The following is a 60,948-nucleotide window of genomic DNA, read 5'->3' as shown; positions in this document are numbered from 1 at the left end:
GAAGCAGCCCGGAAGCAGCTGAGATGCAGCCATTTAATGTTATTTATAACCAATGAGATACCGTTAACAGATTTACCACATTCCAGACGTCCAGCCTTTGACTAATCAGACCGTATCACCATGGTGATACGTTAATTATTCTTTCTGCATTCTAGTCTAATGTGTACAAATGCTAAAACAAACATTTATATGTATGATAGTCATATAAATTGAATTACAGAGTTATATTTGCATGACGAATCCGATTGTAAGTATCTAAATTTGACGTTCTTTTCTTCAATTAAAAATAGATTTTCGCCTACATCAAAACTATAGGTATTATGATTATAACACAATGTTGACTGCTGTACCCCTATTTTTGACATGTTTACCTATTTTGTCTGTTTGTTTTATTCAAACATTGTCAATATAATGGAATTTTATGCGACTGCCATACAAGTGAGAGGTTTAGCTAGCTATAAAACCAGGTTTAATTTACCCACCATTTTCTACATAAGAAAATGCCTGTACCAAGTCAGGAATATGGCAGTTGTTATCCATTCGTTTGATGTGTTTGAGCTTTTGATTTTGTCATTTAATTACGGACTTTCCGTTTTGAATTTTCCTCGGAGTTCGGTATTTTTGTTACTTTACTACCTATCGATATAATGTAATGTTAAGCATTACTCCGTAAAACGCATTTTGCATGTATTATTTGCAATGGTTATATAAAATAAATTACTTTGCTAATGATTACCATAAAAATATTTACAAAACAATACAATTTTAAATACAATTCGTAACATTTCTTTCTCATTCCTAGCTAATGCAATATCACCTTTGGGAATCAAATTTATATTACAGATTATATTTCAAAGAATTCTTCTACCCTACTTGTAACTATACAATAAACATGGGTATTATTTTTGATAAGAGGAAGATGACCCCAAACCATAATAGTGGAAGGAATGACAGAATAAAAGTAAGAGCTAGTTCTAGCAAGTGGGAATGTAGAGTATTGTTTTCATTCCTCAAATTATAACGGGTTTGTCTGTGAAATATGACCGGACTAACTCATATAATTATGCCGATATCATCCTATTTGATATTTCATTCAACAATATAATCTTATTCTGCAGACTTTCTATTTCTAATCCTAAGTAATGTAAATTTATGTTTCGAGGAATTACGCCGTAGTCCAGAAATAATTATAGCAGCTGCTTCCACCATAACATTTTCATGTAGCTCGGACTCATGTTGAGAGCATAGTAAATACGTATAAGTTAATTCCTGTCTAACACATCTCTTTCACGCAAAGCTCTGATTCCTTGCGCAGGTTTGGCTATACCTCTTGGTTTTATCATCTTTTTAAATTTGAATAAGTTTTGGATTTTCAAATATTTTGGCCTCGAGCTTTACTGAAGCGACATTAATTGTCGAAATGCGCATTTTGTGCAGTAGAATTGGTATTGTTAATGTTATTACTACTACTGGGTCGATACATCTGCTGGTGGGCTGTTAGTCCCTAAGGATATCACCAGCCGAGTAGCCAGTAGCACTGGTATGGAAATACGGATATATTTTTTTCGAAATGTGTTGATTTGCAAAATTTGGGAATTATTTGAAGTTATTAAATCTTTCTCTCTCATGCAAAGCTCTGATTCACCCCCTTTTCACTTCCTTTCTTCAAAAAAGACAGAATAACCAGAATTGTGTAGGACTCTATCCACGAAAAAGTCCGAACATCCATGAATTTATTTAAGTAGACTGAAGCACTTCGCTTATTGCAATATCCTTGAAATAAATATTTTGTGCTATCATGTTTACTGCAAGATTTCACCGTTTCTGTAGATTCAATAACTACTGATAATAACTGATTTATAAATTCTCTGTTGGTGAGTTGTTATGCTGTGTTGCTATGGATTATTGATTGGAAATAACATAGGATTGTAAAAGAAGAAGAGCCATTCTATTTATAACTATTTTACATGCTAAAACATTATTCTTTATGCATTCTAATTTAATGTGTTAATATGCTAAAACAAATATTTATTTGTATGAAAGTAATATAAATGGAATTATAAGTGTGTATTTTACAGACGAGTTCTATTGTAAGTATCTAAATTTGACTGTATTTTATATTAACAAAATTAAGAATTGCATTTACATAAATACTAACTATCGGTAAAATGTTATATTGAAATATTTGTTTTTGTAGAACACACAATGCATCTATATATTAATTGCAGAATGTTACATGTATATAATTCAAAAGTACATTATAGAATTGAGAATGGAAATGAGGAATATGTTAAAGAGACAACAACCCGACCAAAGAGCAGAAAATTAGTTTGATCGCTATAATAACGGTTACTAAACCGTGTGTAATACAAGTTTTGATAGAATTCGGAAACATTTTATTCTGACCCCCTAGGAACCCTACGTATATAACAGGTTAAACTAAGCTTTTTGCTGATATAATAGAGAGGCGAAAGATACCAGAGGGACATTCAAAGTCGAAAATAAACTGACAACACCATGGCTAAAAAAACAAAGACAAACAGACAAACATTAGCACACAAAACACAACATAAAAAACTAAAGACTGAGCAACACGAACCCCACCAAAAACTGCGGATGATTTCACATACTCCGGAAGGAGAAGCATATCCTGCTCCACATGTGGCACCCGTCGTGTGGATTAACATAGTATAAACCCGGTAATAAGTATAATTCGGTAGGTCACATTCGGGAAAAGGGGACGGGATTGTAGTTACGACATTAGGAACATATCCGTTATCATCTGTGAAACGGATCTGCCGTAACGGACAACACAACTCGTGATGGCTTCCGTAAAACGTACAAAGGGCTGATTCCAACTTCATCACTTGGAACTCTTGATTTAATAGCTTCATTGTGAGCAGCAACCCTCTATCAAGGAAAACAGGATAGGAAATACAAGCCCTGGAATATCGTATCAACTGGGAGATATAAACTCCGTATGCATGCGCTGCTAGAATGTTGCTACATAGCATGGAAAATTCACAATTTGGGAAGCTTAAAAGCATCTCTTTTGTCGTAAAGTTTTGTTTTCAACTGATCCTCATTGTCAATTTCTAGATGTAAGTCCAGATATGAAGCAGACTTAACTGTATCTTTTGTAAAACTCGCCAGGTGTACAAAATATTTAGCCTGAACTAGTGTCTTTGACAAGGTTCAACAACCACTGGGTGTATGCCGCAGAAGATGAATGTTTCATCCAAGAGGGTATCACATGCTAAGTAGTCAGTAATCCTGTGCTGACAAGAAATATAATTGATTCGGTCATTGTCTGCACATTTACTACTCAAAAATCTTAGATATTGTTCGAAATATTATTGTTTTCTCCCTCCGGGATCCCGCACTTGGCAGTCGCGCTTGACTCCAATCTTTAGATTATCAGTTTTCCTGCTTCCTCCACCCATTAAAACCGCAACGAAATAGCACAATCGTGCTGAAAGTGGCGTTAAACACCAATCAATCATCCAATCAATCTCCCGTCGGGCATAGATGGCTTTAGTCAGAATTGTTATAACTTTTTGCATTTTTTTTTTGTTTCAATGCTCTTCAACTTGCACAGGAATATTTTGTTCACGTGAGTTTCACATGAATTGTACGTGAATTGAGATTCACATGAATGTCATGTGAAATTTCTAATGTGAATTTCACTTGAACATTTAAAAATTAGTTGTTTTCGTGTTTTTAATCAAATTTGAAAATTTGGATGTTATTCGAAAAACTTCATTTTGAAAATTCATGTGATTGTGACATGAAGTTCATGTGAGTTTCACATTAGATTCACGTGAAACTCATGAGAAATCAGTTCACGAGAGTTGCACGTAGAAGCTCGTTTGAGGTGAAATTCACGTGCAATTCACATGATATTTACATGAGATTCACATAAATCGAAGTTCCTGTAAAATTCACTTGAGTTAAATTTCCCTGTGTAGTCGTTTATTTGGATGTGCAAATATTTTTATTCCAGTAACCACAGATGACGCTTATGTAGACAAAACACGCGTCTGACGAACTAGATTATGAACCTGGTATCTTTGATGATAGTATACCATTTGATTCAAATACCTTTTAAGATCAAACCCCTGAAACATGTGAAGAACCAGTAAGATTAAACTTCTATTCCTAATGCAATACCGCTTTACGCCCATCTGACAAAGAGGCATCGACCCAGTGGTAGTAATAACATAAACGGTACCAATTTTTCTGCACCAGATGCGCATTTTGACAATCAATGTCTCTTCAGTGATGCTCGAGGCCAAAATATTTGAAAATCCAAAGCTTATTAAAAATATGAAGAGCTATAAACAAAAAAGGACCAACAAGTATAGCCAAAGCTGGGCAAGGAATCAGAGCTTTGCATGAAGGAGATACATTCCTTATTTTTTAATTAATTTCCAAAATTTTGTAACAGCAAATTTTAATTACATAAAATCCGTATTTTCATGCCAGTACCAAAGTACTGGCTACTGGACTGGTGATACCCTCGGGGACTATCAGTCCACTCTACTCATTAGACGTCTACTCATCAAACCTGTAAAGAATATCAGGATACGATATGTCTACAAAATATTACATAAAATATTAAACATTGAGGATAACTATCCTAACTTTTAGTAAACATTAGTCAAGTAAATACATTTTTACTTCGAGGAATTTAATGTGGGTTTACAAACTAAATGATAAACAATACAATAATAAACATATTCATTTACATTTATGTTTTCATAAACAGAATACATTATTTGTCTGAATCTAGGGAAAAATCCTTTCTGTATTTAATGCCTAGTTTAAAAATGGTTAATCCTACCAAAAAATCTTTCAACACGGAAAGAAGTGATATTATGTCTTATTTAATATCTTAAAGATTTTCTTTGTACTTTGCATTTTATTACCTTATTAATAAATGTGTGTAATTATATTTTTTTAAATAATTTGTGCATATGTAACATGATGTATGTTGCCAGTAATGATATTGCTATATGAATTTGTAATTTGAAGTGCATCCACCGATATAATGTCATATCAGCAGGTTGAGTATACTTTTAGACTTATATCGTTCTTTGAAAAAAAAATGAAAACAACACGTAATAAATTTCATGCGTGCGAAGCGCTATTCTGGATTTACCTTCAGCAGGAACGCGCAAAGCCGAATGTTCAAAAGCCAATGATATAAGAACCGAAACATTTGATGAGCTATATGATCAAATAGGTCCTAAAAAAGCGAAATCCATCTAAGGTCGCATTTGCCCAAGGAAGTTAAAAACTTACTTTCTTATAATTTCAAAATTTATTAATGGACAATTAGGCGAGTGACTTATTTCAAAAAGACGCTTAGTTAACGACTTTAATGCACCCACCTAACACACGGCTGTATTATATATCATTCGAAAGCTAATAATCTGTACTTTCTGTTTTGTCCGGTTGTAAAAAAATCGTACGGTGCATTTTCTGTTAAATCAAGGTCAAAGGTCATGAAAAAACATTCCAATTTTTGCGATTACTAAACAAAAAGCCATTTTCTAATTCTTGTACCATAAAATTTTTCAAAAGATTATATGAACTTTATATAACATAATACATTATTTCCAAATCAAACAAAAATAAGAGGTTATATGCGCAATATTTCCCGAAAATTGAAATTCATCACAAATCCTAAAAAAATGAAAAATTGTTCCAAGAGCAAAATATATCTTGGGGGATCGATATTAGTATGCTAAAAAAAAATAGATAAATAATATGTTTTAGGTCAAGGAATATTTGTTTTAAATTTGTAATTTTAAGATGCAATTATTAAATATTGTTCATAGAACAACCTTCTATTGAAGTGTTTGCAGTTGCCCAAAAATCTGCCATCTGCAAATAGCGATCATTTTGTTATTCTACGTTAAGATAGAACATCGCTAATTGTCAATATCAGGGAGGAGAATGATTTTCCATAATAAAAGAAGGGGTATTTAAAGTTCGAAAAGAATATTTATGAGCTAATTGAGGTAAAAATATGTTTTTTACGAAGTCAAACTTATTTACTTTTTTAAATCATGTTTAAATGCAAACATGACTTTGCGACTAGATCGTAGCCAACATTGAAATGAGTAACCTTGATTAGAAACACTTGGTTGTCTAAAGCGGGATATAAACGAACTACATATAATGCTGCTGCTTCTTATTTAGTTTAAAATCGTGTTTGAGATATTAAATGTGTTTAGAAATTTAATCTCTTTAATTATTTGAATAAAAGATGCTTCTATATATCTTTATTCTCACAAACCAAATTTCAAAGGTATAGAGATAGGATTGAGTATTTTCAACATAAGCTTTTTAAATACAAATGCAGGTCATTGTGTATGGAAAACACTATAAGCAGTTGTGAAATGAAAAATGAAAAAGTTGAATACCTTCCTGACCTCATAAAATCATTCGCTGTTTAGGCAGTGATCGTTTTCATGCTGTGCTGTGTTTTGTGGACTGTTGTTCGTCTCTTGAACTTTAATTTTATTTTGTTCATGGTTTTAATTAAGTTTATATGATTCATGGTTTGAGATGTTGATTGTCCCTTTGGTATTATTTCACTTTAAAGATATTAACTTGCAGTAATGAAAATCGGCAAAGAAATCCCCTCAAAGTAAAGTGAAGAAGATTAACGCAATAAGACAAATATCCGCGAAAATAACGTAATTTGCTCACGGTGATATATATATAGAACCAAATCGTTATCATGATACATTTAACTACAATGATCTACAATTTTTAAACCTTTTACTACTTGAAGAGTGACGAAATATATCAAAGGGACATCAAACTCATAATTGAAAACAAACTGAGAAGCCGGGCAAAAAACGAACAAGACAAGCAACAGTATACAAAACACAACATATAAAACTACAGATTGAGTAACACAAACCCCCCAAAAATATTTGGGGTGAACTCAGGGGCTCCAAAAGGGTGAGCAGATCATGTTCCACATGTGACACCCGTCTTGTGGCTCGTGTAATTCCTACCTCGGTGCCACGCCTTATTCGGTAGGTTACATTCAAGGCAGAAATGACGGTATTTTGGTTACGTCGATTGGAACTTATCAGTCGTCATCTGGCAAAACAGATATTCCATATTTGTCAATCAACTCGTAGTGGCGTCCATAAAATTTTCAAAAGGATGATTTCAACTTTGCATTTTAACTCTGGTTTAAAACCATGTTCAAACCACCATTTTTCTTCAAATGTCCTGTACCAGGCATATGGCAGTTGGTAACGAATAATCTGTTTCTTTGTATGTTAATGTTTGTTTTTGTAGCAGTTCAGTGTTTCTGTTATTATGTTGTGTTCCTCTTATAGTTGATGCGTTTCCCACGGTTTTGGTTTGTGACCCGGATTTGTTTCAGTTACTAGTAAATCGATTGATGACAATTGAATAGCGGTATACTATAGTTGCCTTTATTTAATATCTTCATTGTGAGCAGTTACGCACTATCACGACAATCGTGAAAGTAAATGCAAGCTCTGGAATACTGTATCAACTTGGATATATACTCCACAAGAAGATGCCGCGAAATCGCGTTACAATTGGGCAAGTGTTTAAATAAAGAGTTTTATTTAATTTTGCGGGCAGTACGTCGACTGAACATGCAAAGACAAATTTAGGAAATGCAAAACCCTACATTTATACGTCATAAATATTCCGACTTGTTATTGTTTCAGAGGACCTGAGGCTCAATGTAATCGGTCTCCTCCTTTAATAGTATAGATATGCAGGTATTGCTATAATGTTGCTACATAGAAATGAAAAGTTTATAATTGGTTAGTAAGGAGTGTTTTTATGGGTTGAATTATGCTCATCTCTTTTGTCGTAAAACTTGTTCTCAACCAACCCTCATCGTCGATTTCAAGATAAGTGGTAGAGTAAACTATATCTGTTAAGTCTTTTTTTTTTTATTTCAATGGAAAATACGAGTCCAACATTGTGACAAATTTTGCACTATTCAGCGAGATGACATCATCTACATGTATATAGTGGAAAGTGAAGTTTCAAGATAATGGTAGCTTCTTTTCAGTCGTCATCAGAAGCTCTTGCATGAAGTCATCCTCGTATGAAAAATGAACTAGTCATTCAAGCTATTCAGAAAGTCTAGTTGTAACTAGAATCGTTGCGTATTAATGGATTTTTTTCTTCAAAATTATTCTTATTTGATGAATTAATGCATTTAAACAATGAACAACGCAATTTAAGCAATCCAGAAGTCAAGTTTTATAAAGTGTTTACTGGTTTTTGAATTCTTTTAAATTTCAATTTTCATCAATTTATTTGTTATTTATTTTTGTCTAAGTTTTCAATTTATTTTTTATGGTTCACATTAAATAAATAAAAGGTCTTTTCACTACATCAATATTTATAATGAAGCTACAAATCAAACAATTAGAAAAGTCAAAAGATGTTTATTTCAGTCTGGTGGTTACAATGCAGATTGCAATCTCTTAGTTTCGCCCCCTTTATTTCAAGCAATAGTATGATTCGCACACATATTTTTTTCCTTTAAATTTTTCAGATTCTTAAGAATTTGTTTATTAAATCTTATATTGACCACATACAATGTTTAAATAGGAAGAAATGCTTAAAAGCTGTTTTTCGCAGATGGCGGTATTTTGGGCAACCGCATGAGTTGTTATGATTTGCTGTTTGATTAGAAGTAAGCATAATTTTAGGAAATTTATGATATCAAAAACTTCTTTGATAGTTATTACAAGGTTTTACTTAGTTTTAAGTGATTAGCAGTTGCATCAGAAAGAAAAATTTGGGTTTTCACACATTTTGATAACTTTTACTCGAATTTCAGGAAACATGTGCTGTCTATCAAAAACACGTTTTAGATATTTTAAAATGCATTTGATTAATGCCCGTTAATCTCTCTGCTAAAAGTTTAAATGGTTTGCATATGTGAATTTAGTATATAAAAGTCATATTATGCAATCAAGCTGAAATCTTAGAAAATATGCACTTATTCGACCTTGGCCTTTGATCTGGATTTGACGGAAATTGCATAGTGCGATTTTTTTTACGACCGGGCAAAACAGAATAGTACAGATGTGTAGCTTTCAAATGATATATAATTTAGCCGTGTGTTAGGTGGGTGCATTAAAAATTTAATTTTATGGTTAAAGTCACTCGCCTAAATACAGTTATGCAAAATTTTATAAATTGCTTGTTTTTATGTGTGCTCATCGTACACAAAATATTACAAATTGGACGAATTTTCATTTACTGTTGTTCCGTTGGCGCCTTCTTATGGCTTGTGCATTTCAGTTATTTTGATTTGCACGTATATGTGGTAATGTCGACTGAGAAATCACCGAACGTCATATGTAACCAGCCATGAGATTTTCATGATTATGGAGGTACCAGGGTCAAAATGAATTTTTTTCATTTTTATGAAGTATTTATAGATTCAAAACAATTTGACAAGTTATTTACCAAGATTCTTGAAAATAACAAAATGATGGTCATTTTTTGTTAAATACGATTTTAGGATCTTTTATATTGTTTTTTTTCAATTTTTGACATATATGTTTATGTAGTACAGCTGCTACATGTATGTTATATTGTTTTTTGTTTGTTTGGTTTTTTTTAGGGGGAGGGGGTGGCGGGGGTTAACGTCTTTTTCAATAAATCAAAATGTTATTGTAACTTTCATAACTAAATAACTTTTAATTTTAATTCGGTTGCCATAGCAACAATATACCGGAATCTGCATTCAAATTCATAGTGAATTAAACATTTTTCTTTCTCTCTTAAGGAAAAACTACATCAATGGTAAGAAAGTGAATACCAAGATGTACAATATAACACCAAGGAGCTGTATATTATTTAATATGCTTTCTAATGCTCATCTATTATCGTATTGTGAATACATATTGTACATGTATAATGACAGAGTGATTAAATCAAAGATCTGTTAATGTAGAGTAAGGTGAACAATTAGTTTTCTTTTATGTAAAAAGTGTTGCAATCAGTCTCAGCATGCTTTTAGTATTAACCACCCAAGAAGTGCATAAGTAACTATAGTAATGTTCCTAAATCTGTTTGACTAACTAAGATATGACAATATTTATTACTGAACCGTAGACTTATATGACTTTGAATATTTTGATATAATTTTTTGCAGTTTAGTTTTCTTTTCTTTTATTATGAATATTTAGAAATTTCAAATTGAAATTAAAATTAAGATAATATTTTAAACGAATTCAACATAAGGATATCTAATGGACACTTTGGCAAAGGAGTGGGTATGATAAGGCATTTTTTCTATTAAATTGAAAATTCAAAATATTTTCTTAAATAATCAAATACCATCTTTAGATGATCCTTAGACAATATATAACAAAAGAGGTTGTTTCAGATCGTATTTGTGGCGAAAGTACCGGTGGTGGTTTCAAGAGTTTTGTCCAAATGTGACCCGAAGTCAATTGATCTCTGATCGGAAAGGCAATTAATAGATTGTTACACTTTAAATACAGAAATATCTTTGAAATAAATATATTATTCAACCATGATTACTGAACGATTATAACGTAACTGTAATTTAATACTTGCATTTCAATAATTACCAATACCATCTGATTTAAAAACACTCTATTGACGAGTTGCTATGTTGCGTTGCTATAACTTATTGATTGGTAATAATGTAGGATTGATAAGAATAGTGATTTTATTTATAACTATCTTATATAATACAAATTATTCTTTCTGTATACTAGTCGAATATTTAAAAATGCTAAAACAAACATTTAATTGTATGACAGGCATATACATGATTTAAAGAGGCAAATTTGAAAGACGAATCCGATTGTAAGTACTACAGTATCTAAATTTGACCTTTTTCTCACTAAATTAAGATTTGCGCTTACATCAATACTATTTGTCGATGGAATGTAATGTTAAAATTGACCTACTGAATTAGACTTATCACCAGGTTTATACTACATGAGCAATATGACGGGTGTCACATGTGGAGCAGGATCTGCTTAATTTTCAGGAGCACCTTGGTTCAACCTCAGTTTTTGGTGGGGTTTGTGTTGCTCAGCCTTAAGTTTTCTATGGTGTGTTTTGTTTACCGTTGTTTGTCTTTTCCCTTTTTAGCCATGGAGTTGTCATTTTATTTTCGACATATGAGTTTGAATGTCCTTTTGGTATATTTCGCCTCTCTTTTAAAAGATTTCGCCTTAAAACGCATATTGCATGTTCTATTTGCAAAGGTTATACAACGTACATTACTTTGCTTATGATCAACATAATAACGTTTATAAAACGATACGACTTTAAATGAAATTCCTAAAGATTTCGTTCAAACTTCTAACTAATCCAATACCCCTTTTTGGGAATCATATTCATATTACAGATTATATTTCAAAAAAATTGTCTAGTCGACCTTTAAATATACAATAAAGTAAGAGCTAGTTTTAGCGAATGGGGGTGAAAAGTATTATTTTCATTCCTCAATATTAAGGAGTTTGTCTGGAAAATATGGCTGAACTAACTCAAATAAGTATGCCGATGTCGCTCCATTCAATATTTCATTTAACAGTATAAAGTTATGTTTATTTCGTCCATTCTGAAGACTTTCCATTTCTAATCCTTATTCAATGTAAAGTTTATGTTGTAGGAATTTAGCCGTAGTCCAGTAAAAATTCTAGCAGCTGCTTTTATAGTCACATTTTCAAAGTAGCTCGGACTCATGTTGAGAGCAATTGCTCCAACAAACACCACCATACTCTAAAATAGGTATAATAAAAGCATAGTAAATATGTACAAGTGAACTCCTGTCTGATAAATGTTTAACCTGTCGAAGTACAGATAAGCGAGAGCATGATTTTAAGATCACCTGGTCAATTTTTAAGAGAAAAAAAATTTTCCTATTTTAAGTTATAATCGATAGAGAGAAATTTTATACAGCAAAAATTATCAGCAAGATCTACAAATAAGTCAAAGTGGCCAACATCGTCAGTCGACTCCTTATTGGAGTAATGGCTCTTTAATGACGATTTAACCAATTTTGTGGGTTTATGTCTATTACATGTATCTTTATTCCAGTTGCCAATTCATCTATAATCCTGCTGGCTACGTCATAACTGATGACTTTAACATTGTCAACAACACTTCTCTACCAAACGAGTTAGCAAAATGGCTATTATACCATTAGCCTAAATCCTTAAACTTGAAACACGAGAGTTAATGAGGTATTAATTCAGTCGAGGTTTATGCCAAAAAGGACAAAACGTGTAAGAAGGACTCTTTCCGAGTTGGTTAAGGATGTTAAGTTAAGTCGTTGATAAATAAAAAAAATGATTAAAAAAGTCATGGTTGATGATCATTCGTTCTACTTCATGGTAAATGTGTTGTTGTCACTGCTGACATTGTATACAACAACATAGTGTGTTGTGTAATAAGAAATAGGATGAAGACAGAAATTTGGATATCTGTAAAACTGAGCCTTATATATTGTACAAACACTCGCCTATTGTAGAAAACTGTATGTTTCATTCTAGATTTCTTTTAATTAGTGTTATTGTTGAATTGCTGCTTAATTGATGTATTCCAAACGTCTCACCATTTTTGTATAAATATGAAAGAGATTTACAACATTGAAATCATGATTTACCATATACAGGTTTTTGTAGTGATCGTGACAAGAAGTATGCTATTCTAAATTTTATCAGTTATTTATCGAATCTGGGGATTTTGTCATATTCTTTCATGAAAAATAATACAGAAAAGTAATTTTTCCTTAATCATTTGTGATACATATATTTGTTTTTCTCTATAGACTTATTCTTAAAAAAGGTTATGATTAGACTGCTGTTGTTTAATCATTGCGACTAATATTTTTTGACATGATCAACCATTCAACAATAACTCGTGGTGTGAGTAAAACATAAAATACTATATGTTTTGCTTGTTTTTGGTTTTACAAAAGATAGTTTCTTAAGGTTAAGGAAGAGTAAATTGGTTATGTCACAGATTTTGGTAAAGGTTTGCATACAGCTTTGGCTCGTTGAACTTAGATTAAATAATCATATGGTCACAGACTTTAGTTGTTACCTATTAGGTTGTGAAAAAGGTCAAAAATCGAAGTTTTACGGCCTATAAAGCGTTGGCTTTACAATTATGTCGACGTTTGTGGTACTTTTTCACCTAGAAAACCATGAAGAATACCGTTAAAACGAAGTCGGTGACGCTATTATTATTTTACATCATTAAAACGGAAATTAATGTACCAACAACATATAGTTTCTTAACAAAAATATATAGATTTGAAATTTTAAATTTTATGACTTGAAAACAAATTTAAAAACGTTGTTTGCTGATTTATGTGCTTTTACACAAATGTTGCCCTATTTTGAAAGAATATTTTAGAAAATAAAAGAGAAAAATGCATTGTTTTTTCGATTTTTTAGTTAAACTTTAACGAGCAAAAGTGGTACGAAAAATTTAAACAAACTCTTTGACATGGCCCATTTACTGTAACTTGACCTTTAGTAACTGTTTATGAAATGCATATGAGGTTTCAATTTAAAGTGCAGCCACCGATATTATTTGATATCAGCAATCAAGTATACTTTTAGACTTAGATCATTCTTTGAAACAATTATGCAATTATTTGTCCATATACCAGCTTTGATTATTTGGTATTTAATCACTACAAATTTTCACTTCTTCGTACTATGAACATCAAAATTATTTCATTTTTCCTTAGATGCTGTTCTTGGACCTGTACAGGAAGTTTTATCTAGCACTAATTGTATATTTATATTGTTGATATTCACACCATATGTACCAAGTGTTAGATTAGTTTTATTGATATTAAAGAAATTTCTTGGTATTCCTTAACGGAAGATTTTATACACACAGAAGAAGAAGTATACTTAACAACAAAATTATTTTCATTTACCTGTGTATAATATGACGCAGGTTTCTTCAAAAGTGATGATTTTCTATAAATTGTTTGAAATTTTACAGTGATATCATACGTTAACTTTGTTTAAACCTGTATATTTACTTTTGACTTTAAATATTTATCCCTTGTAATTTCTTATTAACTGTTTATTTGCATTCAGGTGTCACAGGTCAAATTTATTCGTTCATTGTGTATGTTAATTTACGTTTTTTGATTGAGTTGAGCCTTCCAATTGATATTTCATAGTGTGTTTTTCTATGTTGTGATGTTATACTACTGTTTCAGAAAAGGGAGAATGTTTGGTACCATTAAAACGTTTAATCCCGCTGCAAATGTTTGCACCTGTCCTAAGTTAGGAATCTGATTACAGTAGTTGTCGTCTGTTTATGTAGTTCATATGTGTTTCTCGTTTCTCGTTTTTATATAGATTAGACCGTTGGTTTTTCCGTTTGAATGTTTTTACACTAGTAATGTTTTGGGGCCCTTTATAGCTTGCTGTTCGGTGTGAACCAATGCTCCGTGTTGAAGGCCGTACCTTGACCTATAATGGTTTACTTTAATAATTTGTAACTTGGATGGAGAGTTGTCTCATTGGCACTCATACCACATCTTCCTATATCTAAATCTTAATTAATTGCTTTTATGTGTGCTCATTGGTCAAACATTATTACAAATTGGACGTCTTTTCCTTTACTGTTTTTCCGTTGGCTCTAGTTTCTAGTTACTAGTTTTGTTTTACTTAAATAGTGTTGTAATCGCTCTCAACATGCTTGTAATATTGCTTTTTTCGACATTACATTTCAAAATTACCCACCCAAGAAGTTCAGAAATAATTATAATAATGTTCCTAAATCTGTTTGACTAACTATTATATGACAATATTTATCGAGAACCTTAGACTTATACGACTTTGGATATTTTCATATCATTTTTTGCTTTGAAGTTTTCTTTTCTTTTCGTTTTATAATGAACATTAAGAAATTTCAATATGAAATTGGGATAAAGATAATATTTTAAACCAATTCATTATCACGATATCTAGTGGAATTTTTGTTTTATTAAATTCAAAGGTCGAAATGTTTTCTAAATTATCAAGTACCATCTTTAGATGTTCATTAGACAATATCTAATAAAGGAGGTTGTTTTCAGGTTGTATTTGTGGCGAAAGTACCGGTGGTGGATAAGAGATTGGTGCAATATCTTTGAAATAAAGATTTTGTTCAACTATGATTACTGAACGATTATAACGTTACTGTAATCTAATACATTTTTATAATTACCAATACCATCTGATTTAAAAACACTCTATTGACAAGTTTCCATGTTGCGTTGCTATAAATTATTGATTGGTAATTATATAGGAATGCATAAGAAAAAAAGGGACTTTATTTATAACTATCTTATATAATACAAATTACAAATTAATTCTAGTCTAACATTTAAAAATGCTAAAACAAACATCTATTTTTTATGATAGGCATATACATGGAATTAAAGAGGCACATTTGAACGACGAATCCGATTGTAAGTATCTACACTTGACTTTTTTCTCACTAAATTAAGATTATACTAACTATCGATGGAATGTAATGTTAACTGTGACCTATCGAATTAGACTTATCCCCGGGTTTGTACTAACATCAGCAACACGACGGGTGCCATGTTTGGAGCAGGATCTGCTTACTCTTCTGGAGAACCTGAGATCACCCCCAGTTTTTTTGTGTGGTTTGTGTTGCTCAGTCTTTAGTTTTCTATATTTTGTTTTGTTTACCGTTGTTTGTCTGTTTGCCTTTTTCTTTTTTAACCATGGCGTTGTCAAATATCATATATTTCTGTTTAAAGTGTACTCTGCTTATATTTTTTAATACAATGATTTTTTTTGTATTTAAGGCGACGTCGTAAGAAAAAGAAAAAAAGCTTGTGTCTTATCCTTTTCCTTGTTTTCTTGTTCACAAATAAAAAAAAACGAACTCCAAGGGAAATTCAAAATGACAAAATCAAAAGTTCAAACACATCTAACGAATGGAAATCAACTGACTTGGTGCAAGCATTTTCTTATGTAAAAAATGATGGATAAAACCTAGTTTTATAACTACCAGGGAAATTAAAACCTTTAGGGAGAGGTCAAAGATACAAAAGAATCATGCAAACTCCTAAGTCGAAGATAAACTGACAACGCCATGGCCAAAGAAAAATCCTTACAGACAAAAAACAGTACCCAAACACATTCAAAAGCTAGGAATGTACAAATATGTAAAAACTTTAGGAGCTATATGATACAAAAAAGAGAAGACCAAAATGTCTAAAGTTAATTATCCATGAGTGAGTTATATTATAAGTTATATGGTTTGCTACTGACCCCTACGGATCCAAAAAGGGTTAGTAAAATCCATAGGGGGTGAGGCCGAAGGCCGAATCTCCTTTTGATTTTACTCACCCTCTATTGTCCGTAGGGGGTCAGAAGTGAACCGTATAACGAATTTATCGCACGCGGGACTTTTCCTGCTGCGTTTAGTAGAAAAATGAACAATGAAATACAACATCAATAGATGACGTCCCCATTAACAGTAGATGTGACGTCATGAACCCCATATGAAATTTACTAAACCCCTACAGATCCATAGGAGGTCTGTGACGGCGTTAAACCATTCACAACGTCATAAATTACCCGCAGTGCGATAAAAATGTATAATAACGATATCAGTTCGTAAATTTGACAATAAGTAATAATCGCAGAGAATATGAAAATCCGTAATAAGACTTCGAAAAAGTGAAATATTTTGTTCGTAAAACCTATCCAATTAACACTAACAGTTTACAATTCTATTACAGTGAACATGAAGTGTAGTGTACAACGGGTCGTGAAAAAAAGAATCAGAGATAAGTGTTCACCATATTAAATCGCAAAAGGTAATTTTTTCTTCAGAAAAAGAAATACACTACATGAAACGTCGTATTACAAATTTGATTGATGATTTTGTGTTCTATACCAAGCTGATCACCGTTAGGACCTTTTCATTCAAATTAAATACATTACTTATATAGCGAAAATTAGATTAATAGTCTGGAATATTTTTTTTTTTAAATCATGGATTATTCATATTTAAGAAAAGCATAAAACTGCAAGTGGATGTGTAGAATGTCCATTAATTTGAATGTCACTTGAAATAAAAACAAAAACAAAAACAAACGAGCAAGCAAACAAAATAAATAACCATACATCCAAAGAATTCAAGAAATTTATCGATTACATAATCCAGCATTCTTACAATTTCTTCTTCTGACTAATTGAGAGTTGTTTGCCTTACGTCTAGTGGCCACTATTTCATGCATATTCAAGACGAGAACATATAAACAATATATACAAAAGGTAACTTCTGTGATAGACATCAACCGGAATGAACGATTGGGAATTTGGAATACCACTGGTAAATGAGGCTACATTGGACAGAGGAAGAATTTCAAACTTGAACAGTCCCACCCACGTATCCTTCAAAGACTTGCTTCAAGGGTTCCTAAAGTTCAAAGAGCCAATCACTCTCTCTACAGAAGTCATCGGAGTTCCCATTTTAATCGGACATGGATACGTATGTATAAATCCAAAACAACCAAAACGGACGCCAATCTTGGGCAAGGGTTTTACGACCGTTTGGAAGAAAACCAAAAGTAACAATATTTGAATTCTCGAGTCACCATTTGGTACTATTGGTTGATTTAATGTGACACTTGACAAAGTAGGTCTTTTGGGAACCAACTGCACTCTTGCCGTCTTGTTGCGTTATTCCTGTAAGGCTGACTCCATAGAGGAACTTCTTAAGACTGAAAAGAAGTTAGCATTATCCTTTTACTTAAAATCTGCTATAAAGATGACATCCTCTCACTGAATGCGGTATAATTTGCTGACTATGTTGAACGCATCTATCCTATCGAACCTGAGATAAAGGATACAACAGGTACAGCTAAGTCTGCCTCATATCTTGACTTACATCTAGAAATTGACAATGAGGTTGAAAACAACACTTTACGACAGAAGATATGATTTCAGCTTCCCAATTGTGAACTTTCCATTTCTATGTAGTAACATTTCATCAGCACCTGTATACGGAGTATATATCTACTAGTTAATACGATATTCTAGGGCTTGTGTTTACTATCATGATTTCTTGATAGAGGTATGGTGCTCACAAGGAAGCTATGAAACCAAGAGTTCCAAGTTGTGAAGTTTAAATCGTCCCTTCGTAAAATTTACGAAACATCACGAGTTGGTTGACCGTTATGGAACATCCGTTTCACAGATGACAACGGATATGTTCCTTATGTCGTAAATTCAATCCCGTTCCCTTTTCCCCGAAATTGATGTACCGACATAGACGAGTTTGTACTAACTTGAGCAACAAGACGGGTGCCACTTGTGGAGCAGGATCTGCTTACCCTACCGGAGCATCTGAGATCACTCCTAGTTTTTGATGGGGTAAGTGTTGCTTAGTATTTGGCTTTCTGTTTTATGTTTTGTGCACTATTGTTTGTCTATTTGTCTTTTTCTTCTTTAATTGTGGCGTTGTCTATTTATATTTGACTTATGAGTTTGAATGTACCTTTTGTATATTTCGCATCTCAATTAGCTTCCTAAAAACTTTAATGAAAAACTGTTAATTGAAGACGCTATGTTTATTATTATTTTGATATATTAAGTTGTAGAAAATATATGGGATATCATTCATTTACAGATTACCAGTAGGCCTCTATACACTTGAGTACAGTGCTATTAACGCAAAGATGTGTCTGTAGAAGAAGTTTTGCATAACAGTCCAAAGAGGAAGTAGAAAAATATACATTTATGCATTAACAGTTTAAGTAAAGAGCAGAGAATTATACTAACTTACTTACTCAGTTTGATTGTCCAAAGAAGCAAAATACTTTTGGTTTTGATGTTCATATATTTCTTCAAGATTGTTAATAGTAGATGATCTAGAATATATCAGTACATTTTTTTGTTTGTTTCGAAATTAGACTTTGCGGGGGGTTATCGGTAATATTGAAATCAATCATTGGTTTGATAACAGTGTTTACAGTATTTTTTATAGTTCTGGTAAACTATTAAATGATTTAAGTAAAAACATCCGTATGAATAAAAATATGATAGATACCATGATTTAAAGTTCGGACGTCAGACACGCGTTTCGTCTACAAAAGATTTATTATCCTTTTATGTTTTAAATATCAATATAAGCATGTTGCGACAAATTCGGTTAAGAAATTTTGTCAAATTTAATGGCAGCAGAGAACAAAGGTTAGACTTTCCGACAAATGGTGTCTATATATTCATAGGTGAAAATAATGCAGGTAAAAGCTGTATTTTTGAAGGAATAAGAAGGTGTATGCAAACTGAGTTGAACGATACAGTGTCAGCAAGACACAATTCTGACAATATATCTTATGTTATTTGTAAGTTCGAAAAGGCAAATTCTGACATGCTGACATCATGTTTTATTTCGTACAAAGACGGCACTGATGCAACCATTCGCAAAATAGTTCTTAACAAGAGTGATGATGGAAATATTATTACTCATTCCATCAGTCGCAAAATGGACAGTAGATGGGGGTCATTTAAAGAAGTAACTTTGTCAGATGACAAAGATAGACTTCATAAAATATGCTCTCAACTTTTGGATGTCAAAAACAAAGACGAAATCGATTTAACTCACTTCATTGAATTCTGCAAAACCCATATAAGTGATAACAATGACATTCGAATCTTTGATCGAGCTTTCGAAAATATAAATTTTGAAACAATTTTTGCTAACAGAGGCATAAGTCCTATTCAAACTTCTTGCCAGATACCCTTGATTGAAAATCAAAACATATACAAAAGTTCAAACGATCTGGCATACGTGATAAAAACCTATTTAAATGACCCCGATGAAAGTACAGCTGACGGTAGTGAATCACATTACTTCAGATGTTTGACAGAACCCCAATCATACAAATTTGAGTTCAAAGATAATACCAATAAAACAGAAATAATGGTAACGAGCAATAACGATGATAAACCATTTCCGATACTCAAAGCTCCGGAAGGTATCTTAGAAGCCAAGATGATGTCGATTACATTATCGAATAAAAGAACAACGACTCTACTCATTGACGAACCAGGAAGGGGAATGCACCCGTCAATGATTGACTGTTTACGAGATTTAGTCTTGTATGATGTCAACAAAAACCAAGTGAAGACTGTTATATTCACCACTCATAATCAAAGATTTATTTGCCCCTGGACATTTGAGAACATATTTTATTTCTACTCTTGTGAAAGCGGGTCTAAAGTTGTACATTTAGAACATGCAATTAAGAAAAATGAGGTTGATAAAAAGGAATATTTATGGAGTGATCAGGTGAGTCCTATCTTGTTTTCAAAACGTGTAATTATGGTGGAAGGAGAAGACGATATTAGATTTCTAAGTACCTTAAAAAATGTTCTGTTAACAGATGAGATAAGACGATGGTTAGTTTGTAAGGAAGATCCTGAGACTGATCTTAAATTGAGAAAATTTTTAATATCTTTGCATATTGTCGCTATGGGAGGCAAAGGTTCGGCCAAGGGAATAGAGCCTCTGTGTAAGGCTCTCAATCTCACTCAGAGAAAACTGCGTTACTATTTGTTTGATAGTGATGCACTTAAGACAATAAAATCTTCTATAATGAAAACTGAATTAAATAAGTCTGATATTGAGAATCAAAAACTAGAAAAATTAGAAGAACATGGTATTTTTGTTTGGTTCGGTTACACCGATGGAATTGTAGAAAAATTCGAAAAGCTATCAGTTATTGATTTATCCAATTATGGCAGATTGGAAGATGCATTACTTGAGTTTTGCAATACGCATGATAAGATTCATCATGACCAAAATAACAGAAATTGCAAACTAAAGGATTGTAAAGGTATGAACATATTTTTGAAGCAACTAGGATTAGATGTTGCTGATAACAGAAATCCTAACAAAAAAAAACCCATTGAGCTAAAAAACATCGATTACTTACAATTAAGAGACCTCACTACACGAATAATAGATGTAAGCATGAGACACGGGGATGGTTGTTCCTACAGGGATACACACTTCATGTGTCCTTTCAAACGTCTTTGGCAGTTCCTCATCAACCAGGCAAAATAATCGTACATAGGTAAATGTAATCAAAATATTCCTGTCGATTATTCTTCGTCAAACGATGTTTAAATTTCAACCGAATTATTTTTGCAGTTAAAAAGGATAATTATTATGACACGTTTTTGGAAACTTTTAGGAGCATAACACAAATAAAATAATTAGCAGAAGAGTAAAACCGTTCTGACAACACCTTTACCTAGGAAAGATTATTAGTTTACTAGTGTTTGATATATAGTTTCAGAATACTTAAACTGACATTGTTGATCAAACTGTATCACTTGAATCAACACACTACAGAATCACCAGCTATAATATTGATTTCCATGCGCAAGATAAACAAAGTTATGACAAATGCTGTTAGTCAAGATTAGTTGCACTGATGATTCAATGATTTGAAATCAAAAGTCACTGATCGTATACAGCAAATACAAGTACATATTTTTTGGCATATTTTTTCTATTACTCAGTGTCATTTAGGTCATTTGGTTTCTGTGTCCGCGTCACGATATGTTCACGTCGACCTCTTATCTCTTAAAAAACAATTTATGTCTGATACATTTTCACCTGTATATGGTATAGTGTTACATTAGGGAATGACCAAAATAGTGTCTAGGATATTTTTAAGACAAACGCGTTTATTGCTTGAATCATTATCATATTATTAGATTGGTGTATAACCTGTGTTTAGTTCTAGAATCATTATCATTGTCTATTCATGTAATAATTAATATTAAATTTTACACAGAGTTTTTCATTTTCCTTTTTAATCACTGTATTTATCCAATATGAGCACGTTAATGTTTTCTTCTTTTAGTGTACTTGATTATTACTTGACGATATTGCTAACAATATTTGAATAATTAAAATTTGTTAAGAGTTTGAAATACATTGTACACATTTGTAATGCTACACTTATACATTTGATATATAAAAGGAGAATTTATGATAAATGTTCAAATTTGTACTAAAACTAATTATATTTCAATTTTTGTTTTGGCTCCTTAAATCCGAAAATCATGAAGATATATTCATATCATTCAATATTTTAATATTTGGTCAATTTATAGGACCAATAAGTACCTTCTCTTTTACAACTGTTTATACATTTCTAAGTGCTCAATGTTTGAGAAAAAACAAATGCGACATTGATAAATATGTTTGTAATATCAAAACATGATCAATAAATTACAAATGTATTGTAAGATTTGTTTCTCTTATCTGATTATGCAAATTCAAATATAAGAGCTGGTTTAATTGTAGTATTTCAATGTAAAATAAACCCAGAACTTGTGTCTGCAAACAATCGAATATTCGTTATAACAAATCATAGTAACTATTATATGTTCTTATTTTAAACACTGAAAATACAAAATAAAATCAAAAGTTCAAAACATGATTTATTGTGGACATTCAGCACGCGCATTGTCCTGCGGAACCCCATTTTTGTTGATTTTAGTCTATTTTGGAACAAAGCAGTTTCGATATTAATTGATGCTCAAATTCATTTATAATTTGCTATTGTCTAATTTGGTAATCAGACATGAAAAAAAATACAGTCATATTCAGTTATTATGAATTAATAATCAGTCTGTCTACTGAAGGTATGCGTACTAGGTGTACAACGTATATATCACTTAGATTCTCACTGCCGCATACGTTTGTGTTTGTCGTAATAAACTTTAAAGGTTTACAACCCAGTAGAAATTGTATAACAAAACCCACATTACAAATTCATGGCGTACAAGGTAAACACAAGGTCCCTTCTTGGATGTTAAGAGACTCCCGTAATTTATTATTTTGTTAGTTAAAAATATGTTATTTCATATTATTTTCAAGTTTCATTTTCAAAAGTGAATATACTCACAATATAAAATTGAGAATGGAAACGGGGAATGTGCACTGAGACAACAACCCAACCAAAGAGCAGAAAACAGCCCAAGGCCACTAATGGGTCTTAAACACAGCGAGAAAATACCGCACCTGGAGGCCTTCGCCTGGCCCCTTAACAATAATATATACTAGTTCAGCGAAAATGGTCGTCACACTAAACTCCGAAACATATAAATGAACCAACATTAAAAATCATAAAGGACTACCAAAGACCAGAGGTTTCTGACTTGGAAAAGACGCAAAATGCGGCGAGGTTAAACATGTTTTGTGAGATCTCAACTCTCTACCTCTAGCCAATGTGGAATAAACAAACATACAGCAATACGCACAGTAAAACTCAGTTTAAAAGACGTCATAGTCCGATGTTAGAATAGGTAACAGAAGAAACTAAGCAAAATGACAATGATCAATATAAATTAACAAAGGACTACTAGCATTACTGACATGCAAGCACCAGACCTCAATTAAACTGATCGAAAGCGTATGCCTTCATCATATGAAAATCAAACACAATCCCTCCCGTTAGGATTTTAGTATCATACCATCATAAAATATACGAGAAGAACATAACCCGTATCAGGCCAACAACTGGTTTAAGAATAAATGTGTTTATTTCCGATGCAAAGACTCTATGAGTGAATCAATATCAATTCCAAAAATGCCATCTTTAATGACTTGACAACAGTATCGTAACTAAATCCCTTCTGAGTAAGTCTGTTTAAAGTTTTAGTTAGCTTTTGAGGTGAATGATATTTTTGTGCGTTGTATAGAATATTACCATAAAAGATGGGATGTGAAATACCTGAACGTCTGCACGTTGATTTATATTTTCAAATGTCCATGTACCGATGATAAAATTTAGTAAAAGTTTTGACAATTGTACGATATCGAAAACACTGGTGTAATAATTTTTCAGTAATTCAGAGATTTCTTTCGTTAAAATCAAATACGTTGTTGCATACACGAGCGCATCGAAAAGGTTGAGGTATATAAACACCATAAGATGGTGCCAAGGGAACGTCACCATCTAAAAATTGATATCTAAATAATGGAAATGAAAAATCATCTATTTTATCGTAAATTTTAGTACTAAAAAATGAAAACAACAGGTTATTAATTTAATGCGTCCGAAGCGTTTTTCTGGATTAACCTTCATCGGGAACGCTGAAAGCCGAATATTTGAAAGCCGAGGATGTATAAGAACCGAAACAGTTGAAGAGCTGCCCGTTAAAGATATAGATAAGTAGATCTAGGAAAGGGCAGTGTTCATTGTTAGTATTAGTTTTATTTAAATCCAGTTCAACAGGGTAAATCACGTTAGTGAACGTACTGAAGTCGTCATTATTGAGAGACAATATATCACCCAAATAACTAAAAGTGTTATTAAATGTGTATATCAGATGTTGTTTCGATGGATAATTGCTGATTTTTTTCAAAAATTGTAACTCGTAACAATATGGAAACAGGTCCGCAATAATTGGTGCACACTTTGTCCCCATTGGCATTCCGATAATTTGACGATATACGGAATCTCCATAACTACTAAACAAAAATATCTAGTAAAAATTCAAGTGCAGTTATCGTATCAAAGCAGGTGCAATTGACATAGACCTTTTGTTTGTTGTTACTAAAAATGACATAAAAGAGTTTGAACATATATATTCGCATTCTGACTTTTTAAATGCCCATTTAACAAAAGTTTAATTAGGTATGTATTTTTTTTCCTAGTGAAATTATGAGTCTTAAGTGGTATATAGGGGAGAAAAATCAAAACATTTTGAACAGATTCGAAATCACCAATATGAGCATGCAATTTATCAAGTACTTCCAACGAATATTTGACACTCCAAAAGTAAATAATTCCACTACATTTGTATTTTCAAAGGCATTTTTTGAACAATTTATTACCAGGTTTTTGATTGTACCAAGTGTACAAGTAAGTAAAATAGACAGTTTAATAGTGGAACTATGGCTTGAAGAAGGAATAAATCTTTATTTGTAAGGTATTTTGTGCAGCTTCGGAATTCGAAGCCAGTATATAGTGAGAACTTTCATATTATTCGGTTCTGCTTGTAAAGAGGTAGCTTATAGTTTTATTTGTTACAAATGTCATTTTCCGAAAATTGTTTCAGTTGGAATGTTGGTGAAATCGTGATTCCCTTTTGCAGAACCTCAATATAAAATTTACGTCAAACAATAATGTTATTATTGGCAGCCTTATCAGCCGGGACAAAATAAAATTATTGCCGAGTCCTTTTAGCTTACGTATATTTTATTTTGTTTTTGTTTTTAGTTTCTCTCATGCGATTGCGGTACCTTTTTGGTCAACTTTAATGTTTTGCGTCTAAATATGAATTGTAACACTTAATGGTGACTAAACAGGTTAAACAAATCCTTCTCAGGAAACAGAAAAAAAAACACATTGGAACAGCACTGCGTTTTTATTATCTTATTAATACATTTTTGTAATTAACTTTTTTTTATAATAAATTGTGTAATTAATATGATGTATGTTGCCATATTTGAATTATCTGGCAAATATGTATATACCAAGGCACAACAGATATATTGTATGGCAGAGGATGGATTGTGCATTTTTTATCAATTAAAATTGACTCACTTGGAAACTGATTTTTGAATAATTATGCTAATTGTATACAATCTAATTAACAAAAAGAAAACAACCATAAGCCGGAAACATGAAGATATGCGTTTGTTATGTTGTTGATGAAATAGATAAAACATAAAATGAATCGGTAAGAGGGATCCCGCTAAAAAATCTGCGGTAATTATGTTAACATTTTGTGAAAAGATTAGGAAGAGAAAAATCAAGGTAACAATCATTGTAATGCGTGAAAAACGGACACGTTCATTATATTATAAAATTATTAATGATAACGCTTCTGAGTACCTCCCAGACCTATTGACATGGACTGTCAACAAAGATATCAATTATAATTTGCGTAATGCTAATACATTTTACGTTCCACAGTGCAGAATAAGCCTATCTCAGAACTCATTTATTCCATATACGGTTCAAATTTTGGAATTATCCTGTCTCGTATATCAGAGAATTGTCTACACAGTATTTTCTGTAAGTCTACACTTAAAAAAAATCTTATTATTAAGAAATAGAATCAAAGGCGCCACATTATTCTTTGACTGGAACAATAATTGTGTATTTGTTTGTTTCTTTCAAATATCATACATTTCTGTTTCAAGTGTACTATGTTTAATATTGTCTTACACAAAGATTATTTTGTATCTGAGGTGACATCGTTAGAAAAAGAAAAATAACTTTTGTCTTATCCATTGCCCTTTGTCTTGTGTTCTTGTTCATAGTTTCTTAAATTCATTTAAAATATAAATGTCTTTCACTTTAAAGTTGCAAAACTACAGGCAGTATCTATAATACTTTTTCGCTATGTGGCTAAAACAGTTCAAAGAAAACCGCTGCAGACAAAGTTATGGCAATTCATCCTTCGCCAAGCCAATAAAATCTTAGACGATTGTGATGCCAATACTTGAGATTGGGTAAGTAAATTTATATGGATACCAATTTTGATTGGTAACATTAATTATCTTACTATGTACATAGAATTTAGTTCAAAATGTAGTAGTGAATATATATTCGTTAGAATCTAATATTTGGTGGAATGTCTATTTTGTGTTTTGTCAACTATTCTTTGTCTTTCTGTTGTTTTTTTCGGTTTTTTTTTTGCCATGGCGTTGTCAGTTTGTCATCGACTAATGAGTTTCAATTTTCCTTTATTATCCTTAATCTCTATTTTATTGTACTCCATACATTAAAGTGGTGAATGATAGTAACATTTGCTGTTTCTACTCTCAATCGATAGATTTACCTGGCACTGAACACTACTGAAAATTCCCAAACAACTATTTTATCGATGTACTGATAAGAACGAAAACGTTCTTGACGCTACTGAATTGAATGCAAAGCGTTTTCTCTTAATTACCTGAGTCAGTACCGAACTGTACTGGATCTCCTGCGCGGATCAGGGTACTGAACACGTACTGAATAACTGAAAAAGATCTTGACATTTTTTCGTGCGGTAATTTCAGGCATTTAAGAGTTGTTCAGTTTAAAATGACCGTTTCAGTAATAAAAACAGTTACTAGTGCGAGATGTGCCTTTGTCCGTGAAATGGACCTCCTAGGGTATATTAACCATAATTTATTATTAAGCCAATACGTATTGTAATACCTCGAATCAAGTAGTCTTCCTTTTTGTCTACATGCATACATGGATTATTATTTATGTGTATACTTCCATTGCTGATTCGATAACAGTATCCACATTATCAATGTATGATCTATGACTTCACACTCGTTTTTTCATCCTATCTTGTTCATTTCACCGATATGTACGAATCTGCAAATGTTACACACTTATCTGTAAACGAAATCAGCTGGTTTGTTATCTTCCGGGTATTTTATTATTGTAAAGCAAGATAAATTATTTGATTTTATCTAAATTGAAAAAAAAAAATCAGGTGTTTTTTCGTCATATTCCAGGGGTTTTATGGAAAGTGATGGCTGTTTAAGAAAAAGCCGGTAAAACGTTTTTAGTTAATGTACCTGGTGAGGTGAGCAATTTCTGTTTTTTCCCAATAAGAAACATACACTAATCTGTATTAGAATAAACGATATAAAATCAAATGAATGATTCATCACAGTACTATATCCGAATATTATTGTTTCTCAAACAATGGCTCTTGGCCAAAAGAGCATTAAAACCAGACACATAAATTGGATGATCGAGCAATACGAACCCAACCAAAAACCAGAATGAAATCAGATTATCCGGAAAGGAAAGTACTTATTGTTCTACTATTGAAACCAGTCGTGTTATTCATGATTAGTAAAAAGCCGGTTTAAAAACGAAAACGCAGGAAGACCACAATAGGAAAATTGAAATAATGTCGTCTGTCGTGAAGATTAATTCCAAACAATTTCGAGAAGTAAGTCAGGGGATGTAGCTGATCATCTAGTAAACGTGTTATAGTTTTTTTTTTATCGATAATTGGGATAAATTTGATCAAAATAAGACACCATTATCACAAAAAAATGGATAAAGTGATAGGCTGCTGGTATCATCTTTAAAGCGGTAAGTGACGTTTAACGGAACGATAGCTTCTATCTTATTTTCTCGAGAAGCCTCTGTATTAATTATGCCTCATACGAATACAATAATATGTCGGCTTTACGGAATACAATCGGTTCCCATAGGAATACAGACTAGAGTCTGTTTGAACTGCAATATTTTAGAGGATGAAAAACATGTACTTTTAAATTGTCCATTGTATGAAGATCTAAGACATGCTCTGTTTATTGATATATTGTGTCATAATGATATGTTTTTAAACTTGTCTGATGAAGAAAAATTTATATATATGTTTAAAAATAATAATACGTATAATATTGTTGCCAAAACCTGCAATAACATTTTAACAAGGAGAAACAGTATTTTATATTATTAACTATTTGTAGTATTTTATAAAATGAATTAGTATAGATATGTATTTTAATAGTCTCTCATAATTCTTTTAAGAATGGCACATACATATATTTTATTGTTTTAAATATGTTTACAGTATATTTAATTAAATAATTGTATCTTGTTTTAACTATGTTGTATGTGGTGAGACTTTAATAAACTATTGAACTGAATCTGAATCTGTAATTTAGGGTCCCATTAATGTTAGTGTTTGTGTCAATCAGCGTGTTATTTTATATACTAACAAAATTTTAGTTCTTATTTTCATCTTTCAAATCATGTTAAAAAAGCAATACGGTTTTATGGACATCTGTACAAACGTATCCGCAGAAACTAGCGACGGAGGTTATAGTGGAATAAAGGACACTTAAACATGTCGTGCGTACGACGCGATTTACCTTCACCAGGAACACTCAAACCTAGACATGCGAAATCTAGGGATGTATAAACAAGTCATACTTTAGGAGCTATATATATGAAAAAGAGATACCTAAAGAGAATATCCAAATCCATCTAAAGTCAACTTTGCACGAGGGAGTTATATTAACGTATAGAAAAGATATCAGTTTGTTAATTTGACAACAAGTAATATTCGCCGAGAAAAGAAAATAGAAATAAGTTTTCCAAAAAAGTGACATATTTGGTTCGCAAAATCTATGCAGATGACACATTTGTGATAACATCAGCATAACCAAATGCCTCTGACTACGCAGTTTATAATCACATTATAATCACATCTCTTTTATAGTTGACCTGTTCCTTACATGACGTTAGTGCAGTGTACGTAAGGTCGTGAAAAAGAATCAGATGAAATGATTGTACAGCATATTAAATCGTAATAGGTAAATTATTATTCAGGAAAAGAAATTCACTAATTTTCAATTTAATTTATGATTTTGTGCTGAAGTGTCTTAAATTAAGAGTATTTCTGAACAACGTTAACTGCTTTATACCTTGACTCACGTCTTTTAATCGAAATTGTTTATATTTTTTTCAATCTTAAATAAAATACATTTAATGATTGACCACATCAGTTCTATATCAAGAGATATAACCGTTAACCCTTATCATTTGCATACATAACATTATTTATAAAGCCAAAATTAGATTACTTACTTTTTTGTTACTGACGCGGTCAGTAATAGAAGAGGGACGAAAGATACCAGAGAGACAGTCAAACGCATAGATCGAAAACAAACTGACAACACCATGGCCAAAAATAAAAAGACAAACAGGCAAAGAATAGTACAGATGACACAACATAGAAACCTAAAGACTAAGAAACACGAACCCCACCAAAAATACACTTAACTATGGTAAAGGCATGAATGATGTCACCAATACACAGTAATAGATTTAGTTTGTTCAACTTGACGCTTAACTATGGTAAAGGCATGGATGATGTCACCAATCTTTACTCTGATTGGACGAAAATACGGAATTGAACAAAAACCAACGAAAAAAAGATAAATGCTACAAGAAAAGGAAAACATTACGGACATACAATCAAACTTATACATGAACTTATACAGATAAAACAAAATAAATTCAGGCAAAGAAGGTGTCATTTTCACCACTGTCAAATTGTTTGGATGTTGCCTGTAATAAATGAGCAGGTAAACATCACCGACAGGTTCGTCATATCAAGAACTTTTATAGTTTATCTAACTTTATAAACCCTTGATTAGATCTACACTTGAAGCTAATGCTGGCCAATTAGGCTCTTAATAGCTCGTGTGCTATAAATATATCTTATTGACTTTGTGTACTTGCATATGCAGTCTAAAACTTCAAAAGCGTAATAATAAACTCAAAAATTATAAAATATTATATTAGTACTTGAAATAAACAATGTCAAAATACATATATCGCAAATTTAATCACTTGTCAAAGGCTGAATTATATATAAATCTTCTCCCTTTTGCGTCCGTCCGTCCTCGATACACACACCGACATAGCTATAGGTAGTATGTGTTAAAGTTGTGCTTGACATATAGTTGTTATTGACATTTCTTCATGGTTCTAAACTGTGTCAAGTCTGTTGCATTACAGATTGCAAACTAATAATATCTTATGGTTATGTCTATTTCACAGCTAGGAACTTCTTCATCTCTGAAAAAAAAAACACATATCATATGTTTAGTTACGTATAAGTATATATTTTAATTCTTTAGAGAAAAGAGCATATAACCAACTTTCATAAACGTCAGCCGTCAAATTATGTGCAATTATTTAACTATGATAAAAAAAAACTGATAGAGATTCATGGTTTGTTTTAGACTTTATGCTCACATCTGAATGCGTCAGATATCTTTTTTAAAATATAACAAATCTGCAAGTGGAATTGAAGAATTTACTGCCAATTTAATGCCACTTAAAAAGTATAAAAACAATTCAAAAACAAAAAAAAACAAACAAAAAAATATGCATCCAGGGAATTCAAGAAACGTATCAATTACATAACCCCGCATTCGTACAATTTATTCTTCGGATTGATAGATTGATTGATTGTTTAACGTCTAGTGACTATGTCATGCATATTCAGAACGAGAACAAATTAATAATGAATACAAAAGGTAGGTCCTGTGATAAGGATCGACCGAAGTGAAAGACGGGAAATTTGGAATGCCACTGGTAAATGAGGCTATTGGATAGAGATAGAAATTTAGCCTTGCAACAGTTCACCTACGAATCATTCAAAGAGTATTTGCAAATGTTCTCAACGTGCAAAGAGAATGGTAACGGTGTTGAAGTTCTCATTCTAACCAGACGTGGCTGCATATATATACATTTCTCACAACCAAACGGACGCCCCACTTTGACCAGTGTTTTACTGCCGGTTGGAAGAATACAAAAAGCGACCATATTACTCCTTTGAGGTTTCTTCTCCTAAGTACTATTGTTTGACTTAATATGACATTTGACAAAATAGGTCTTTAAGCTTTCTAAAGTCCTCAACTAAACTGTTAATTGAAGACGATATGCTAATTGCCATTTCAATTTGTTAAGTTGTAAAACAGTATATGAGATATCATTCGTTTACTGATTTCCTATAGGCTTCTACAATAGAGTCGACACTTTTTAACGCAAAGAGGAGTCTGTCGAAGATTGGCATAGCAGACCAAAGAGGAGGCCGAAATGTTTATAAGTTAACAGTTTCAGTAAAAGCAGAGAATTATAATTACGTACTGACTCAGTGTGATTGTCCAAAGAAGCCAAATACTTTGGTTTTTTTTTGTCCATATATTTCTTCAAAACTGTTATTTTTATATTTAGATTATTACAGTACAGCATTTTGTTTAATAGAAGACTTTTTTTTGGGGTCATTGGTAAATATTGAAATCAATTATTGGTGTGAAAACAGTGTATGTATATACAGTTTTTTCATTGTTATGGTAATTAAACAAATATAAACATCCGTATGAATAAACATATCATAGATACCATGATTTTGTACGTCAGACACGCGTTTCGTCTACAAAAGATTTTTATGTTTTAAATATCAAAATAAGTATGTTGCGACAAATTCGGTTAAAAAATTTTGTAAAATTCAATGGCAGCCATGAACATAGGTTAGACTTTCCGAAAAATGGTGTCTATATATTTATAGGTGAAAATAATGCAGGTAAAAGCTGTATTTTTGAAGGAGTTAGGAGGTGTATGCACACTGAGTTGAACGATACAGTGTCAGCAAGACACAATCCTGACTATATATCGTATGTTATTTGCAAGTTCGAAAATGCAAATAACGACATGCTGACATCATGTTTTGTTTCATACAAAGACGGCAATGATACAGTTTTTCGAAAAATAGTTCTTTACAAGAGTAATAATGGAAATATTATTACTCGTTCCATCAGTCGCAAAATGGACATTAAATGGGGATCATTTAAAGAAGAAACTTTGTCAGATGACAAAGATAAACTTTATAAACTATTCTCTCAACTTTTGGAAGTCAAAAACAAAGACGAAATCGATTCAGCTTACTTCATTAAATTCTGCCAAATCCATCCAAGTGATAATAATTCCATTGAAAACTTTGATCAAGCTTTCGAAAAAATAAATTTTGAAACAATTTTTGCTAACAGAGGCATAAGTCCTAATCAATCTTCTCGCCAAATACCAATCAATAAAGATCAAAACATATACAAAAGTGCAAGCGATCTGGCATACGTGATAAGAACCCATTTAAATGACCGTAAGGAATGTACAGATGACGGTAGTGAATCACAATACTTCAGATGGCTGACAGAACCCCAATCATACAAATTTGAGTTCAAAGATAAAACAGATAAAACAGAAATTCTTGTAACGTGCAACAACGATGATAAACCTTTCCCGATACTCAAAGCTCCGGAAGGTATCTTAGAAGCAAAGATCATGTCTATTACCTTATCTGATAAAGGTACAACGACTCTACTTATTGACGAACCAGGAAGGGGAATGCACCCGTCCATGGTTGACTGTTTGAGAGATTTAGTCTTGTATGATGTCAACAAAACCCAAAAGAAGACTGTTATATTTACAACACACAACCAAAGATTTATTTGCCCCTCGACATTTGAGAAAATATTTTATTTCAAATCTAGTAAAAGCGGATCTGAAGTAATAAGTCTAGGGAATGAACTTAGCAACAAAAAACTGAAGAGTAAGGAATATTTATGTTGTGATCAGGTTAGTCCCCTTTTTTTCTCGAAACGGGTAATTATTGTCGAAGGGCCTGACGACATACGATTCTTAGGCACTCTAAAAAATATTCTGTTAACAGATGAGTCAAGAAGAAGGTTAGTTTGTGGTGGAAATAGTGAATCTGAACATACATTGAGAAAGTTCTTAACGTCTTTGCATATTATCTCTGTGGGCGGTACCGGTAATGTAAAGGAGATAGAGCCTCTTTGCTCGGCTCTCAAACTCACTGATAGACAACTGCGGTACTACCTGTTTGATAGCGATGCTCTATTAACAATAAAAGCCTTAATAAATCTAGATAAGAAAGATATTGAAGACCCTAGTCTAGAAAAAATCGAAAATAATGATATCTTTGTTTGGTTCGCTTACGTCAAAGCAATTGTAGATAAGTTTGACGAACTATGTTCTAATGATGATTCAAAAAAGGATGGCAGAACAGATGAGCTAAAAAAGAAACGCAAACTGGATGAGGAAAGCAGAATAGAGAAGTTAAAAAAGGAGCTAAAAAAGTATGGCAGAATAGAAGAAGCTTTAAACAGTTTTTACAAAGTCCACGATGACAAACATCATGGACCCAACAAAGAGTGTATAATAAATAAATGTACTGGCATGGAAACATTTTTGAAGTCAAAACATTTAGATATAACAAAAAGTAAAATTTGGAACTCAAATGATATTTCTGATATAGATATACGAGAAATCGTTAAACGAATAGTAGATGTTAGCATGACATATGGGGATGATTGTCAATACATGGAAACGGTTTTCAAGTGCCCTTTCAAGCGTCTATTGCAGTTCCTTGTAAAACATGCAGAAAAATCTTACCAATAGAAATGTAAACAAAACTTTTAACATTCGACAAATGTGAAATACTGATGTCCGTGCATACGACGTGTGTTTCTCCAATAACTTGATCATGTTCTATCAAAACTTTAAGTTTTACAAAGAAAATTATACAAAACGTTTCAGGGTATGACAACCCAAAAGGCCTACAAAGAAAATTCCTGACGTGGTAAAGGCATCTCTTTATGTACAAAATGGTGGATTAAACCTGTTTTTAAAGCTAGCTAAACCTTTCACTAGTATAACAGTCGCATAAAATTCCATTAGATTGACAACAATGTGTGAGCAAAATAAAAATAAAATGAGTCAGTAAAATTCAGCAAATTTCCAACTTTCTACTTGGTGAATGATACTCTAAGATGCAGTCACTGACTATTTAAAACAAAATAGTCTAGTTAATAACGGTACCAAATGTTTAAGTTCAAGAAAATTGATGTTAACATCACCTATATATCTTAAATTCTCAATTTCAGTCTTGCTTATTTCCACTTGAATATTTAAAGAGTTATATTCTAAGGGAACGATAAGTGTGTTTTTCCTTCCTTTTTTTTTGAAACAAGTAGAAACTCCCGGTGAATACATTTACCCTATTTTCCGTCGGTCTTTGAATACAAATGAGTGTAAATTAATATAAATGATATATAAGGCTGGATGAAATTTTGATTTCAATTGATGAAGCAAGCGAGCATTCAATTAGTATGTTAATGTATACGAAGTTCAACGTTTGCCAATATGCTTAAAATGTACATCTGATTGTCTTAAATCTTAAGATTATTGCGATTATGAAATTCACAGTTATCCGTGCAAAACACAGCTGACGTTTTGCCTTTTATTTTTTTTTTTGTAAGATCATTGAATTGAACAGAAAAAAACTTACTACTTATTACTATATCTCAGCCTTTTTAAATCTTATATTTTACAAAATATTTGCATGCATTGAAAAAATGTTTGACAGACAAATATGTTAGGTTATAAAATAGTTTAGGTTGGCGAAATGTATGGGTACGCTATCTTTTACTAGCGTTGGAAATGTATGTGAAACAAGAACTTTACACAAGGCTACACTTTCATTCCATTAGTCTGTAACATATGATAACTATTTTAAAACTCATCATAGAAAAACATTGGGTGTTCTTAAACATGTTAAATAACAACCTTACTTAGATTAAATTGTGAGATAAATACGTAGGTTTATGAGGTCGTGCAAATTCCCGTTTTTTCTTTTTCTTTTTGTCTTCGGTGTATTTTTTCTCTTCTTCTTGTTTTCGGTGTATTTTTTTAGTAAACTATTGAATATTTCAACTTATGATGAAAATTAGCAACTGCAAAAGCAGATGATATATTTAGTATAAAAACAGGGAGCAGTTTTAAAAGTATCTTGAGCAAATACTAGAAAATTGGAGAAGTTGATTGTTTGTTTGTTTGAATATTTATTTATTGTTTGTTAATTTATTTATTTGTTTACTTGTTTGTTTGAATGTTTATATGTTTTTTTGTTTTATAATGAACATTTGAATTTAACAGCATACGATGCTGCTAGTTCTATTTAATATATTGACATATTGATAACAAGATTTGAATAATTAAAATTTAGCAATAGTTTAAAGTACATTGTACATAATTGTAATTTTACATCTAAATGTATTCGATATATAAAAGGAGAAGGTACGATTTGTGGTCAAATTTGTACTAAAACGAATTATATTTCAAGTTTGGTCACTTAAATTCGAAAATAAAAAGGACATATTCATATCATTCAATATTTCAATATGGTCAATTAATACGACCAACATGTACCTTCTCTTTTACAACTCTTTGTAAATTTTCAATTGCTTAATGAAAAAATTTGCGATATTGATAAATATATTGTAATCTTAAACGTGATCAATAAATTACAAATGTATTGTTAGATTTCTTTCTCCTATCTGATAATGCTGAAAATACAAAATAAAATCAAAAGTTCAAAACATGAATTATTCTGGACATTAAGCACGGGCATTGTCACGCGGAACCCCATTTTTTTAAGTCTGTTTTGAAACAAAGCAGTCTCGAAATTAATTGATGCTCAAATATCATCTGTAATATGCCTTTGTCTAATTTGGTAATGTGGACATAACAAAAAGATACAAACAGTCATATTCAGTTGTCAGGAATTAATAATCAGTCTGTCTACTGAAGGTAATATGTGTCCATACTATGAATCAATTATATTCTCACTACATCATATTTCTAAACTGTAAATATTGACAACCCAGTAGAAATTGTATATCAAAACCCACATTACAAACGTACAAGGTAAACATAAGGCCGTTTCTTGGATATTAAGCGACTCCCGTAATTTACTATTTTTTTTTGGTCAAAATCTAGCACTAATTGTATATTTTTATTGTTGATATTCACCCCATATGTACCAAGTGTTAGATTAGTTTTATTGATATTAAAGAAATTTCTTGGTATTCCTAAACGGAAGATTTTATACACACAGAAGAAGAAGTATACAACAAAATTATTTTCATTTAACTGTGTATAATATGACGCAGGTTTCTTCAAAAGTGATGATTTTCTATATATTGTTTGAAATTTCACAGTGATATCATACTTTAACTTTGTTTAAACCTGTTTATTTACTTTTGACTTTAATTATTTATCCCTTGTAATTTTTTATTAACTGTGTATTTGCATTCAGATGTCACAGGTCAAATTTATTCGTTCATTGTGTGTTAATTTACGTTTTTTTATTGAGTTAAGCCTTCCAATTGATATTTTATAGTGTGTTTTTCTATGTTGTGATGTTATACTATTGATTCAGAAAAGAGAGAAGGTTTGGTACCATTAAAACGTTTAATCCCGCTGCAAATGTTTGCACCTGTCCTAAGTCAGGAATCTGATTACAGTAGTTGTCGTCTGTTTATGTAGTTCATACGTGTTTCTCGTTTCTCGTTTTTATATAGATTAGACCGTTGGTTTTTCCGTTTGAATGGTTTTACACTAGTAATTTTTTGGGGCCCTTTATAGCTTGCTGTTTGGTGTGAGCCAATGCTCCGTGTTGAAGGCCGTACCTTGACCTATAATGGTCTACTGTAACTTGGATGGAGAGTTGTCTCATTGGCACTCATACCACATCTTCCTATATCTATAAATATGTTATTTCAAATTATTTTCAAGTTTCATTTTCAAAAGTGTACATACAACAATATTCATGTAATGAAAATTAGAATTTTTACATAATGCATCTGAATAAAAGGGAAATTTGGGTATACATCAATTAGTCAGAAACCAAACGACAAAAAATGACAAAAAAATGTCTAAAGGGCAACATTCAGTCTTCAATAACAGACAGGTCTCTATACACTTTGTCAACCTCTCAATAGTCCTGCGTGTATGAGAGTTGCGAATAAGATTGAGAATGGAAACGGGATGTATAAAAGAGACAACAAACCGACCAAAGAGCACAAAACAGCCCAAGGAATGTAACAGAAATATAAAAAAATCTGCAAAATAAAAAAACATTAAGATATGACATGATATAATATATCTACTTATATTGATTGATTGTTAGTAATTAACGCCACTTTAAGCACTATTTGATATTTCACGGCGGCCAGTTTTTCTTGGTGGAGGAAGACGGTTACCCGGAGAGAACCACCAACCGTCGACAGGAAGAAGTTCTTAGCTTGGGATAAACACATGAGCATTTCGATTGTTTCGATTTTTTCCTACCCTTCAGTCGGTACAGTTTGAATATTTTGCTTGTAGACAATCCAGTCACTTTTTAGACAATTCAGAATATATACTGTTGCCGAGTGTAAACATCTAAGGTTTGTTCTAAAAATATACTGAACAGGTGTTAATTGACCGCAAGCTTGGTGCCTGAACAATATCTGATAGACTGAACACAAATTACATTCGATTAGAATCATACTTAGTAAAAGATTGAACAAAACAGTGTATAATTTAAATAATGCCATGCAGTACCGAAGCACATAGTACTGTACGTATTGTTCCATTGGTGACTGATTGTCCACCAGCAACGATGACGAACATCTGGTAGTTCAAAACAAATAGAAAAAGAAAAAAGAAAAACGGAGTACATATCAATAAGACAACAACCAACTGACACAAATAACCAAATATTTTATTATACAAAGGTTGGGTTGCTTATAATTGGCTTTCGACAGATGGGGGGGGGGGGGGGGGGGGGGGGGGGGGTAACATAATAATTACGTTCTTCGACTAGTGTATGTGCCACATATGGATTTATTAATCGCTCTAAAGTTGCAATTTAATTAAACAGACTAAGCTATACCATTGATACACTATTTTTTAAAGGAGCGAAGAAGGAAAAAAACTATATGAACTAAAGACTAATTGTGACAATTCTTTAATGTAGTATTATAAAAAAAAGGGGGACTATCGAAGCACATAAGTCGAGGAGGAATTGGCAATAAGTAAAAGACGAAGAAAAGACAAACAATTCTACAAAACACTACCGAGAATACTAAAAATTAAACTATTGTTTTATTTGTACTTATGTTTTTGTCGTCTAGTATCATAGAACCAAATTGGTTTTTATTTTGGGTTTCCTTCTTTTGAATTTGATATTCGACTAAGAGGTAAAGTGGAGAGGGTTGGGAGAAAATAAATTAGTTAAAACTCACCAGATGTTAATATGTCTGTCTTACATAAGGGACCATGTGAGTAGTTGTAGTTACATATATGTGTTGTTTTCCCTTTCATTGGCATGCTCTAGTGATAGACTGGTTCTCTGTCATTTATCTGTTTGGCTCTGACAGATATAAGGTATATGTTGCAAGGGAGAGGATCAGCCTAGCTCTAGTGAGTAATAAAACTAACAATACCAATTGTACTGTACCATGTCAGATGCACATTTCGACCAATAATATCTCTTCAGTGATGTTCGAGGCCAAAATATTTAAAACTTCTAATACAAACAATGAAGAGCTGATAAAACCAATAAAGGACCAAAAGTAAAGCTAAACCTGGACAAGGTGTCAGCGCTATGCATGAGGGAAATACATTCCTTAATTTAAAATGAATTCGAAAATTTATAACAGCAAATTTGATTTAAGCAATATCCGTATGTTTATGCCATAACCAAAGTACTGGCTACTTGGATTGTGATACCGTCGGGACTTACAGTCCACTAGCAGAGGTAATTCAACAATTGCTTGGACATAAAAGTTTTTAGAGATTTGTGTATGTATAGATAATTGCCAATTTTTTAAAGATCGTAATACGACTTGGTATATAAATAAGAAATTGTGTATTGATTGTCAATGAGACAACTATCCCAACAGTTACCAAAAGAGTTTATTCATATAGACTTGTAATACATAAAAAGAATATCAGGAACTACTAAAGATATTGGACAGCACACCAGACAACGCATACCACCCTCCTCCAACAAAAGAACAAACAAAAGCAAACAACAAAGAGCGACAGATTGTCTAGATAGCTTGACTTTAAACAGGCATTAGTTGTGGTAGTATTAAACAAGTTGTATGTGTAAAAAAACCACACCCGTTTGTAGATTTATATGTGAAGACAATCCGTACAACAGAACAAGATTATTATAACGGTATGTGCATTTACTGATTAACATAATGTAAAAATGCATGATGTGAAAGCCCGACGGAAGTTTAAAAACAATAAATTCATACTGACACCTACAGCACACCTCAAGTATATTGATATAGAACCAATAAAACCGACAATAAATACATACTGACATCTACAGCACACCCTAAAATATACTGATATAGAACCAATAAAACTGACCATCAATACATACTGACACCTACAGCACACCTCAAGTATACTGATATAGAACCAATAAAACCGACAATAAATACATACTGACACCTTCAGCCAATAAAACCGACCATCAATACATACAGCACACCTCAAGGTACTGATAAAAAACCAATAAAATTGACAATAAATACATACCGACACCTTCAGCACACCTCAAGTATACTGATATAGAACCAATAAAAACGACCATCAATACATACTACAACCTACAGCAAACCTCAAGTATGCTGATAAAGAACCAATAAAATCGACCATCAATAAATACTGCAACCTACAGCACACCTCATGTATACTGATAAAGAAAAAAAAAATCGACAATAAATACATTCCGACACCTTCAGCACACCTAATGTATCCTGATATAGAACCAATAAAACCGACAATAAATACATACTGACACCTTCATTTCACCTCAAGTATACTGATATAGAGCCAATAAAACCGACAATAAATACATACTGACACTTTCAGCACATCAACTATACTGATATATAACCAATAAAACCGACCATCAATACATACTACAACCTACAGCAAACCTCAAGTATGCTGATAAAGAACCAATAAAATCGACCATCAATAAATACTGCAACCTACAGCACACCTCATGTATACTGATAAAGAACAAAAAAATCGACAATAAATACATTCCGACACCTACAGCACACCTCAAGTATAATGATAAAGAACCAATAAAACCGACAATAAATACATACTGACACCTTTAATACACCTCAAGTATACTGATATAGAACCAATAAAACCGACAATAAAACATACTGACACCTTCAACACACCTCATGTATCCCTTATAATTTTTATTAACTATGTATTTGCATTCAGGTATCACAGATCAAATTTATTCGTTCATTATGTGTTAATTTACGTTTTTTGATTGAGTTAAGCCTTCCAATTGATATTTTATAGTGTGCCTCTCTATGTTGTGATGTTATACTATTGTTTCAGAAAAGGGAGAAGGTTTAGTACCATTAAAACGTTTAATCCCGCTGCAAATGTTTGCACCTGTCCTAAGTCAGGAATCTGATGTACAGTAGTTGTCGTCTGTTTATGTAGTTCATACGTGTTTCTCGTTTCTCGTTTTTATATAGAATCGACCGTTGGTTTTCCCGTTTGAATGGTTTTACACTAGTAATTTTTGAGGCCCTTTATAGCTTGCTGTTCGGAGCCAATACTCCGTGTTGAAGGCCGTACCTTGACCTATAATGGTTTACCTTTATAAATTGTTACTTGGATGGAGAGTTGTCTCATTGGCACTCATACCACATCTTCCTATATCTATGATATAGAACCGATAAAACCGACTATAAATACATACTGACACCTTCAGCACAACTCAATATACTGATGTAAAACCAATAAAACCGACCATCAGTACATACTGACAGTTACAGCACACCTCAAGTATACTGATATAGAACCAATAAGATCGACAATAAATATATACTGACACCTTCAGCACACCTCAAGTTTACTTGATGTAGAACAAATTAAAGACCTTTAGTTTCCTTAAGTATTTGATGTGTAAATCGCGTGGTTTTAAATTAAAAACGTATTATTGACGGATACACGTCAATACCTTCCCTCTGTGAGCCTCTGACGTTCTTTATGTGATCTGTATAGCCCAAGACTAGCTACGTCACATAGTAACGTTCGTTATGATGTCGTTGTTGAGGTTCCAATTGGGGTAAAACACGTATATACCCCGGCAGTTTCCTGAATATATACTGACATCTCTGTGTTGTTATCCAATCACAAAACTCGATCGACACATTTGTAATCCGTAATATATATAGGTTTGAACGATGTTTTTATATATATATATATATATATATATAATTGCACGAGACCATTTCCAAGATATAAAGTACGGACGAACGAACGAATTCACAAATCAACGAATGGATGGACGGAACAGATGGATGGAACAAATGGACGAACTAACAAAGTGATCATTTATTATTAAAAAGCCCCTTTTGCTTACGTTTTTCTTTATGTCAATTACATGGTAAAAGTAATCAAAATAACAATGTGGATGTTTCGTAAGAATGACAAATATGGGTGTAATCAAATAGATAAAAGAAAATTGCAGGCGAAAAAACATAAAGTCTGACTTTAGAATAACTTTCTATTTACTTCCCCCCTTGATAGCCAGTCTTGCTATCCCTGTTACCCCTGAAAATATTTTTCGATCATAGAAACTATTATATATCTATTAATTATGGCGAAAAATGTGAAAATATAAATACATCGTAGGTTAACGCAGTTAAATTAGAACTAGGAGACAACCGGGAAATTGCTGACGTATGAATTGTATTGTGGAGGCCGTAGAAAGTTTCCCGTGCATGAGGTGTATGCTCTTCTGTATTTCAAAAGTTCTTGAGTATTTATTCTTGAGATAGCTTTTCTTATGTATGCCACATCATTCTCTCAATTTTATGCCAGTCATTCTCTAGTTTAAGGTCAGTTTGTGTACTAAACTTTAAATAAGACACACACCAACTATTATTGGCCCCCATTCCTTTCCACGTTAAATGTTTCACTTTCAAACATAATGGGAGGGGGCGGGATCAATTATATGGGGGTGCTAGGATGAAATTTGAAAAAAGGGCAGGACAGGAGTTTGGAGTAAAAAAAGGCAGGATGAGCAACTTTGCAAAAAAAAAGTAAGATGACAATTTATGTAAAAAAAAACTCAGGATAAACTAGTAAAATAAAGGCAGGACAGGAGTTTTGGACAATTTACATGTATGTAAAAAAAAAGTCAGGATAAACTAATAAAAAAAAAGGCACGACCAAATAGAGTGAAAAATAAAAAGGAAGGACAGAGATTACAACAACAAAAAAAGCAGAACAACATTTTTCATCCTAGCCCCCCCCCCCCCCCCCCCCCCCCCCCGTCAGAAAAATCAAATGGTAGTTCTCTAATGTAAATGCAACCAATACAGGCCATATTTGTTTATAAAATAACCATCCTAAATATATCCTAAAGTTAAGATCATCCTAAGACCATCTTAAGACACCTAGATTGGTATCCTAAAGTTAGGACAATTCCTAGGATTTTCTTAAGTTACGACATGTTTGATAAACCCACTTAGGACTAAGATATGTCCTAAGTTGGTCTTAGGACACGTCCTAATCCTAAGACTGCTTCGATAAACAGGCCCCATCTATTTAAGGATGTTCGCTCCTCTTAGCTTGTATTTGAATTGTTGTCAGATTTTCGGAATCCTCTGGTTTAATCCATGTAGTGCCAATAAAAAATTTTGCCCACTAAGCCTTACTTTTCTTTTCATAATTTTATAACATGTAGCAGGGACTTTCTATACTAACTATGTAGTTTAAAAAGCCATATTTGAAAATCTTGTAAAATCCTTATTATTTTTTTCATAGTTTTTGAAAGAAAAAAAGGTGCCAAATTTATCAGTATGAAAAATCTAGAGAAAACCTTTTTCCGCCAAATTTTCAATGGCTTATATCTCAAAATCAAGCACACGGACCCTTCATTTTTTTCTGCTTTTTTAGTTCAGTTATTTAAATACTATCAATTTATAACAGTGTTTTAAAAAGCTTGTTAGTTTGAAACAGAGTAGCGAACATAGTTAAGTAATTCCCTAACCTTTAAGAACATAATTTAGTCGTCTAGAAGATTTTTTGTTGTTGTAAATATACGCCATCTGGCTATTAAATTCTAACTGTGACTCATTATTTATTATTGTTAACCTTCGAAGTATAACGTCATCCTCACACCACAAATATAATACAAGTAATAATTAATATATTTTTTGGCATGATTTTTACCTCCTACTGCAATTGCCTTAAATTTGTTGGGATTCACCTCACTTTCATTTTACTATATTCTTTATTCTAACATTAATTTACAATTACCTATTTATTCTAACATTACAATTAATCTTTATTTATAGTTGGCATCACATTGCATAATTTAGTAATTCATTTATACATTTATACATGTAGAAAGGTGAACAAATCAATATGTGTCAAGCTATCATTTTCTAAAGTTGAAGTATGTTTTTCTAGACCATATAACTAGCATTGGCAAGTGTGTTACTCGCTTTAATTTCGATGTCATTATGTCTCTTGTGGAGAGTTGTCTCATTGGCAATCGTGCCACATTATTTTTTATACTATCTGCATACACTGTAGTTATACAGAGAGATGTCTTAAATAGACGATGTCGTTAATACACAAAATATATATTTAATAGTACGGGACCAATAATTGACCATTGATGAAACCCTTTATAAATTGTTCCCGGTACTTTGAGATGATCCCATTCCATCGCATTGCTTTCTGTTTAATAAATAATCTTCCAGTAATATTATAGATTTTTTCAGAGACACCATTTATTTTTGTTATACACAGTACAGCCGACCCTTGTCTTTTTGTATGGCACCTGACGAATACAATCATGGTCAGGAAGTCAATGTCATCAAGGGGGATTTATTACACGAAAAAGGGAAATAAATAGACGTAATGTTCAAACCGTATCTATAAATAGAGAATATCATATGGCTTTTTCAATATCACATCCGTATCAACCCGAGACACCAATATAATCCCAAGAGCTCTGCTCGAGGGATTATATTGGTTGAGGGTTGATACGGTGTGTGATATTGAAAAAGCCATATCATATACACTTTATTATATACATATACTTCAAGTAGATGATTTTTTTTATGTGACATGACGTCATACTGATAAGGAGGTTTGAAATGACGTCATAGAGATTATAGGTTTAACATGACGTCATACAGATTAGGGGCTTGATAAAGCCTTTGCAACAGTAACTGCAATCGATAACATGACGTCATACAGATTAAAGGTGTGATAAAGCCTTTGCAACCGTGCTGATATCGATATCATCACGGGTGGCTGATGCAGCACGCTTGCCAATGATTGTATTACACATACAATTTATCTGTATTTACTACTAAGTATATAATAAACATGCAGAAATGTACTTCATATTTGAATTGTGAAGAAGGGTTCAAACAAAATGATGAAGGGTCGGTTGTGCTGTGTGCAACAGTGAATCGTAAGGCAGACAGCCAAACGCTTTCATTAAGCCCATTAAACCCATTAGTATTGCTGTTTCATTGTTGTTGTCATTAAAATTGATGTATAATTTGTAAGGAAGTACAATGTACACTGATCCTACTAGCTCACAGAGTCATACTGAGGTAGTTTGGAGAAGTACAATGTACACTGATCCTACAAGCTCACAGAGTCATACTGAGGTAGTTTGGAGAAGTACAATGTACACTGATCCTACAAGCTCACAGAGTCATACTGAGGTAGTTTGGAGAAGTACAATGTACACTGATCCTACAAGCTCACAGAGTCATACTGATGTAGTTTGGAGAAGTACAATGTACACTGATCCTACTAGCTCACAGAGTCATACTGATGTAGTTTGGAGAAGTACAATGTACACTGATCCTACAAGCTAACAGAGTCATACTGATGTAGTTTGGAGAAGTACAATGTACACTGATCCTACTAGCTCACAGAGTCTTACTGATGTAGTTTGGAGAAGTACAATGTACACGGATCCTACAAGCTCACAGAGTCATACTGATGTAGTTTGGAGAAGTACAATGTACACTGATCCTACAAGCTCACAGAGTCATACTGATGTAGTTTGGAGAAGTACAATGTACACTGATCCTACTAGCTCACAGAGTCATATTGATGTAGTTTGGAGAAGTACAATGTACACTAATCCTACTAGCTCACAGAGTCTTACTGATGTAGTTTGGAGAAGCGACACACAAAAGTCATTTTATTACAAGTGTGAACATGACGTCTGAAGTACAATATTGATATGATAGTTTTTCCTCAATTGTAGCATTTAACCACACCAACGTGAACAAAAATCTGTTTGTTTTTTTTTAATACAGACCAGTTTTAGCTCATGCATGCAGGCGTGTGTAGTTATTTGCCATAGTAGTTAAATTTCAGTTCCCTAAATTACTTTTTGCAAGATTGTTTTTTTTTTTTATTTTCTAAGTGATACTAGTTTGATTTAAATATACGCACTCGAATAAGGAATATGACATCGGTCTCTCGAGAAATACCTATAACAAGTCAGGAATATGAAATCAGTCTATCGGGACATACCTACACCAATTTAAGAATATGAGATCAGTCTATCGGGACATACGTATACCAAGTCAGGAATATGACATCATTCTCTCTCGGGAAATACCTAAAACAAGTCAGGGACATGAAATCACGGAGTCTCTCGAGAACTACCAATACCAATATATCGAGAATATTGTTTTATATAAACGATTTCTTCTGATCATTGCAGCCATATATAAAAATATAACGATGTGTTATGAATGTCAATTAGAAAACTCTCCGCCAAAGACCAAAAATGACATAGAAGTTAACAACCATAAGTCCCCGTACGGCCTTCAACATTGAGCAAAACTCAAACCGCATAATAATCTATAAAAGGCCCCTAAATGATAAATGTAAAAAATATCATATGAAAGCCACTGTCGCTGTCTTTTTTTTTTACTGTACAATTGCCTGTTTTATTGTTAAATAATTCAAACGAGTAAACTATAACTGTTAACATTTTATATAACATATGATACAAAATATATATATTAATACATTAGTCTAAAGCGTCAAAATAATCGATCGATTCCCATCTATGAAAATAAACTCCAAGGTTGGATGTGAATACTACACTGTCACGTGGTGATCCCCGACCAGATAGCCGACGATTGCACAAGAGAGACGATGATCCATGTACCTCCAATAACCGGATTATTTGTACATCTCCACTCAGATATGCATACACTAATGGTGTTTGTCCTAAATTGTCCATAACATTGACGTTAGCATTGTTGGACAGTAGCGATCGTATCAAATGTCTCTGTATTCTTCTGTTATGACCCACTGATCTCTGATCACAGGCAATCATCAAAGGAGTAATACCTGTCCTTAACGAACAATTAACATTCACACCACCTTCCACTAGGATCCTGGCTAGTTTATAATTCCTGTTTGCTATTGCTTGAAACAATTTACCTTCAAACTGTCGTCTCAAGTAATCTTTCATGTAAGTTTTGTTTTCCGTAATTTGAGGATGAATCTTTGAATGTTGTTTTCCCATGAATTGTAAATATTAATACACAACATCAGCATCTGAATTTTTAAATCACATGCCGTTTTCAAATTACAGCTTGAATAACAAACAACTTTCTTAGTTTAAGATTTTTAGATTGATGAAACATAACAATCCTCTGATCAAACTTCATTAAAATGATATCCACTGTTAAATATTAAGTGTTAACTTTCATTTCAATCACTATGGTATTTTGCAATAAAGAGTGAAATTCTTTTAATTTAACCATAGTTTCAATTAACACCTTTATAAAGCTGTGATCAGGTTAGGAAACTGAGAAACACAACATTTCAAATATTTGAAAATAACCATTTTTTAAGCTTATTAAGATTATACCGTTTTTGTTTTAAATATTCTTATTTTTTTTTTATTATTATTTTACCGGAATAATGATTCGTTTAACAATAGCAATAACATTACTATTATAAGTGGTTATTTCATTGTTCACAAAGTGTCTGCAGTTATTATAAGCACCTGTTTTCACAAACTATATATTTGAGTCAACAGACAGAACATACATGCTTACAAGTGACGTTTTCCACCCAAAAAAACGTAAAAATAAGAAAGGAAACAAAGTGTTACTCATTGAATGGTTTACAATACTCACAAGTTGGTGTTTTGCTTTTGCGCCGTTTTGCATTTCATTTACGCCAAAAAAAAACTTTCATTTGCTCCACAAACTATATTTCATCTGCGCCAATAATACTGGTGGAGTTGTCTCATTGGCAATCATACCACATCTTCTTATTTTTATAAATAGTATAAATAATAGTAATATATGTTTACAATTGTGTTTATATTATTTATCTCTTCCGTTCTCCAGCATTATATGCATATATAAATATAATTATTTCTGTGACTGTATCTTGCATTAATTTGTAGGATCCTTTACAATAGATATTTCAGCTGATCTGTAACAATCCTATCTTCATGCCTTGTACATCATGTACTGTATTACGACGCTAGATTAAAACTGACGAGGAAAGGTAACACCCGGCCACCGAAAGCTTTATTATTGTGAAGCCTAGGTGGTCGTGTGGTCTAGCGCGTCGGATACAGTGCAGGCGATTTGGTGTCACGATATCTCAGTAGAATCCCGGCGAGGGAAGAACAAAAAATTTGCGAAATTTACAGATCTAACATTGTTGGGCTGATGTTAAGACGAGTTGTATATTTTATGTTACCCTCGTCACCATTGGGAGGAGGAAGTAGGATATCGAGCAATGTTAGCCCGTGTCTCCATTGGGTGGAGGAAGTAGGATATCGATCATTGTTACCCCCTGTCATCATTAGGAGGAGGCAGTAGGATATCGAGCAATGTTACCCCCTGTCACCTTTGGGAGGAAGATGTAGGATATCGAGCAGGATACCTTCCTAAAAAAATACTAATAAAATTCATCCACAATATCGACAGCTTGTGTTTGCATCATAAAACTTCGTGTGATCCCATCTGTTGTCACGCATCGAAATAAATCGAAAAGATGTGTTACAGTTTTAACTTCTAATAAAATAACAGTATCCTCCAGAGACCAAATGACGTAGTTGTAAACAACAATATGTCACCGTATGGCCTTCAACAATGAGCAAAACTCATACGTCTATATAGTAAGCTATAAAATGCCACGACATGACAAATTGTAAAATAATTCAGAAAATCTACTGCCTGATATCTAAACAAAACTCGTCTCAATTCTTCTATACACTGGGTAATCTAAAAGTGTTTTTTTAATCTTCATTTATGTTTCTAGTACCTGAAAATGGCCTAAAATACAGATCTCTTTTTTTGTGGCGCAACTGAAATATAACCTTGTGGCGCTAATGAAAAACTTCATTCTTCAAAAAAATTTGGCATAAATGCAATGCACTCCCCACAAATAATACAAAGAAATTTCTTCGGCTCAAAGAAGTGTTAGAATTTTGGGACTTTTTTCAGCATATACGACCGAGAGTACCAAAAAGATGAATTGTTTTACACTAGTCATTTTGGGGCCCTTTATAGCTTGCTGTTCGGTGTGAGCCAATGCTCGTTGTTGAAGGCCGTACTTTGACCGATAATTGTTAACTTTTTATACATTGTGATTTGGATGGAGAGTTGTCTCATTGGCACTCATACCACATCTTCTTATTTATATAATCTTTTGCCTGAAGCAGTTTAACCTTAGGTTTATTTGAATGGTTTATTATAAACAGAACGCGTCCTGTGAAAATCTATTATTTATAACAGAGCGAATATTGGCAATAAAGAATTGATGTAGAAAAGGACATCAATACCATGCCAACACAGAAGCACTGCTTATTTAAGGGATAGTACCTTAGGTGGACTAAAAGTTAACCTCCGACCCAGTGATAGTAATATTTAAACGTAAGATATCGAGTTCAGTGCTCACAGCGCTTGTTTCAGAAATAAACTACATCAGCCACAAGTATGTCCTATATCACAAGTTTGGAAGCCATTATTAAATGTCAGGTCCTATAATGTTTTCGTCATTACATGTTTATATTTGTGTTGTGAAAGGACGTCTCTAATGTTGTTATAACTTATGTCCAATCCCTTTTAGCCATTCTTGCAAATAAAAAAAGTTTATCTGATATCTGGTTCGTGTAATGTGAACAGTAGAAGGATAATATTTGATAGATTTATATTTTGTTATGTTATTTTCGAATTCAAGAGTGCAAATAAGTGGCCTTAAGCTTATCATACCCTTGTTTTCGCTTCTTATGCAGTGATCGTGTATTTCTTTTTGTCAATTATGTTTTTTTTAGTTTTAATGTCCCTTTGGTATCTTCCAACTCTTATTAACAGGTAACTCGTCGGCTCTTGTTTGCATTCAAATTTTTCAGTTGAAAAAGTAATATTTGCTATGCCTATATATAAAATGCAAATGACAAGTGATCTGGGGTTTTTTTTATAATGTCAGATTATTGTATTGAAAATATGTACATCTGCGGGTTATAATAAAAGGTAGCTGTAGACAATTAACACTTTGTACTAGACAAACACACAGAGTCGTTTTATTTAACGTGCAAGATCACAAATTAAGAAGAGTCAGCATGGATACATGTCACCCTGAACGTACACACTATTCTGACTATCATCCGACCAATCTTTGTTCTTACTCCTATTTGCCGCATACTTATTGGGGGAAAATTAAATAAAAAATTTCAAGCCTTTGGTTCAAACTGCTGGGGACCGAATAAACTTTGACCTTCCACACTCTTGGTGAGAACTCTACAACAAGACCATTGAAATGTTATGAGTCTCTTGTTTTATACTAATTTGTTGGTATGCCTATATATGAAATGCCCATGGCAATTGATCTGTGATTTATTAATGTCAGATTATCATGTACAGCATTGAAAATATTTACCAATGCAGGTTTTAAAAAATAGGTAGCTGAATGCAATTATCACATTTTACTAGACCAACACACAGAGCCCCGGTTTAGCTTTTAACAACAGGGCGCAGGAGGAATGTCACCCAGCACGTCAACACCATTCTGACTATGATCTGACAAGTCTTTGATATTACTCCTAATTGCCACATACTTAGCGGAGAAGCAGCATTTACCAATGCATAAGTCTTAAGTTTAAACTGCTGGGGAACGAAACCTCGACCTCCCACACTCTTGGCGAGCACCCTACCACAAAACCATTGCGGTGTTGTGAGTCTTTTATTCTACACTTCTGTTTTGCGAAGACACATATAGAATGCCAAGTGAACGTCAAGTGATCTGAAAATTGATATTGTCAGATAGAAATATATTATATTGAAAAGTCTACAATCAAAAATAGTCTGAGGCAGTTTAACCTTAGATTTGTACATGCAATAGTTATTGTTTGATTTATAAACAGAAAGCTTCCAGTCAAACTCTATCAATTTAAACAATACGAATATTCCCAGGGACAATAAAATCTATGCCGAAAATGACAAACCATCGATTACTTCTTACTTAATATATGGTATCTTAGGGGGACTAACAGACCACCTGCCACGGTATACCGGTGCATAAGGGGGACTAACAGGCCGCTTGTCACGGTACACCGGTACATTACGGGAACTAACAGACCACCTGCCACGGTATATCGGAACATATGGGGAACTAACAGACCACCTGCCACGGTATATCGGAACATTAGGGGAACTAACAGACCACCTGCCACGGTATATCGGAACATTAGGGAACTGACAGACCACCTGCCACGGTATACCGGTACAATAGGGGAACTAACAGACCACGGTAACCGGTACATTAGGGGAACTAACAGACCACCTGCCACGGTATATCGGAACATTAGGGGAACTAACAGACCACCTGCCACGGTATATCGGAACATTAGGGGAACTAACAGACCACCTGCCACGGTATATCGGAACATTAGGGGAACTTACAGACCACCTGCCACGGTATACCGGTACAATAGGGGAACTAACAGACCACGGTAACCGGTACATTAGGGGAACTAACAGACCACCTGCCACGGTATACCGGTACAATAGGGGAACTAACAGACCACCTGCCACGGTATACCTGTACATTAGGGGAACTAACAGACCACCTGCCACGGTATACCGGTACAATAGGGGAACTAACAGACCACCTGCCACGGTAGCCGGTACAATAGGGGAACTTACAGACCACCTGCCACGGTATATCGGAACATTAGGGGAACTAACAGACCACCTGCCACGATACACCGGTACAATAGGGGAACTAACAGACCACCTGCCACGGTACACTGGTACAATAGGGGAACTAACAGACCACCTGCCACGGTATATCGGAACATAAGGGGAACTAACAGACCACCTGCCACGGTATACCGGTATAATAGGGGAACTAACAGACCACCTGCCACGGTACACCGGTACATTAGGGGAACAAACAGACCACCTGCCACGGTACACCGGTACAATAGGGGAACTAACAGACCACCTGCCACGGTAACCGGTACAATAGGGGAACTAACAGGCCACGGTGACCGGTACATAAGGTAAATATTAATACACAACATCAGCATCTGAATTTTTAAATCACATGCCGTTTTCAAATTACAGCTTGAATAACAAACAACTTTCTTAGTTTAAGATTTTTAGATTGATGAAACATAACAATCCTCTGATCAAACTTCATTAAAATGATATCCACTGTTAAATATTAAGTGTTAACTTTCATTTCAATCACTATGGTATTTTGCAATAAAGAGTGAAATTCTTTTTATTTAACCATAGTTTCAATTAACACCTTTATAAAGCTGTGATCAGGTTAGGAAACTGAGAAACACAACATTTCAAATATTTGAAAATAACCATTTTTAAAGCTTATTAAGATTATACCGTTTTTGTTTTAAATATTCTTATTTTTTTTTTTTATTATTATTTTACCGGAATAATGATTCGTTTAACAATAGCAATAACATTACTATAATCAGTGGTTATTTCATTGTTCACAAAGTGTCTGCAGTTATTATAAGCACCTGTTTTCACAAACTATATATTTGAGTCAACAGACAGAACATACATGCTTACAAGTGACGTTTTCCACCCAAAAAAACGTAAAAATAAGAAAGGAAACAAAGTGTTACTCATTGAATGGTTTACAATACTCACAAGTTGGTGTTTTGCTTTTGCGCCGTTTTGCATTTCATTTACGCCAAAAAAAAACTTTCATTTGCTCCACAAACTATATTTCATCTGCGCCAATAATACTGGTGGAGTTGTCTCATTGGCAATCATACCACATCTTCTTATTTTTATAAATAGTATAAATAATAGTAATATATGTTTACAATTGTGTTTATATTATTTATCTCTTCCGTTCTCCAGCATTATATGCATATATAAATATAATTATTTCTGTGACTGTATCTTGCATTAATTTGTAGGATCCTTTACAATAGATATTTCAGCTGATCTGTAACAATCCTGTCTTCATGCCTTGTATATCATGTACTGTATTACGACGCTAGATTAAAACTGACGAGGAAAGGTAACACCCAGGTGGTCGTGTGGTCTAGCGCGTCGGATACAGTGCAGGCGATTTGGTGTCACGATATCTCAGTAGCATGAGTTCGAATCCCGGCGAGGGAAGAACAAAAAATTTGCGAAATTTACAGATCTAACATTGTTGGGCTGATGTTAAGACGAGTTGTATATATATATATATGTTACCCTCGTCACCATTGGGAGGAGGAAGTAGGATATCGAGCAATGTTAGCCCGTGTCTCCATTGGGTGGAGGAAGTAGGATATCGATCATTGTTACCCCCTGTCATCATTAGGAGGAGGCAGTAGGATATCGAGCAATGTTACCCCCTGTCACCTTTGGGAGGAGGATGTAGGATATCGAGCAGGATACCTTCCTAAAAAAAATACTAATAAAGTTCATCCACAATATCGACAGCTTGTGTTTGCATCATAAAACTTCGTGTGATCCCATCTGTTGTCACGCATCGAAATAAATCGAAAAGATGTGTAACAGTTGTAACTTCTAATAAAATAACAGTATCCTCCAGAGACCAAATGACGTAGTTGTAAACAACAATATGTCACCGTATGGCCTTCAACAATGAGCAAAACTCATACGTGTATATAGTAAGCTATAAAATGCCACGACATGACAAATTGTAAAATTATTCAGAAAATCTACGGCCTGATATCTAAACAAAACTCGTCTCAATTCTTCTATACACTGGGTAATCTAAAAGTGTTTTTTTAATCTTCATTTATGTTTCTAGTACCTGAAAATGGCCTAAAATACAGATCTCTTTTTTTGTGGCGCAACTGAAATATAACCTTGTGGCGCTAATGAAAAACTTCATTCTTCAAAAAAATGGGACTTTTTTCAGCATATACGACCGAGAGTACACCGGTACATTAGTGGAACTAACAGACCACCTGCCACGGTATATCGGAACATTAGGGGAACTAACAGACCACCTGCCACGGTATACTGGTACAATAGGGGAACTAACAGACCACGGTAACCGGTACATTAGGGGAACTAACAGACCACCTGCCACGGTATACCGGTACAATACGGGAACTAACAGACCACCTGCCACGGTATACCTGTACATTAGGGGAACTAACAGACCACCTGCCACGGTATACCGGTACAATAGGGGAACTAACAGACCACCTGCCTCGGTAACCGGTACAATAGGGGAACTAACAGACCACCTGCCACGGTATATCGGAACATTAGGGGAACTAACAGACCACCTGCCACGGTATACCGGTACAATAGGGGAACTAACAGACCACCTGCCACGGTACACCGGTACATTAGGGGAACTAACAGACCACCTGCCACGGTACACCGGTACAATAGGGGAATTAACAGACCACCTGCCACGGTAACCGGTACAATAGGGGAACTAACAGGCCACGGTAACCGGTACATTAGGGGAACTAACAGACCACCTGCCACGGTATACCTGTACATTAGGGGAACTAACAGACAACCTGCCACGGTATACCGGTACAATAGGGGAACTAACAGACCACCTGCCACGGTAACCGGTACAAAAGGGAACTAACAGGCCACGGTAACCGGTACATTAGGGGAACTAACAGACCACCTGCCACGGTATACCTGTACATTAGGGGAACTAACAGACCACCTGCCACGGTATACCGGTACAATAGGGGAACTAACAGACCACCTGCCACGGTATACCTGTACATTAGGGGAACTAACAGACCACCTGCCACGGTATACCTGTACATTAGGGGAACTAACAGACCACCTGCCACGGTATACCGGTACAATAGGGGAACTAACAGACCACCTGCCACGGTAACCGGTACAAAAGGGAACTAACAGGCCACGGTAACCGGTACATTAGGGGAACTAACAGACCACCTGCCACGGTATACCTGTACATTAGGGGAACTAACAGACCACCTGCCACGGTATACCGGTACAATAGGGGAACTAACAGACCACCTGCCACGGTATACCTGTACATTAGGGGAACTAACAGACCACCTGCCACGGTATACCTGTACATTAGGGGAACTAACAGACCACCTGCCACGGTATACCGGTACAATAGGGGAACTAACAGGCCACGGTAACCGGTACATTAGAGGAACTAACAGACCAATTGCCACGGTACCGACCCAGTGACAGTAATATGTAAACGTAAGATAAATAATAGCATCATTATTGAGGCTCACTCATCATGCTAATAAATGATAGAACTTTTGGGCAAGTTTTATTCAGTTTTTGCGAATTGCCTTATGCTTCTTTGGAAGATCAATTATTGTTCAACATGAACCGTTTGTAACATATAGTTATGAATGAACAAACGACTGTGTTTGATCTTAACCAATAACATTAGCTACATAGATGGCATCATTCCTATTAAGCATGTTAGGAAAGAATCAATATCGACGTCAGCATTTTGCTACTTTCGCTTTTGTTTCTCCTTAACAATATTACATCTCCTTTGAAGTTTCCATTCCCTACCAACCAATTCCCCTCGCATTAATTTAAACCTGGACCGATCGTGTTTCGAAATTTGGTCATTAAAAAATTAGTTCATAAATTGTGCGTTTGCAAGGATATATAAAATGATGATTTCCAATTTGATTCAATTTCAGTATTTAGATGAACAATCAATGCGTTTTGTAAAAGTCGAAGCGAGGATCCTATTATATATATTCGAGGTAGGTCCGACTTTGCAGTAACTAAAAAGTAAAATCACAAAAATACTGAACTCCAGTGAAAATTCAAAAAAGGAAAGTTCCTAATCAAATGGCAAAATCAAAAGCTCAAACACATCAAACGAATGGATAACAACTGTCATAGTCCTGACTTGGTACAGGCATTTTCTTATGTAGAAAATGGTGGATTGAACCTGGTTTTATAGCTAGCTAAACCTCTCACTTGTATGACAGTCGCATCAAATTCCATTATATTGACAACGATGCGTGAACAAAACAAACAGACACAATAGGTAAAACTGTCAAAAATAGGGGTACAGCAGTCAACATTGTGCTATCATCTTAATCACTATAAAAACAAACAAATGCAACGAAGAAGCACAAAAAGCCGTACATCAAATTTAACATCCTCATTTTGCTTTTTTATTATACGATTTTATTTATCTATGTAAAATCCACCCATAAAGGATGGAAGGTTTTAAGTACTGGCGTAAAATCGCGCGTTTGAAATTCGCACAGGTAGACATAAAATAATTTTGTCGTTCAAAGTATGACGGGATACATAAGAACAGAGTCACGTAAAATGGATATCACAAAAAACAGACTTAACAGTAAAAGTAATATTAATAAATAAAATAATGTTGTGGTTCAAAGTATGACGGGATACATAAGTACAGAGTCACGTCAAATGGATATCACAAAAAACAGACTTAACAGTAAAAGTAATATTACTAAAGACAAATGAAAGAATACTATAACACGTTATTAAGATGATAAACAACGTCAGTACGCAGAATCTATACTTCAAGACCATCGTGTATTATTTGTGAAGTTGATACGGAATATTTATCAACAAGGTCTTGGTACCTTCCGATGAACTTTTTTAGAAAAAGGACGAGACGTTCTTTGACATACCCCTGGTTCATCAACTTTCTGCTCAGACACTGGTGACATTTTACAAAGTCTGAGTAGGAGCTGCAAGCTCTTGAATACCGAATAAGTTGGGAAATGTATATCCCATATGCAGGTGAAGTTGGTATATTGCTAATGAGGTGGGGGAAATTGATAATTTCAAAATTAAAATCGTCTCGTTTGTCAGAGATTCTGGTACTGAGATGACTGTGTATGTCAAATTCAAGGTATAAGTCTAAAAATGAGGCAGAGGAAGCCGTGTCTGTTGTTTCTTTAATTTCTAGTTCTGGTGGATATATTGATGGAACCCAATCAGAAAAGTTCGGATTGTTAATGGAAAGAACATCATCAATATATCTGAAAGTGAAATTAAATAACCTGGCTTCTTTGGTCTTCTTGTTTTTGACAAGTGTCTGAAGGAACTCCGATTCATATTAAAATAAGAAGAGGTCGGCAAGGAGAGGCGTACAGTTCGTTCCCATAGGAATGCCGAAAATTTGTTGAAAAAATCTACCTCCAAATTCAACAAATATGTTGTCAATAAGAAACTCCAGCATACTGATCACGTGTTCCTCTGTGTAGCATGTTTTTCCCTTTTGTTCACTATTAACAAAATATGCCTTATGGTATCCCAAAGTAATGAATTTATAACGTATGATACCATTTTTATGTTGAAAAGCATTGTGGATTGTTTCTTTTAGACGGTTTTTCAATTTCACATGGGGAATGGTGGTATACAAGGTTGAAAAATCTAAAGTTTTGATAGAACTGATTTCAGAAAAAGACCGAGATTTAAAATTATCCAGAAGTTCTTTAGAGTTTTGAAGAATCCACACATGGTTAATACCACTACGCGAGTAAACAGTTTCACAGTATTTCTGAAGACCCTCTTTCACTGCGGACAGAATTTTAGTCAATCTAATGGACAATTCTTTAGTGGAACATGCAGATGAGCCGGCAATTTACCGTTGTTTGTACGGAATTTTGTGAAATTTAGGTATCCAATACAAACAAGGTAAGTCCTCCGATTTGTTGTTCAATGCAATGTTCATTGAAGCCATGAAGGACTTATGATTCGCCAAAATCTCATCCTTGTCAAATGATATGTTTTTGTATGTGGGATTACCTGAGTGCTCATTTATTTCTAATTCTTTTACAAGACACTCGTAGTAATACGATTTACATATAAAGACAATATTATTTGAAGCTTTGTCCGCAGGAACAACAACATACTTATCATGAAGAGATGATAGACATTTCACAGCCTCTTTGTCTCTGAAAACGGACTTAGGTCGATCATTCACACAGTTTTTAACTTATGAATGCGACGTTTTATCAGAGACCTGATTGTTTTGACCCATTCCGACAAAGTGTCCAGTTGAACTTCTTCTCGTTTAGCCCATGCTCTGGTGTAGTCCTCAATGGAATCCATAATTATTTTGAAGTTATGTTTCCAATTGATGTGTTTGGGGTTCTCAAAACCTAGGACCATGAGAAATCACCTTTCGGAGATTTTCATGTTGATTAATGTTTAGATCCCCAGTAATAACATGGCCAGAGGGGTTGTAATTGTAAGGCGAGTGGGAACAGTCACATGTCAGAGGGTTTTTAGGTATTGTTCTAAATCAAGGTCCTAAAATGCTTGTTTATAGTTAAATATATTGGGTGCAATGGTTTTGGTGTAACTGTAGGATACAATAGGAACAGACTGATTTTGAAAATAAATAGGAATTTTAGATGTTATCCCCTTGTGATGTAGAACGTTGCTGATGTTGATTGCATCAATTCCTCTATTGGTAAAGTAAACAGGAAGGAATTTCCTCTTTTCCTCATGTAAAGGTTCCGATCTTACTGGTTTAAAAAGACGGAAAAGAGCTACATCACAAATTATACTGACAAGTCTGTATATTGGAGAAAATGTATTTATACATCCTTTGTCAAGTGCATAATCTCTCAAACATTTTAGAAAATTAACAGGCAGTGAAAAAAGAATAGTTCTAATGTAATGTAACCCTAGCGGATGATGAAGATGAGAAAGAAGGTCATCAAAGCTCCCAGAGGGCGATCTAGATTTGGAAGACTTTTTTACATTAGGCCGATGGTAATGTTTTTGCCCATGACTACGTTGGTTTCGTAAGGTAGTATTAAATAAACTCATTACATTAACATCACTGCCGGCTGGACTTGACAAATTTCCTACTCCTTTGACATTATCATTGCAACTATATGGCATTGCAGTACCTAGTTCCCTTATCCAGAAATTTTCTCTATCTTTTCGGAAAGGAGTACTAAGTACAGGGCTATTTGTGTGGTGATAAATTTTCTCGGTGATGCGTACTTTCATAGATAAAGAAGGATCATGGTCCGGTTGATTAAAATGGTTATAAAGAACCCTGAATTGCGGATCTTTATTATCAGACCGGTGTTGTTTCATCCTTTTACGCAAAGTTTGTCGAGTTTCACCAGCACGAGGATAAAAGCTTATGTGAAGGGTTACTGCCAGTCACCCAACGTCAAAACCGTTGCACTACGAAAAGTGAATACGCAAGTTAATGTAGTCCCAACAAAAATGATAGATCTAAATAATCTAAAAGGAAAACTATTTGAGCATATATGTACGGTAAAATAAAAAAGTGCTATGTTTTTTTTATTATCCTCTTTGTAATACGTTGAAAATTACTGTTTACTGGAAATATTTAAATACCATTTACAGTCGTAGCAGACAAAATGATAGGTGACTGTAGGTCACATTTACATAGCACCAATTGCAACTTTTAAAATGTTGTAGATCTGTTCACGTAGGGTATCATGAATTTGCAATTATTTATATGAGGGACACGGAGGAAATTGAAAAACAAGCCATGAAGCATGGTTTTCAAAAGTATCTTCTGATTAAGACATGTCTTACAATGGTTTAAGGACATGTCATAAGATATGTATTTGAAGGCGTCTCAAGTCATGATATTCATAACTTTGATCGTACACTTAACACACCTCGGGACATTACTTATGATGGTCTTATGATTGTCATAAATGTTACGACATCACACATTTTCTTATTTGCTCATGCAACATGCAGAATGAGATCTAGGATTGTGAAAAAAGTGGGCCCAAACTAGGCATCGTTTGGAGTGATATATGCTAAAAGTCTATACATAAACTATATGTGTAGCTTCATAGGGGGCGAGGCCCTGACCTCTCTTTTAACATCCGTTTCTGCATGCAGCCTCTCTTGCTCTCTTTTTGGCACTGTTTATTCTGTCGCTTAATCTACTAAATAGTAAAAAATTATTTCTTCTTCACTTCGTCATTTAAAATTTGAATGTCCTGCGACGTACAATTTGGAATCCTTTTCTTTGTAATGATTATTTTTAATAAATATTTATGATATTTTTTCCTTGTATAGTAGTTCATTGACGTATTTGCACAGGCATTCTATGTATACCAAATATTAAAAGCATTCCTAATTAGATAACACTTCATTATAATAATACATGAACACGAAGTTCTAACCATTGAATTTAAACAAATTATCAACTCAGATTTTAACTCCTATTCATATATAATTTTTATGTTCATCGCGTTCATTATACTGGAAAAAATATGAAATATTCGTATATAGTATTAGTTATAATTTTCATAGTAACATATTTTCACTTTTGACTATCATTAAAGCATCATAGGTATGACTATCTCTTGACAGTTATGATTTACATTCTATGACATATCATATGATAGTCATAAGTTGGTCATAATATTTACTTCAAGACAAATCGAAATCAAGCTCGTGAACTGTTAAAAAAAATCAACAAAATCAAATGTGTGTACTTATTTATTTCGGGAAAATAGGTATTTGTTTACTGTACAGCAACCGAATTTGGAATCCAGAAAAAATCTACAAGGGCATATTTTTAAGTTAACTAAATCAACAGGTGAACTGAGTTCAAAGGTTTTTTTTAGTTTCCTTTTCCTTCCTTGAAAGTTGCAGTGTTATTCCCCTTTTTTTAGGGTAATCCATGATGTCAAAGAGTGGCGTCGTGTAAAAGGACTTTTAAATTGGATTCGATGTAACTTCTGACCGTTTTACTCCACATAATAGATCTTTTTCTAACCCGTAGTAGTTTCATTGAAAAGGGGGACACGTATGTTTTCAGGTGTGAAAGTCATTGGTGGCGTCATTATTCTTTCACATGTTTCAGGTAGATAATTATTCATGACAAGAAGTTTCTTTCGTTGCAATTTTGAAAACATCCCATGGAGCAAATTA

At 33.5% G+C, this 60,948-nt stretch overlaps 2 protein-coding genes across 8 annotated transcripts; both read left to right on the top strand.

Moving 5' to 3' along the window:
• The first annotated feature begins 234 nt into the window (after positions 1–234).
• On the top strand, positions 235–22,537 carry LOC127705377 (uncharacterized). Of its 7 annotated transcripts, none has more exons than XM_052209684.1 (4): positions 235–247; positions 15,456–15,502; positions 16,811–16,888; positions 18,706–22,537. In XM_052209684.1, exon 4 carries the CDS (start codon positions 19,210–19,212, stop codon positions 21,145–21,147), a length of 1,938 nt encoding a protein of 645 aa, XP_052065644.1. In that variant the 5' UTR covers positions 235–247; positions 15,456–15,502; positions 16,811–16,888; positions 18,706–19,209; the 3' UTR covers positions 21,148–22,537. The 7 variants fall into 7 exon arrangements, with proteins under 7 accessions (XP_052065644.1, XP_052065646.1, XP_052065647.1 ...); XM_052209683.1 differs by lacking the exon at positions 235–247 and adding an exon at positions 1,919–2,090; XM_052209681.1 differs by lacking the exon at positions 235–247 and adding an exon at positions 10,757–10,872.
• A 9,879-nt stretch (positions 22,538–32,416) lies between these two features.
• On the top strand, positions 32,417–36,217 carry LOC127706682 (uncharacterized). The gene has a single exon (XM_052211341.1). It carries the CDS (start codon positions 32,417–32,419, stop codon positions 34,067–34,069), a length of 1,653 nt encoding a protein of 550 aa, XP_052067301.1. The 3' UTR covers positions 34,070–36,217.
• Positions 36,218–60,948: the final 24,731 nt, after the last annotated feature.

This window comes from Mytilus californianus, unplaced genomic scaffold (assembly GCF_021869535.1).
Source record: "Mytilus californianus isolate M0D057914Y unplaced genomic scaffold, xbMytCali1.0.p SCAF_6, whole genome shotgun sequence".
NCBI lineage: Eukaryota > Metazoa > Mollusca > Bivalvia > Mytilida > Mytilidae > Mytilus > Mytilus californianus.
The sequence above is the reverse complement of the archived record's forward strand: the minus strand, read 5'-3'. Positions and strand labels throughout refer to the sequence as shown.

Excerpts from the sequence above, each read along its gene's own strand:
- LOC127706682 (XM_052211341.1), top strand. The coding sequence starts at position 32,417 with ATGGACATTAAATGGGGATCATTTAAAGAAGAAACTTTGTCAGATGAC.
- LOC127705377 (XM_052209686.1), top strand. The coding sequence starts at position 19,210 with ATGTTGCGACAAATTCGGTTAAGAAATTTTGTCAAATTTAATGGCAGC.